The sequence below is a fragment of the Strongylocentrotus purpuratus genome, unplaced genomic scaffold (assembly GCF_000002235.5).
Source record: "Strongylocentrotus purpuratus isolate Spur 01 unplaced genomic scaffold, Spur_5.0 spur5_scaffold_21, whole genome shotgun sequence".
In the NCBI taxonomy this organism is placed as follows: Eukaryota; Metazoa; Echinodermata; class Echinoidea; order Camarodonta; family Strongylocentrotidae; genus Strongylocentrotus; species Strongylocentrotus purpuratus.
The window spans coordinates 25,283,886-25,355,974 of record NW_022145607.1 but is presented as its reverse complement, the minus strand read 5'-3'; the positions used below and the strand labels follow the sequence as shown (position 1 = coordinate 25,355,974).

At 37.7% G+C, this 72,089-nt stretch overlaps 3 protein-coding genes across 3 annotated transcripts in view; 1 reads left to right on the top strand and 2 right to left on the bottom strand.

Moving 5' to 3' along the window:
- Window positions 1–24,089: 24,089 nt before the first annotated feature.
- Window positions 24,090–25,120, bottom strand: LOC100894056. The gene has a single exon (XM_030994265.1). The coding sequence runs from the start codon at window positions 24,753–24,755 to the stop codon at window positions 24,090–24,092; it is 666 nt and encodes a 221-aa protein (XP_030850125.1). The 5' UTR covers window positions 24,756–25,120.
- An 11,586-nt stretch (window positions 25,121–36,706) lies between these two features.
- On the bottom strand, window positions 36,707–51,139 carry LOC587068 (charged multivesicular body protein 2b). Its single transcript, XM_030995473.1, has 8 exons — window positions 51,060–51,139; window positions 46,680–46,771; window positions 46,029–46,070; window positions 44,279–44,380; window positions 42,693–42,743; window positions 41,504–41,606; window positions 40,078–40,184; window positions 36,707–38,598 (listed from the first exon to the last, which is right to left on the bottom strand). The coding sequence occupies exons 1-8, from the start codon at window positions 51,088–51,090 to the stop codon at window positions 38,491–38,493; spliced, it is 636 nt and encodes a 211-aa protein (XP_030851333.1). The 5' UTR covers window positions 51,091–51,139; the 3' UTR covers window positions 36,707–38,490.
- A 16,897-nt stretch (window positions 51,140–68,036) lies between these two features.
- The window catches only part of LOC115928327, a 17,880-nt gene continuing 13,827 nt past the window's right edge, over window positions 68,037–72,089 (top strand). Inside the window, exon 1 of the mRNA XM_030995472.1 lies at window positions 68,037–68,333. The gene's annotated coding sequence lies outside the window, so the exon portion shown is untranslated. The remainder of the gene's footprint in view (window positions 68,334–72,089) is intronic.

The window sequence follows — 72,089 nt, the reverse complement described above, 5'->3', positions numbered from 1 at the left end:
GTTTGCTCCTCATTCAGGATCTCTATTTATAATCTAGTATCAAACACACTTCCTAACCTTCAAACACATCGAATGGGAATCAGATAACAATGTATATATTATAATTTCAAAGGGAAATTCATTCATGGTAGTGATCAGTTTTGTAAATCAATATTAATACATTGCACATTGTACCTTAAATGACAGCAGAGTGTCATACTTTGAAGTTTGAAGTTTTAATATCAAACAAGTCTGTTCAATTTTACATGTATTACGCATGCTTCGGTAACGATTGCTACATTATTTTCCAATATTAGCCAATTCCAGCTGCAACCTCACCTGTACCTGGCCCTAACCCTAATCCTGATCCTAAGCCTACCCCCCCCCCCCCCCCCCCCCCCTCCGCCTCTTCTTCTTCCTCTTCCTCCTCCTCCTCCTTCCCCATCCTCCTCCACCAATCCATCTCCTTGGTTTCATTTTATCAGCCTCAAGTGATCTCCAGTGAACAAAAGAATTCTTGAAAATAGATCTGTCTCTCCCCAAGGGCTATAATGTACACATAAAACGTGTCACGATGATCGAAGGTAGGACAAAGACGAAGTGAACCAATGAGTGAAAAAGCATCGGAAAAGGCAGGAAAATATAGAATGAAGTAGATATGGTAACAACTGAATTAGTTTTGGGGTAAGAAGGACACAAAATGATGAAACTGGGTGAAAATGAGAATCACATATTACAATAACTTTGCTACAAAGAGACCACTTGGTCGGCGTATGTAATCCTAACCTAGTAACACGCAACAAGAATGATTGGGTGGTTATATGATCGGGTGTAAGGTAAGGGAACACCACTTTTAATAAGGGGAGGGTGTCGCAGACTCGAAGCTGAGGGAAGGGGGAGAGGGCTTAGCGCAGACAGAGGCGCAAGAAGCCATCTCACGTATGCACCGTGATCATTCAGAATTGCTAAATCGCAGGGAAAGTGCGGTAACACTACCCCAAATCTCTCCATTTGGGCTGTGGCCGTGACATTGACGTTGGACGACGATGTTCAAGACGAAGGAGCAGACGAATAGAAGAATACGGGTAGTCGGGGAGGAGGCGTTGCGAGGGGGTCGTGTTGCACGGGACGCATGCAAATTTCAAGCACTATTTGTGTTCGCTTTACCATCCGCATGCATATTTTTTAGCCTAAGTGCTCCCCCGAATGGCGTGCGATGTGTCCACTTGAATTCTAATTTTCGTTGCCCGCTCTGCGGCACCTGACCTTCGCAAAAAGGAGAGGAGAGCCCCCTCTTCGGGATCACAGGAAATTATAAACAAATATTACACGAAATGAAAGTGGAAGTGCTTGCATATGTTTGACCACTGCTGCTGGAGCTATGATGATCTTTTGTCTGACTTCTCAATATCATTATTCAGTCCCACATGTTTGGATATGGTATGCTTGGTCAATACTAGCTGGACCTATCCTAATTAATAAACATGGCACTTATGATCAGAGTTCTGGCAAAGAAACTAGATGTCTAGATACAATGCCTTTCATTAATTCTGAAATGTTGAATGTACTTGTACTTGTAGCAACTATGAATCCCTGTGGGGGGTACGCATGTAGTTTGACCAGCAAAGGATAACAATATAAATACTTGTGTGTGTAATTGGGTTTTTATTTACAGGTGTGTATCAATCAGATATGATTATTTACATCTGGGTACCGACACGCCACAATGCCCAGTTCAGGGATATTACAAGGAACTAATATTCATATGTATGGGAATACATTGTCCTGACAAACAGTAAATCAACATATTTTTCTATGCTTATCAAGAGCTAAAGAATATGTGCATTAAATTCATAATGGAGTTCAAAATACGGCATCAAGACAGTGATCAAAATACATTTCAATACAAACAAAAGAAAAGATTTGGTGGGATGGGGGCAACTTCCATTTCCATATTACAACTGAAAGTCTGACATGAATATTTAGTTAAAATTAATTTGCATGGCATAAATAGGTGAAAACTTTGTCTTCTTCATTATTACAAAAACTCAAAAATCATTTCTCAGAAGCAGGTACAGGGTCAATATTTTCTAGCATATCACAAGTTTGCCTCAAGAAACACAGACAGATACAAAAACAATTTGACAACCAAGAAAGCCCAACGGCGACCCAACTTCGCATCGAATCCCCCCTGTATCTGGATGGGGGTTGGCTGGCGGGGAAAGACCCTATTTGGTATTCAACCGGGGAAGTAGACAATCAAATTATGAGGGGACAGGGGGCTGAAAGGCGATGCTCTACAAATACGCCGCCCGGCCTTGCTTAAGTCCGACTCATAGAGATGCAGGTGATACCGATGTCGCAGGTGATCCTGTCGAGGGTTAGAAGATGTGGTCCTACCCGCGGTTCGGTAGCGCCGGCATGGAGTTTATTGTGGAAAAGCAGGGACGCACAAGCTCTTTAATGCTTACTGGTTTTACTTGTTTACACTTGCTCAGTACATGTAGGCCTGCATACAGGATTGGCTATTAGATATTGATGATACGCGCAGATTTTTCATTTCCCATAATGGCCTATTTCACTTATATGTGAATTCAAGTTTTAATACGCTCGAAATTAATGAAAATGATCTGGTATTTTATTTACATAAATTCCTAAGAACTGTATCTTTTCTCCTGTTTATTTTTTGGGAGGTGTGGGAAATGGTATTGAAGCAGATCTAACATCACTTGCACTACTATACACTAGAGGAAACAAGCTAATATCGCAGATGAAATATTCTTAATCTATTCACTAAATCACTGTAAATATAAGCTACACTACATAATATTAGGCTATAATGAAATAAATATTGACCATCTTTGTTTAACGATTGTTGAATGCATAAAACATACATGTATTTTGTGACAGGTGTGCTTGTTCATTCTTCGATTCCCAGAACAGCCTTTCGCGATGAACACCACTTTTATTACTGCTCTAATTAAAAACTGTATCCATAGGTGATACACTTCATGCATGATCTGCCAAAAACCGCAGACAAATAAAATTTATTTTATGGTTATCATCCTACAGCATATGCCACAACGTCCACAGATGTGTAGTACCAGCAAGCGCCACTCTGGTGTCTGACTGTCACACAATGCTACGCGACAGTAAAGGCCCTCCTGATAAATGGATTGCTACATCTGAAGTCAGGAAACACAGGTGACAGCGTGCTATCGCCTGTTTGGACGAAATTTTCTGTTTTGGCCCCCTCGAGATGACTCACCCCTCCAGGCTTTTCACGTTTTCGTGAGATCTGGGGGTGTTTCCACAAAACTTGTCATCAGTGACAAAGGACAGTTGTACTAGTTATAAGCTACTGAAATCCTTGCTCCTGATTGGTTATCAGCAGATTTGTCACTGATTTTAGTCATGTCATTGAAAAGGGGCTTTGTGAAACGGGTCCCTGGAAGATACGAGGGATCCCGCTCACGCAAGATTCGGAGACAAGGGCAGGGGGAGAGAGAAGGGGGAGGGGGGTAGGGGGAGAGGGCAGGGGAAGAGAAGGGGGAGGGGGGCAGGGAGAGAGAAGGGGGAGGGGGGCAGGGAGAGAGAAGGGGGAGGGGGCAGGGGGAGAGGGCAGGGGGAGAGAGAAGGGGGAGGGGGGTATAGTCATAGTGTAAGGTAGTGAGATGAAGACGATGGAGGTGAAAGCGATGATGATGATGAGGAGGATAGGGGAATTCCTTTGGCTATACTGACATACCCCTTTTCAGATAACGAAAGCTATACTTTGTCGCTATTGTTACAACAAATGTACAGCATACCACAATTTTCCTCATATCATCTTCAACATAATGCTAGAAGGCATTTCATCGTTGACAAAACTATCCATCTTTTTGTGTGAGAACCCTATAACTATACTAGTAATCAAATTTCATCATGTGAATATTTGTATAGTTACCCTTTTTTGTTTCACCGCATCTAGGTCCTACTCGCTGTATGAATGTTGTGCACACTTCCATCAATACATGAATATAAACTATGGGTATTTTTTGCCAAAAATGTAATTGTATATTGTGTGTACTGGTAGTATCCTTTTTGTCATTCCCTCACTGGCTGTGTTTTCTTATATTATGTTTTTTTATTTATTTAGTGTGAAATGGCTGATGATATAATTTTATCTCACCTTGGAAGAACCTACATGTATTGGGGGCGAAATGCAATTATTATTATTATCACATTACTGTATCATGAAGTGACAGAAATAGGGTAGATTTCCTCAGGAAAATCTATGAAGCAATATATAGAGCACTGGTGGCATGGCAATGAATTGTGCTTGTGTGTTGTATTTCAAATGATCATGTTTATCCCCTCCCCCTTTTCTAGGTGAGGTCATCATAATTCTGACAAGAAATACAACCTACATGCAGGAGATTATTGGTAGCTGGGAGGGAGAAGAAGAGAGACAGATTCATGTATATTATGGAAAGGTGGCACACAAAAGTTATGTGCATGTATAATATATTGGAACTACCTTTGGGAAAAACCCTGGACAGAAAGATGGAGGGGGAGAGAGAGAGAGAAAGAGAGAGAGAGAGAGAGAGAGATAAAGAGAGAGCTTGAACAATACATACAGTAAAGATACAGAGAGCATGGGAGAATGAAAGACAGAAGGAGAGACTGTGTAAGATAGACAGACGTATGCCTGAAAGCTAGCTTCAGTTGAAACCAAAGAAAGAGGCAGAAAGAGAAAATGGAAGACAGAAGGATAGGGGGAAAATGCCAGAAACTTTCTGGCAGAAAGACATAGAAATACAATGGAGAGAGATTCAATGAGATGAGAGAAGCTTTGAACGTAAGAAAGCTATTTTAAGCCATGAAAATTCACACAGAATAAAAGAAAGAGACCGACAGAAAGAAGAGAGAGAGCTCGAAACAGAAATGCCATCCAGCCTGACAGAAAGACACCCAGAAAGGAAAAGAGAAAAAGAAGAAAAAAAGTTGGGTGGAAAAAAATGGATCATGAACTTGATGATATAAACAAATGACACACTTGACATCCCGACCCGTGACCTCCTGACCTTGACCTCTGACCCTGTGACTTGATCCCCATCACCCCTATCCATCATTCCACTTGACCTAGAGATCAATAGTTCTGACATCATAATGCTGATGAGGATCTAAAGGATTTCACAGAAACATATCTCATTCTTGAAGTAGACGGTATATTGTTCAGAAATTCAGGGCAAGTGTCCTTGCAGGCGAACTGTAACATAAGAACTTTTCAGTGTGTCTATGAAATGAATGCTAATCTCGCGATTGTCATGCCCCATAATAGTTAAATCATAGTTGACATAACACTTATTTAGTTTTCAATTCATTCAAAATTCTCAGGTTATACTATCCCAGGCTAATTTTAACATGCCAAAAAATGGGGGGTAGCTATTTTCTCTTTATTTCTTTGGTATTTCCTAGAACACTAAACTATTTTTCTTCTATTTTCTAATGGAAAACATGGAAAATAGACCCTCAAAAACATAAAACATTACACAATATGCTTTATTTTGTTACACAACATTTTGTGAGACTGCATTCACACAAGAAAGAAAGAAAGTTTAAGCCCACATTCAGACATCACACAGTAAACTGCTTCAAAAACCACAGAAACAAAATTGTGTAAAAAAAAGCAATATTTTAAAGGGTGAACACAAAATTAGCGACATGAATGTATAACAGTAAACAACCAGGCGCTATGTACTCTACTAGGTACTCTCTGAATTATCAGTTCCACTGAAATCTCATTTCATTTGCTTCAACATTTTTTAGTGGTTTTCCATCTCATGTCTGAATGGACCTCTCTCTTACAGTACATAATGTTGTTGATTTTTTTTCTCTGTGTCTGAACTGGGGGGTTATGCTCTTTCTGTTCCACCCTTGTTGCATAATTTACAGTATTATGGATCAAAAGATGATGTACCTTGTCACATAACGGTGGCACCTCGCTGCTTGGCGGGGGCGACAGATAGCGTGGCTTTGGGAAGGAGATATGGAAACCGAATCCCGGCAATCTATTCCCAACCTAGAGCAGGGCTGTGGCTTGACAGGTGAAATCCTTGTAAATGATATCATAAATTCACCTGGGCTATGATCGTTGGATCCATCATGTCTCGGCCGCTGACGGAAAATGGGTGCAATAATGCTTCTCGGTCGTCTTTTCTTTTCACCATGCCTTTCATGCTCCTTTGCTTCTCATCTCTCTCCATCTTCACTTCATCCTCTATAATGCCCCTCCCCTTCCTCCCTCTCTCTCTCTCTCTCATATTTGTTTCTTCTTTCTACATCATCTCATTACATTCCCTGCCTGTCTCTCTCGCTTTCTCTCGCATTATTCCTCTTCCTCTCCCTACCCCACCCACACCCCCCCCCCCCTCTCTCTCTCTCTCTCTCCCTCTCTCCATCTCGCTCTCTCCATCTCTCTCCCATCTTCATTTTATAAAGGAGTATATTAGCTTATATCCACTTGTTATTACTGGCACATGACAAAATTTGCCTACTGAATTAAACTATGAAAATAAGAGAATTCGGCCATCAACGTGTCAACATACATATTTATGTGGCACCAAATTTTGATCAATTGCTGTACAGAGCACACAGTACTCTATGTACATGTATATTTGTAACAAGAACAAAAAAATCCAAACGATTCTTTTGTCACTGGGATCCGTCTGAAATGCAAAGTCTTGATCCATCTCGTGTTTACCCAGCAGGAAAACGTCCACCATCGATCCTCGTTCCCTGGGCATGGTGGGAGGAAATGAGGACCGACTTCTCCTAATGGATCTATCTATACACGGTGAAGAAGATGACGATCGGGTTTGTCTCAGGATGTTTGACTCTCCCTCGTTACTGGGTCAGGTCCTGTGGTGTTCGTTGGGGGGAAATGATGACACCCCATTTACAACCTTCTTTTCATCTTACCTCCTGAAATGTTGAAACATTGAAATGTTGAAAGGCGCCTTCACAAGTTCTTAGGCAACGAAATGTTCATCAAATGCTATGGTGTTTTTTTTAAACCTTGTCACCTTTGTTGGCGAAGTTAAAAAATGTAATGATCCCTTTTTCTTTTTCTTCTTTTCTTCTTTTCGGCTAACTGATTGGCAAATGTAAACATGTCCCTGGGCCCCTCCTCCCCCCCCCCCCCCCCCATTATGCTAGCACATACCATCAATGCAAGCCCTATAAATCCTCTGGGGGAAAAAACCTAGACTTAGCGATTATAATGTAGAAGAAGAAGCTAGTCAGAGATCTTTCACAGGCACTTTTCCATGCAACAACCCTACGGCATACACTAGCGATTACACTCCACGTGATACCAGCAGTTGTGCCTCAACTCTCTGTAAAAAAGAAAAACCTTGGCGGTTACACCGTAGTGGAGAAGCTAGCCAGAGGTCTTTGGGGGGAACATGCTACCCCTCTGGCAGACACGAGCGATTACATTCCATCTCACGCAGCAAGCCTGGGAGATGGGCAACAGATATAACGGAATGGCAAATACACTGGAGGTGCAGGTCACGGGTCTCGTGTCAGCCAGCTAGAGAAGCGAGGTTTAATTAAATTGTCAGTGATAAAGCCCGGCATCACGGCATCGATACGCCTCGGAAAGACAATTCCGAACGGAAGCCGGCAACCATACCCCTTGAAATCATTACGGCTGCAAACAGATAAGGAGAGCAACAGAGGGCGATGTCCGATCGAGATTCGGGGATAACCTTGCAATGGGAGCATCAATTTCTTAAAGCCCATCTGTACTAGTGTACATGAGGGATTAGACCACCCTGCAAGGTCACTGACAGGTGGAGCAACAGAGGGCGATGGCAGACCGAGATTCAAGGATAACCTTGCAATGGGAGCATCAATTGCTTAAAGCCCATCTGTACTAGTGTACAGAAGAGATTAGACCACCCTGCAAGGTCACTGACAGGTGGTTATCTCATCAAATCAGATCTCAATTAACATTAGCAAAAGAGGATCATGGGGGACCAATGGTCACCGATTAGATTGTTTGCTATATAGAGGGTGCAAGTGGCTGTAAGTAGTGCAGTGGGGGCTTTAATCCATGGAGTAATCTGTAGAGTACCAGTGTGAGTACTTAATGGCCAGAGGAATGCAACTGAAATTTCCTGAAACACAGCAACCAGAAATGTTTTTAACTTTTCATGATGGTTGTCTATATTTAGTCTAAAACATTCCTTACGCAGGGCTCCATAGCGAACAGTAACCGCCAAAGGATGTGACTAGCGACTACTGTCTATGAACCTACAGACATACGCATGTATGACCTACATTACCATGTCAAGTTGTCAACAGTGCAGAAAATAATAATCAAAGTTCTTTGTGAGAGGGTATTGGTTTAAATTGTTGGGAAAAAAATTGTTGAATGGCGCCCAGTAGATTCCTTTACAATAATTGGAACTCCTCCCTAACATTCATAGTTTTTGTTTAGTCTAACTGCAATTGGCATAACCCAATTAAGGAAGCACTTTGTTCATACATCACTCACTTAGCCTCCTTATCTTTTTCAACTTATACCAGCTGACTGTTAAACTATTCCAATCATACCCCTCATTAAACCACAACAAGTCCTCTTCGATCGGGAGCATTTGTCAGAACACTTCACCAGCGGTAGGTCCAAGCCGACAAAATCCGCACATGACAGACCCCCGTATAATTGGCACCCCACTCGTATTACACAGACAAGAACATTTCACAAACAATAAAAACAATACAGTGGGACTAAGAGCGGGATTACGACGTGCTGTGGTGATGCGCATAGCACAAATAATTGCCTAAGGCTCCATATCGTTGCATGGTGCTGCTATGCAGTCCTTGCTTCAAGTTCATCGTCAGAAGCCACCGTCCCCTTTTTTTATATATTTCGCCAAAACGGCGGTGAGTTTTTGTGGGGATGTTTTGTTTAGGGGTTGATTTAATTCTGTGATAACACATGATTTAATCGGATCCTACGCAGGGCTAGCATGACTAGCATGATGCTGATGTAAATTCATGAGATGCCAAACATGTAATACTGTACAGAAGCTGATGATATCGCAGTCATGCGATAGCAAGGCACTGCCGGTGTTTGCTTTTGCGGGTGGTTTTTTATCAATAGCATCTCCATGAATTAAATTGAAGGTCACAGCATTATGCAATGAGGAACATTTGAATGAAACTATTACAAAGTTGGGAGTATGAATTCACATTTTCAATACTCATCCTTTCAATTTTATCCTTTCAGAATGGAAGAATACTTTTCAATTCTCGTCTTTTAATCATCTTATCCGTTCATCTTTCCTCGATAAAGTCACCATTCCACAGCAGGTCAATAAATGACAAACGATGGCATTCACGCAATGAAAAAGTAATGAATTAAAAACTGCTTACACTGCAGATACAGGGTTGATGGTTTTCTGTTCATGAGGATTATGACAACTCCTAATTCGCAATCTACATGGACCTAATGTCAAAGCATCCATTTCACTTCACATGGATACCTAAATGACAAACGATGGCATTCATGTGATGAAAAGTGATTAATGTAAAACTGCAGATACATACAATGTAGTTATGATCGTTTAATGAATTTTTCCCGCTCATGAGGATTATGACAAATCGTAATTTATTACTCTACTTGTCTTTCAGACCAAGCTCGATCTCCCTAGGCCTGTTTTCATCAGACCGAATTAAGTTGCAAAAGAAGCTCAAAATTGCGTCTTCACCAGACAAATAGCTAACCACAAACTACACCAAGACCAAAATTTCTCAGGATATTTTCTCCACCAAATAGCCCGCTATAATTGCAACTGCAGGCTGATGAAGACGCAAATGAGCTGGCTAATTTGAGATCGGCTATTTAAAATAGCGGGTTATTTTGCAACTTCGACTCTTTGGTCTGATGAGGACAGGCCTCCTATAGCCAGCTGCTTGGAGAAGGTTTTGTAGTGGAAGGTCAATCTCCTATCTGGGACAGATAATTTGGAACGTTAATCCAATCGAATCAGACAGCTGACTTTTATTGGATGTCCTGTTCCCAAGTAACACATCTAATCCAACGACAGACATCAGCGGCGCTCTTGTGACAGCTCTATGTTGTAAATAAGATGGGACTACAGCTACTCATAGATATACTTCTACTAGACTCTTGAGCATGATCAGGGAGGCCCTATATTATGAGCACATAATTTATAAACAATGTAGTCACTCATGAATCATATAACTAAATTTTGTACGGAGAGGGCCAAGAGGGGTATCAACTCAAATCATTTAAAACGGTTTTAACATTGTCTTGACCCGTCGATATGTGACCTATATTTATTTTTAAAATTTATATTATATGCTACGGACTGACCTAAAATGCCCTTTAAAGATTGCACATGAACATGTACAATGTACAGTGCATGTATAGGAGGTGTGAATTTTTAAGGGTGTTTTTGAGTGAATAAAAGGGTCATAATTTTAAGATTCAACACTCATTTATTCACTCTCGTCATCTTTAACCTTGATTCTCAGTTTGATGTGACATATTACACAGGATAATGTGCCTCTAAAATTGCATTGTTGTGCCCCATTCCAACACAAACTTAAGACCCAACCTTGAATTCTTTTTTTCTTTTTTTTCTTTCACTTTTTCCTTCTCTTCTTCTTCGCTTGTCAAATACGTTTGTACTGAATATATGGAAAGTAAAACGTGAGAGCCTTTACATAATTTGTTGTTGTTGTTGTTGTTGGCTTTCTAGACATTTTTCATCTTTAAGCCCTCAACCCTCCCTTCAACAGAGTCCCAAATCCACCACACGAGTAAAGCTTCCAGGGAAAATTATTTGACAAATTTGGGGGGCTACTTTTCAAGCTTGCTTGCATGAAAATAACACTCTGTAAGTTGTTTTGCATTGAACTCTACATGTACATGTACTTGTACACTGTATGCACATTTTAGGGGGCTATTTTATGACTTTCGGGGCTCTTTTGGGCATTTTGGGGGTGAATTCACCATGAGCCCTCCTGTGTTTTTTCTCCTGATAGCTTCCTCATGCTTCACATGCATGTACATTTCCCTTTACAAGATACAAACAAGAGTACCTTGGGCGCCTTTCTCTGCACTGCATTAATCATTCATAACTCAATCATAAGCAAACAGGCCAATTTTCTCTCCTCTCCTGAGGATGGTCGACCAGTATGACTCAAAACCCTCATGAATTTTCAGGATGTTTGGACAAAATAACATTTCACACTTCCCCCAGAAACTGCTTCAAGAATAAAATTCCACATTTCAAAAGAGAATTCCCATCGACGACAAATTTTTCATATTTTTGTTAATATTTTCTGAGAAATTCGACAATCGGACGGTCCTTGCAGAGCCAAACTTAGTGAGAAGCTTGAATAATGAATTCTGCCAGTCAATTATTCACGTCTGTCAATTTCCCTTGAAGAAACATCCATCCTACAAAGTAGGTGCAAGTTCATTTACATGTAGCCTACATCATAAATGTAGACAACACTCTCAAATATACAGTACATTAAATTTCTCCTGTAGTACAACAATTACAAACAAATATTTAATTATGAAGCACTTTTAATTAATTTGGAGTCTTAATTTTATTGTCATTGTTACAATTTATTAAATTATTTCCTTGAGAGAAAATTCTCAATACTTAATGTTTTTTGTGCAAAATCATTAGAGTTCTTACTGCACACCTAGACCCTAAATGTGGATTGTTTCAGTTAAAAATAACATTTTGTCTTCTAGAAGTACATGTCGATGCCACAAATGCATGGTGTGCACAGGGTTAAACAAAACAGCCTAAGGAAAGGTCTAGTACCCTTTACAGCAGACTAGACAAAATCAATGTGTGCAACCTTTCTAGAAGGAGGGGGTTGCATACATGCCAACATTTGAAAATCAGAAATCTGTACAAATTATGCTATTTTCAAAAAAAAGAGGAACAATCCTAACTCTCCTATTCAATACTACAGACAAATTTGTACAGGAAGAGGAACACCTGCATTAAAATGATAATTATCTTCTCCCAAAAAGAGGAATGTTCCTCTTTAATCTGAACAGTTGGCATGTATGGGGGTGGATAATAATCACAGCAAGTGTTACATGATGATGAACCCAAAATCAACTATTTAATAAAACAATAAGAGAACAGGATACAAAAAGGTTATTTTAAGAAATATAAGCAGTGCAACTCCACAATTGATGTACAAACTTTCATTGGATATATCATTTCTAAATCAAATTCTAGATGCATTATGACCAGATCTGTCGTTCTCGTTTTCAAAAGTTAAACCGGATCAACGCACCCACTCCAGAACTGTCATAACCCATACCATTATCTGTTACGGATCCCTGTAAATGCTCCCAATTCAATTTTACACGCCCCTCCTGACATGGCGACATGAATATTACAAAGAGCATGAAGCCGAAAAGATACACTTCCTCGTCCACTTTCGGGAAGACAATTATCATTACACGCAGGCTCGGGGAGCTGCTCCCTTATATTGTGTCTGCGGTAACACACATTGCAAATTAGCTCCAACCAAATTTGTGAAATCTAATTTGGCACTTGTCACTCCGGATCAGATTTAAACTTTGAGAAGAGTTCAACAAACATGTAAAGCAGCATCTTCGTAGAAAGATAATGGATTTGTGTTTCTCCTTTTACTATATGTACTGTATAAGGCTACCAAATGTGTATTAAGAATTTTTTTTTTTTTTACTGGAGAAACAACTCTGCAATTTGTTGAATGTATACAGTGTAGATAAGGGCAGTTTATTGGTGTTTATATGTGTACACCTCTGTACATATTCTACAAAGTTATTGAATATTCTGCCAAATTTCATTCACTGAAAATTAATGATAAATATTACTCCTTCATGTAACACGAACACGTGGCGTAAAAATCTGTCCCGATTTTTACGATATGAAGGCATTTGAAGAGCCGTGCTTTTCAGAGAACATGTTTTATCTGATGTTCTTCCACACTTGCATAATAACAATAATAACGCTCACAAATTGTTTTTCACCTCTTCCCAGAACTCAAACTTCTCTTGAAAGACACACCATTGCTACACTATTAGGGCATAGCCAATTCAATTCTATACATGTACAATGGATTCAAAAGGGATTCCTTCAATACATTTAAATAGTGGGAAATGGATACACCCTCGCCAGCAGGGCATCTAGTCTTGATGGAAGTATGAGATCTATTGAGTAGGGCAGAGGCTTGCAACAACAACAAACCTGGTCTTGAAAGGAGAACAATACAGTTCACAGGGTTCACCAAGGTCATTGCAGGACAATACAGCTGCTCAAGTTAGCCTCTCCTCAAGGATGATATAATAATAATAATAACACTCAGTTTTTATATAGCGCTTATTACAATCACTAAGCGCTTCCAAACTTGGAGATTATTACCCCGGCTTTAGCTGTGCTGCCATTACGGTGCTCTAGCATTTCGAAGTATTAATTCCTGCCAGCTACCCATTTACATCACCTGGGTTGAGTGTGGCAAATGTAGATCAATGTCTTGACAAAGGACATATGTATTTTTCATGATCGTTCCCCATTCAGAAAGGGATTTCAACCAAGATGTATTTGTATGATGTATGTGAACATAATCAACACAATAAGTGATCACATTTTTAAAGCCCATCAATAACAGGAGGGATTAGGCTATACCCTGCAAGGTCACTGGACAGGTGGTTATCTAATCAAATCAGTTCTCAACTAACATAACTAAAAGAGGATCATGGGGGACCAATGGTAACCGATGCATTGTTTGTTATACATATGTAGAGGAAGCAAGTAGCTATAAGAAGTGCAGTGTGGCTTTAACAGATATAAATCTTCAGTTGTGACAATGATCAATACAGTATTGCTTGACATAAAGAAGACACATTTTACCAAGTTACAGACAGTGTACACCAAAGTCTATGGAATAATACATGCAGTCATGCGTGACACAGTGTGAGAGTGTCTACATTGTTCAAGTAATACTGTATGTGTATATCTTTTTCACAGAATCTGCCACAATTACATTTTATCCCACTCAAGATAAGTAACCAAATTCAATTGTCATCCCCAAAGCTTCACCCTTCACTACATGTGCATGACCAACTGCCAAGGTCCTTCTGCACCTCACAACAGGGAGGTTATTCAAGGTCACCGGGGTCAGAGCAGGTCGTTATTTACTGTCAGTCTCCAGCTCAGGGGGCCCTGTGGTCTCTGGAGTGTTGGCAGTATGCATGAGTCACTCAAAAACACCATAATAGACGTAGGGTAGGGTACTCCTTGTACAAGTGATTCATTTACATCTGTTCAATGTACATATGTAGATTGGGTACATCATAAACCTACATGGGTACATGTAGAAACTTGAAGGATTGTCTATTTCTGCAGAGTAATGAGAGTACACCGTACCTCTATAACATCTACAAGAAGTTCCATCCATGCTTTAGTTTTAAAAACGTATATAAATAGCTCATAAACCAAATTGTGTGCAAGTACATGTACGTAATACTACGTATAATAATATTCCATTACTTCTGTAAATCTGAATGGCAGATTGTTAAAGGAAATTAATTCCCTTTAGACCTGGATTTAGGTATACCATGGATTATCAGATATTTATTCAAAGAATAGATCTTCTTTTCCTCTCCTTTTTTCCCTTAAATAAAGCCTACATGGATCACTAATCTCTCTCTTTCTCTCTCTCTCTGTCATTCTTCTTTGTCTTCTTCCTCTTCTACTTCTTCTTCTAACTTGGGTCTCTCCATGCTACATGTACCCCTCTGCCCCCCCCCCCCCCCCAATGCCTCGGCCTCATTCCTCTCTCTCTCTTCCTCCCTCAAGCAGAAGATGTACAAATGTTATATTTCAAGATTTCATGCACCATAAAACCTTAGAGCCATTCTGGAATGAAGCACATACTAAGAGAATGAGAGAAAGAGTGAGGGAATGAGAATGAGGGAGAGAATGAGAGAGTGAAAATGATATATAGAAATGCAGGAGGAGATAAAGAGAGAGGGGGAGGAAAGGCAAGAGAAAGAACTTGAGAAGCAAGAAAGGAAAGGGAGGGAGAGAGAGTCACAATTAGAGAGAGAATGAGAGAGTCAGAATGAGAGAGAGAAAAGGGGATGGGATGGAATAGAGAGAGACAGGAGGGGAAGAGAGGATGAAGAAAAAGAGAGAGTAGGCAAGCAAGATAGAAAGAAGAGAGAGTACACTGTAAGTAAGAAAGAAAGAAGAGAGAAAGTGAGAAAGAAAGAATGAGAGAGAAAGAGAAAGAGAGAGAATCCAGAATGCTAACAGAGCCTGGTTTATTCAGAGTGAAGACTCAAGTGTCTAGGACTTGGTTGCAAATATTTGACAAAATGCCCTAACCTCTGCCACAGAAACAGGCCAATCATATATTTGAGGAAGACACCTCAAAAGATACAGCCAGTCTTGGCCCAAAACAAGCACTTATCTGAATACCTTTCGGAAATGTCATTCAGTAATTGCCATAAATGTCAGATTATTTGGAAAAGGTTAGATTCATCTACTTCATCATGAACCTACATAACTTGTACATGTAATTACAGTCATTTCCAGATCAGATTATGAATATAAAATGTACATGTATGTTCCAATGGAAGTTGCTACATGTATGCATTTAAATTATAAAACTCGTCAATCTACGGATAAATCTCTAGACCCAACATTACAAATCCTTAGTTACCTAAACCCATGTTATTTCCTAATTGGCCCTCACAGCTCACGCTACATGTATATTTGATACAATAAAGCGAAAGGAAAAATGTTATAAAATGAACTCCCAAAATTGTGTCTGCTGCCAGCCATATGGTTATCAAAATGTATAGCATCCATTTAGTGTATGATGAGCTAATCCACTTTACTTATTACAATAACATACTGTACGTGTGTACATTACCTGTACTGACATTCACAACATTGATCAACCTGCTTCTAACCGATGTACTTTTTAATTAAAGGTAATACAAAGTTTTGGTATGGGGTCATGAATTTGGTTCAAATGAACATATTGGAAGCAAATGCGATCCTACAATATTCAGTGATCGTTGTCTCGGTTTAAATCTAGTTTAAAGTTATAAAATTGTAAATTATGAACTCTTTGTGTTGTATAGCTCCCTCTCAAGGTCAAGATATTAATTAAGCTATAAAACTATGTTTCTTGACTAAAATCGACCGATTACCTAATCGCATTGGGAATTATATATCACAACTACATATTCTGATATTTTCATGGTCGCAGCTACCATTGTACGGCCGTAGGCACTATTTGAAATCATCAAAATTTACCGGGAGCATCGGTAATTTTTATATTCAATTTTTCTCGAAAGCAGAAGTGTTTTAGAGGCTAAATTTTCTAGTGCCTATAATACATCCACAGGGGCATCCAAATACATCAAAATTGTAAAGAATCACTGTCCACCCAATTTTCAAAATTTCCCAAAACTTTGTATTACCTTTAAGGCTTAGTGTACTGAACCACAACATGTACATTCCCCATTGCATTTACACATCACTTAATTTCTGAGCATAGAAACAATCAGGTTACACAAACAGGTTTAAATAAACAATATTTAGAAAAAATTGTAGCAGAAGTCAAGGAGTAAACAATAAATTGTCTCTAAAATAGATCTTTAAAAAAAATTCCTGAATATTAATCATTAAATATTACTGCTGGGAAGGGAAAATCAAAATTTCATGTGTACCCTATCATGATTACCTTTAAAAGTAGTTGCCCATCAGCCTAAAACTGTCACTGTGTATATGTTTAAAACTTTCTATTAGAATGTCATTACTCATTTAATTGTTGCTTCCTGCATTTATATAACCGCTTTGGACAGATTGTTTTCTTCACATCTACTTGGAAAGGTTAAGGATACATGTACAGTATGTACATGTGTCATGTAGTACCATTAAAGTACACTTGTAGTACCATTAAAGTACACTTGTAGTGGGTGTCTGTGGTTTCTGGAGTATATTGATAAAGTCTTCAATAATTCATATTTCGGGGAATTGAAAACTATATCTTGCTCGGCAGGAATGTTTGTAAATGTTGGACACGATCCATTGGAGATCTTGGCAAATACAATTGTGTGTGACTGTGACCTACATGTACATCAACATTAGTCTTTGAAACAAAATTCCACCTTTCCTATGTGATTGTAAATATATAGGAAGACACTGTATGTTAAAGGCCCACTGCAATACTTGTAGCTACTTGCTCCCTCTATATAGAAAACAATGCCTAATCGGTGACCATTGGTCCCCCATGATCCTCTTTTTCTTTTGTTGATTGAAAGCTGAGTTGATGAGATAGCCTCATGTCAGTGACCTTCCTGGGTGGTCTAATCCCTCCTAGCCAAACTAGTACAGATGGGCTTTAAACACAAGGTATGTATTTTGTGTGCTCTTTAGTGCAGAACCCCGCTCAAACACCAACTTTAAGTCGAAACCTACACATAATAAATCTACTAATTAAAGTCAAATTCACCAGTCCACTAATACCCTTTTCACATCTACCAAATATTGCTTAACCCCGGGAAATAGGTGGGGCTAAGGGGGCTCTTAGCCCCACCAATTCCTTCCTTAGCCCCACCAATTACCCGGGGTAATTTTAGCCGGCTTTCTGTTCACATTACGTTTTGCCAAAGTGGGCTAACCCCACAAATAGTACGGGACTATCTGGCCCTGCAAAATAGCAGGGTTAGCCGGGCAATTGCGGGGTTAGCCGGGCAATTGCGGGGTTAGCCGGGCAATTGTGGTGCTAAGCTGCGTAGTGTGAATCCGAACCGGGCTAAGGAGAAGCGGGGCTAAGCAACAGCCAATCACAGACAGCGTGGTCGTGTGGTCGTGAATTTGCATTTATCGCGCGCTATGCATGCAGTTCACGTTACGCATGCATGCAGTTCACGTTACGCATGCGCGGTAGCAAAAGCATTAATATTCATGAGCTATCGAATAGTCCGGGGCTAAGGCGAACGTAGTGTGAATCGCGTGAAATTTCTTAACCCCGGCTAAGCACATAGTCCGGGGTTAAGAAAATAGATGTGAACAGCAAAAAAAATAGTATGGGTTAAGGATAGTATGGGGTTAAGGATAGTCCGGGGTTAAGAAAAATAGATGTGAAAAGGGTATAAAATGGCTGCCCTCAGCCCCTAGGCCCCTACACCCTGCATATGTTGTTCTCAGACATGATGAACTTTACAACTGCCCCCTTTTTGGGGCGTGTTTATGCTTAACTTTTTCTGGCCAGAATCAGGCATCTGTTACGCGTTTAGTTTAAAACACGGTAGCGTCCTTTCTCACTTTTGTAGAATCACCAAAAAACGGCAATCACGATCGCCGATCGTAAACTCACAAAAAGATGCGTTTGCAATTTGTAAACGCGTTTAAATGGGGTCAACGCACTGACCTCTAGTGGGTCTACGTAGCATGCAAGTGTAGGTTTGCGAATCCAGCTGCTAGGCCAATTAAGGCCACCCAAGGAGAATTGCCTGGAGGAGCCAGAGAAGTGAGCATAAACAGTACACCGTGGAACTGCAATTATGATGAGCGTTTACGATGAGCGCTACAAATCGCTCATTCTGCCTTCAAAATTTAAGCTTAAACGCACCCTAAATGACTCTTACCCTCAAGACAAAGAAAGCAAATTCAACACAGCAAAAGAGAAACATTGCACCTGTACAAGGTAAGTACACATTCGGGCAATCCATAGTCCAATCTAGTGGTTCTAAGCCAACACGGATAGCGAAAACAGTGTTAAATGTAACTGACCACTAAACTAAGCCAATATTAGCGTTAGAGTTTAGTTTGGTCAAATCTTATTATCGTTCCATAGTCTACACCCAGTGTTGTTTTGTTAAAAATATCCTCCGTCAACACAATTTGCATACAACATGTAGTTGGGTTATGGAAGTGAATTCAATAGATTTCTGTCCGTGCTGTGTACAAATAACTTCTCTTTTAGCAGGAGCTCTCTTTATAATTTGGTGTTGTATATGTGCGATTTTCATACCGGTATGTGAATTTCATTTATAGTACATGTATATGTAACTTTGTTACCAAAGCTCTTTTAACAATTTACCAGACAACTTTTTGAGCTTTCGAGAGCTAAATCGTTCATCGCTCAAATTTAACTCTCAGCTAATTCTACTGGACTGACTAGAGGTGCAACCCCTCCCCTCCCCCCTCCCCTAAACAAAGATACTTTTACAACAAATCACAAATACAAAAAGGATGATACACATGTGTCCTCTTGTTACAAGAATTTACTGGAAGTTTATCTTCAATATTAAATTTCATCAAATTGTTCAAATGTGTACTTACATGTATATGGAAGCCCTTAACAGTTTTTGTGCTTCCTCTTTTAGATTCTAGGTTTAATTTTAAATCAACGGTCTATAGATCAAGTCTATAGAATTTGTATTCATAATGACATGAGGAAACCGAATCTGAGAGCTTCTATATAAATGTTATCAAAAGACGGTCGGTTCATTAAAAATCAATATTTCATTATATAGTCTGTTCAGAGTTAGAAGGGGTTAACTCTGTATAAAGCATATGAGTTAAGTGCTAAACGGGCAACGTGTTACAATGCTATCCACAATTGGTTCCTTAATTGTTGAATCACTGGTACAAAAATGTCCAAATGAATTTTAATAGAATTACAGGATAGCACAGATTTTGCAGGTGTAGGCTCTGAAACAGGAACTCAGTGAAAAATATTGACAGGGGTGGAGAGCAATTTGCATTCAAAACTATAATAAAAATCCCAGTAAATGACAAATGAGTATCTGAATTAATTTAAATAGTTTCTGTTGGCATGTTTTGAATGCACAAAATCATTGAGCATGATAAGCAAGTCAAATATTGGTGTTAAAGGGCTACTGTACTTCTTCAAAAGTTGCCCTCAAAATTGCATTAAATCTAAAATTTTCCTGGCATATCTGCAGTATTTATAATCAAAAGGAATTCAAAATTATATTTTTTCATGTAGATTAAACAAAACATTAATGAAAACACTGTCACAAATGATTTGTCAAATAAAAATAAATAGTATTTAAAACATACCAAGGACAAAAGCACTTTCTCATGAATTTATTAATTTTCAACTTGTCATTCCTTTATTAGTTTATTGAAAGTTTACATAAACATACACTCCAAGTCTCCAACTTCTCTCTCCTAACCATAAAAATACTGAAAAGTACACGGGTGGATTCGAGATTCTGCAAAAAGGGGGCACTGACAAAATAGTTTTTTTAAGTTGTTTTGGGGGTCTAAACAAACTGGGAGGAGAATGTCAAGACATGGAGTAGAATGACATTGCAAGGGTGAACTAGAATGGCAGAGTGGAATTAAAAAGGGAGCTCCCTGAATTCCCTGTGGGGGCTCTCTCCCCTCCCCCACCCCCCAACCTCCCCCCCCCCCCCCCCCCCCCCCCTACCCACCACTGACCAGCAGAGCATGCTGAGATTCTCCCTTGTTGCCTGTCACTGTTGAGGCTCCAGGGCTCCATCTTGCCAGTCTAGCTGACATGCACAGACAGCTGATGACATGGTAACCAAGCAATATCAATTCTTGCTCTTGAAACAAGATAAATTTTGTGTAACATGAGCCTCATTCACACACATGACAGTATAACGTGTCAAAATAAAAATGCTACTGATAAGTCAGGCCTAAGAATAATTTGTGGGTACAGATATGTAAAGGGGCCACTCTTGTGTGCCACTACGTTGTTTCTCTTATGTTTGCTTGTCTGTGTACGTAGACTGCATGTGTACCTCTAAAATTTGCATCCAGCCAGTCATTTACACAGAATATCTTGCTGCTCTTACAACTAATGGCCGTTTTACCATGACATTATGACAAGTCCGAAAGGAGATATTTGGGGTGTTTTCACTCAGTTTTACACAGTCACAATAGGCACGTCTCCATCATCTTGAGATTGCCAAATACCGGTAGCCCGCTATTTCTGATTTGGGAAATAATCCCAAAGTAACAAATCGCATCTTCACTACCTCGAGATTCGACCTCGAAACTTGAAACTCGACCTTGAGAAATTAGCTCAAGATATTTTGCTCAGCGTTAGCGCATATTGCGAATCTTCGGTCTAGTGAAGATGTACGGGACAAATAGCTGGATATTTTGCCAAATAGTAGGATATTTTGCAAACTATCCCAAGATAGCTTGGGATGACAATCCTGACCAAATATCCTTCTAATTGCTATTTCGGTCTGATGAAGATGCAAATTAGCTGGATAGTTTGCAATCGGGATAGTTCAAATAGCTGGATATTTGGCAATCTCGAGATAGTGAGGACAGGCCTAATGACTTTGTACATTAAGGATCTACACCTTCCAGTGGCACATATGAATTCACAAACTGGTATGGGATCATGAACAAAATACAGTGTCTTGGGCACCCTATTTCCTCACAGATTACGTTTCTTTACAGGCACTTTTCTAACTTTCTAGAGCTAAATTGCTTTAATACTGCCCCTGTTTATTTGTTGCTGCCCTGCATGTTATACAGTTGTACACTAATTGCAAGTTGCATTTTTATTTTGCCTCCAAACACGGTCGGGGCATTTTAAAGAGAACAAGTAATATACAAGCTTGGATAAGGCACTAAATTGTGTAGCTCTTGTTTTTGTCACTAGGGAAAATCAACATAATGTACATGTACCATATTCACCTCAATTTCCTAACTAATAACTCCTGCATGACGTGTTGCAGAGCACCAAGCATTATCATAAAAACAAGCATAAATGTCAACAAACTCAATCAATCTCCATCCATGTCAAAGAAACGAATCAACATCAATGCAGAAGTATGAACTGTAATAAGGTCATTAAAGCCAGGGACATCGCATGGCCCTAACGACTGTATTGCAGGCAGGCAACAGATCAAACAGGTGCAGATAGCAATTAAAAATGATTGGGTCGGCATGGCTTGGTGATAAAGGTAGCAATATCAACACTGTCTACTGTCAATGCACTGCAAGACGAGCCACCGTCATCATGACCTCTAGTAGAAGTACAATGCAGTGAAAGGAACAGGGGGCATTTCACAAAGCCTTTTTCAATGATAAATGACAAAAATCAATGACAAAAATCAGTGACAAATCTGCTGATAACCAATCAGAAGCAAGGATTTCAGTAGCTTATAACAAAGACTATCATTTGTCACTGATGATAAGTTTTGTGAAACGGGTCCCAGGACTTTTGGAGGGGAAGTCCACCCTGATTTTAAGTCAGTTTTAATGAAAGCAGAAAAACAAAAGAAAAAAATTAGTGACAGTTTGAGCAATGTCCGATTAAAAATAGGGAAGTTATGAATCTGATCAAAATTAGTGCTTGTCTGAAATATATACAATTATACATACATGTAGATGTAGAGAGGATGTAGCCTATCCAATTATCAATCTTTCATTAGGAAAAATGTTACTTACATGTATATATGGTAGGCGTTTGCATATTCTTCCTGCTCCTAAAGAGTTCATAATGATAATCATAATCTACAATACCAATCTACCAAACATCTTTTATCATCCATAATGTCATAAATTAATCGATATTGAAGGATGGTTAAGCTTCACAAAACAAGATTTACAAAATGATGTACAGTATGCAATAATATTTTAGAAGCAAAGTCTCTCCCTTTTATCCCTTTTAACCATCATGATCTCCCCATCTCCGTTCCCGTTTCTTACAAAACAATAATACGAAGATGAGGCACTCAAGTAAAAGGAATACAAGAATGAGCTTAATGATGTTGAGCTAGATCACCATGGTAACAAATATCTTTTATGATGGCCTCCTGAATTAATCTCTGAAGTATATTCCACATCCAATTAGAGTATAACAGGGAGTGACACCGACAGACTTTTTTTTCCCAAGTATTGCACTTTCAGGTTTTTATAGGGTGCTGCTGTAAATCTTGGGGGAAACCCCCTTTAGTTTAACCCAGATTGATCAAAACTGAAGTCTCCTATGAGCATTTTACGTGTGTATTCCTAACTAATCTAGGATACTTATCATGTGTACTAAATTGATAATTATACTTTATGTCCCCCCCCCCCCCCCCCCCACTCAGTGCTATCTCTCTCTCTCTCTTCTCACCCCCCCCCCCCCCCTCTCTCTCTCTCTCTCTCTCTCTCTCTTCTCATCCCCCTTCTCTCCCTCTCTATCTCTCTCTAAATAAAAGCTTGCCTGTAGCTGAGCGACAACCTACAATTTTTTGCAACCTGCATGTGATACTTCTATTTTCTACCCTAAAGGGTGCAATGGGACAGTTGACCCAACCCCCCTCCCCCACATTTTTTTTTAGGAGATGCATCTCCGTACATGAAATCCCTCCCACCACCCCCCCCCCCCCTTAAAAAATGTATTATTATCAATTTATATATATAATAATATAATAATATAATATAATAACAATAATAATATGCTATGGGAAGCAGATGGATCATGTGGAAAGCCTATGACTATGTGACTGAGAATTCAGCATTCAATACAATGTCTTAATGATTAAATGACCCCCCCCCCCCTCCAATTTACAACATCTGGTACAGGGTTTGTAATACACAGATTAGGGTACATTTACAGTGTACTATCATTAAGTGTTATAAGAGGAAATCTTTCAACTTCAGGCCATCCATAAAATACACACAAGATTGCTCATTCCAAACATATCATAGATCTAAAATATGAAAATGTATGTTTCAAAATCTTGATATCCTCACACCCTATCATCAAGGAGAGTAACCATTTACAGTATATGTGGTTTTAACATTCCAACCTACTATTACTAAAGTAATCTAATCATTTGACCTTAACAAAGTCTTTACCATGAATAACAAGTGAGGAGAGATCGTGAGTCATAAGTTACTCCTACACACAGTGTAGTCTTTGCATTAGTGCACATGATGAATCATTGTAAAGGATACAGAGTTGCTTCTTGCTTTCTTCAGATTTGAGATACAAGATGATATTTCATATTATAATTTACCCTGCATATTCTGAAGATATATTCAAATCCATGTCAATGTCGTTGAAATGGAAACAATAAGACTCGAGTGCCATTTGTGAACCACAAATCTGTGACTCTGTGAACAGGGTGAATATGACTTGAGAATGGTAGATCTACTTACCTTTCGTAGTATGTCGGGTGTATTACTCAAAACTCTGCTATCTGCTGATGTTCTCCTCTCCCGGTATAATCCTCTATTCGGTAAACAGGGTGCATCCCGGTACACATGTGGTAACCCTACTAATCCTAATCCTAATCCCATATTTGCATCTGCCGATTCCATCGATGGCGTCCGCCCGACCCTGCTCACTAGCGGAGCCCTGGAGTCGGCCGACCCCGCATCGCTGCCGGTCCAGTCCACGCTCGGAACCCTCCCCGTCGAGAGCTCGTCAACGGTATTTCCTCCGTCATCATCATCGTCGGAGGATGGCCCGACGAGGGTGAAATAAACGGCCGTTCCTCCTTCTTCTCGGAGCCTGTCGACTGCCATAAGCAAGTCGCTTCTCTGCTCCAAGTTTACAACGCCAATCGCGTCCAAATCTTCTGGTCCAATTTGCTTGCATGTTTCCAATTCGTCATACCCGTTATCCAAGAAAGCCTGCGAGTAGGCCATCATATCGAGCGATCGGAGCCATTCCGTTACTATATTCCCGTCGAATTCAGCCATTTCTCGCTCTCAAATGGCAAACCCGCTCTTGGAATTCTTTAATATCTTCCTCCCTGTGTATCTTCAGTCCATGGGCAGGTTGCTTTCACAATAATAAAATCTTAAAGAGTGAAATCACAAATGGAGCATCTCCTTTTCGATGTACAGCACAAAATCAACAAACCCACACCATACTGCAATTCGCTAAACAGGTGCAATGATGTACTGCGCGGCGTCGCGTAGTAAGACGGATAGGGAAGGAGTCCGCTTCGCTCTCGAGATGCGGGAATGAATGAATGGAGATTTACGATACACACACACAGTCATTGGTCGTACGTACAATTCGTTTATGTGTAATTTGCTTGTGTGTAGTTCGCGAGTGCCTCCACAAAAATGCAAAGCAGATGCGAAATATAGGATTTCCCAAACGCAAGCAGCGCCGCCATGCAATAATCTCGAAGACATAGTATTGATACAACGAAAGTTACAAACAAAATTAATTTTAGAAAAATAATTAAAAACTCCAGAGGAATATTCACTGAATTGTTTTCTTTGCCTGAAGACCATTTCAAGATGCCGGAATTGTTTAGATTAGAACACAGGTAACAAATCGCAAACATTTGTTTTCCTCTTATGAAGCTAAAATATGAAGTTATATCGAGATACATTTTCATAAATCTAAAGAGATTACATAACACTCGAGTTTCTGCTAATCATCCATCATGGAGGCTTATAATTATGACAGATGAAATTTATTGTTCTATAATTTTAAAGAATGATTTTAAATCTTCATTTTATGCATGGACGTATAATTAAAGCCAGGAATTGTGACAGGAGATATATTCCCTCCCCCTTATTCACTTGTTTTCTGAAGGCAAAAGGGATATGTGTTGAAATAAAACCAAATGATGCTCTATTGAAATACCTGCAGGGGTTTGCAACCTTTTGGGAATAAAATAATTAATTTCCTTGTTTTTTATGGGGCTGGGGGTAACAATAATGCCCCAGTGACATCAACGTGACTCGGGTGGGGGGGGGTGCTTCTCGAAACCGTCGTAAGTCTAACAGAGTCGGACATCCCATCGAAACGTGTGTTATATATAACTAATACGTGTACTTTCTACGCAATGTCCTCGAACTTAGACTTATGACATTTTCGAGAAACTGGCCCCAGACCGACAACAGACCGAAAAGAATTATTACATTGCTGCGAGCTCAGTTTGGAATCGGTGCGGAGTCGGTTTCAATATCGGTTTGACAGAGGAATGGGCGGCCATCCATCCCTAAACCACACCCTTTTGTTCGGGAGTGCCAGAACAGATTTGTAATGATAGAATATCGACTAGAATAACAAATTCTACATGCCACCTTGCCATTGTTGTGGTAACACTGTGATTCCATGTCCTTTAATAAGACCTACTTTATCACCCCACTGCGTATAACTTATCCATTGTTCCATGTATTGCGTTTATTCTACAGATTTTTTTTTCTTCAACTGAATATCTTTTTAAAGGATTTTAGACCCAATCAAACCGCTTTTATTTTTCACTGTAAAACATATCAGAATAGGCCAGTAAATTATATTAAAATTGAAATCAGGCATCATACATGCAGTGATGTTATCTATAAATTGATAAACAGGGAATCGTTATACTTTAAGACGTCACGATACACTTAACGCATTAGGCACCAGACAGCCCCGAATCAATTTCCTATTCGTTTGTTATGGCTAATGTAACCCTATATATAGGCACAATCCCCAAAGGACGGCTTCATAAGACACTTACAATTAAGGCTCATGCAGGCGCCAAACTCGATTATAATCACCTGTACTTATAACGGTTTAACGGATTCCTTAATCCCATTACTAATCCGTTAGGTTTTATAGCTCTGTCTTGACAAACATGTGGACTGTTGAGGGGGTGGAGAAAGGGCGCACCTGCTCAATGTATGCATCAAGTTAACAACTAAATTATTCATGCCCCTTGTAAATGTGATGTTTTGTGTGTTTTTCGTATAACTCAAGAATGAAAGGTGGACTGGTCGAATTGGGGCCTGTGTTAAATACTTTTAGATGTGAGCTTTGATGTGTCACATCTTCAAGAAACATAAATCGGAATAAATCATTTGTTCACATACTTAACAAATTACAAAACTTGGTAATGATATGAATAATTATGTCTTACATTTGTGATAACTTTTAATCGACATGAAATATGATATGTAGGTGGCGCCCTGATGTTTCTGATGAAAGGGGTTTTCCTTGATTAATTTGCGTGTGCGTGTGAGTGTGGGAGCGAATTTGTTCTTTTGCCCAGGGGGCTTCAATTTAAAAGTCTTTGGCTTCGCTGCAAGCACTCCTGATAAGCTTATAAATCATATCTAAAACATGGATGTATAATAGGCACTAGAAAATTTAGCCCCTATTAAAAACACTTCTGCTTTCGAGAAAGATTTAATATCAAAATTTACCGGTGCTCCCGGTAAAATTCGATAATTTTCAAATAGCGCCTACGGCCATTCCATGATAGCTGCGACCATGAAAATCTCAGTATATGCAGTTCTGATATATAATTTCCAAACGGGTGAGCAAATCTGTCGATTGTAGTGAAGAAACATTGTTTTAAAGCTTAAGTAATATCAGTATTAAGAGGGAGCTATACAACATAAAGAGTTTATTATTTACAATTTTATCTCTTGAGACTCAATTTTCAACCGCGACAACGATCATAGAATATTGTAAAATCGCATAAGCTTCCAATATTTTCATTTGACTCATGACCCCATACCAAAACTTTGTAATAGGACAGAGACCTAAGATGAAAAAGAGGAAGAACGTGCGAACCGTTAATAAAATCGATAAAAAAAGACTGTCTTGTGGTCTTTATCAGGGGGAACAATAGGGAACAACCAGCTCCTTGCGGGTTATAAGAACCCTCCAACAAAAGGGTACAAGAAAGGGGACAAAAGAAACATGGTAATAGTGACCTGCTGTCCACTAAACTACCAGTTTCCTATCGATCTAGAGAAGCCATTTAAGCTTATTAGGGCGATGTTTGTTATGGGGGAAGATTTCAATTTATTGCCAACCCTCCTCGGAGGCGGAAGTTAAAAAAATCCTGTCACAATAAAGTTTCAGTTTGCTCAAAACAATTAAATTAATTTGTCTTCATTCTTTGATTTTTAGATGGGGTAGTGTGGGTCCAGCTATGATTAAGTGGGGTGGGGGTGATAAGGGCGTTGTATGAAGGGGAGGGGCGGCGAGGGTAAGGGACAAGGTACTTAAATGAACGGTGGGGGGGGGGCGGTTTGTATCATCTTGCTTTCACGTTACCTATCATGGCTACCACTTTGCCCCTCCCCCCTCCTCCCTTTTTTGTGCTTTCTGTTTTTATGATGGGCATATTTCCCGGGTTCCCCAGTAGAGTTTCGCCACCGGCCAGAAATATACTCAGAAAAATTACAGAAATATACCCGTGATTCAAGCAGTCCTGTGCATTGAAGTTTCGTTTTTGTTTTACGTGCCTGCTAGGAAAGCATGTGTATGCTTGTAAGTAAGCAGCCAGAGGATCAACGGCTTTAAATCCTCTCCGAGAGATTTGGTGATGAGGATTAACGCCTTAACAAAGGACACTAGAGCATCGACTTGGTTTCGAACCTGGGACCTCCCGGTTCCGTGACCACTGCTCTACCACTGAGCCATCGCGCCTCCCTTCAATAATATGCGCATCAATATTTTGTTCTTGTAAATATAGGTCCTATAAAATATCAGCAGTAATATTGAAATATGATGTGTATTATCATTAAAGTGCCTTATTGTTCCTTGTTTCAGTTTAGCCTCCGTTCCCTTCAGAATATTTTGAACTGACCAACATAATTATCATTGGTAAATGTCTAATGTCTACCTATACCTTTAAAAAAGCTGATATTCAGAACCATTTATCTCGCCTCAAATAAATGACTAAGCTAGAAACTATAAAATAACAACAACAACAAAATGGGTGGTGGGGGGGGGGGGGGTCAACGCTTCTATAAACCTTGCAAGTCCACCGTAAAAAAAGCTTTATACTCCATCGATTTAGTAATTTATACAAATTCAAAGACGCTCGATGTTGAAGAAGCTCGAGCTCCTTGTTTGGACAATCGATTTTCACTATGGGACAACATTGATAAATTCAAGGGATTACTCTTAAAATTACACTTTTAGAAATCGATGACATGAGTTGATGGCACTATTTGGTCTTTAATTTAAGGTGGGCAATTACCTGGCCAATGAAAGGAATTGCTGTAAATTGGTTCATCTGGACCTGTACTTCTTACAAAAACCCGTTTCTAAGTGTGCTATCGAAAATTTAAAAAAAATCACATTGTAAATGATGCTGTGATATCTGCTTTAACCTGCTTTACTTTTCTTGTTGTCTTTTCTTCTTTTACTCATTTAGCAAATTATCTCCTTCATATTCTCCCCCTCCTTTTCTCTTTTCCTCCTTCTCCTTCTTCTTCTTCTTCTTCTTCTTCTTCTTCTTCTTCTTCTTCTTCTCTTCTTCTTCTTCTTCTACTATTTCTCCTTCTTCCTCTACTTCATCTTCTTCTCCTTCTTCTATACTCTTCTCTTCTCTTTTTCTTCTTCCCATTTTCCTTTTCTTCATTTTTCTTCTAATTTCCCTTTTAGTACTATACTACTACTACTCAGTGGCGTACGCAGGATTTTTTCAAGGGGGTGTTTTAAAATTTTAAAATCGCGCCGAAAATTTCGCAACGACTCAGCCAGCCGCCGATTAAGGGGGGGGGGGGGGAGGACATTTTTAATTATTATTTTTTGGTCCCGATAATAAAATTTGGCAGACCGATATTTCGTTTAGTGGGGGGGGGGTTCGACCCCAACCCCCCTGCGTACGCGCCTGCTACTACTACTACTACTACTACTACTACTACTACTACTACTACTACTACTACTACTACTACTACTACAGCTGCTTCTGCTCCCACCCATCCTTTACATAAAGACACTATAAGGGTAATGGTGATGAACTGTCTCCCAAAGAAATACAGGACTTCGAGAACCGATACATTGAACGATTCCCATCGACATTATCAAACCCATAGTGCCATATTCGTTCAGTATAATTGATTTGAAAACATTATGTACTGTGTATCTTATGTATTTTTTTTTGAGGGATGTACAATGTTCTTTATATTTTGATGTGTTATGTAAATCAATGAAGCTGTATGTTTTTTTTAAATAAATATTTTGTACTGATTTTGTACAATAAAAAACATGCTACAAAACAAAACAGAATAAATTTTTTTTTATTGGGGATTGAACAGCAATTTGACATTCTAGGTTAAATGGTTAAAATAGAGATGTACCCGTCCCTGCCTGGATACGCCACTGATCAACATTCGAGAGGAAAGCTATAGGCTAAGGGACATGTGCCCTCAAACTGACTTTTAAAAGGCACACCCCTCACTCATAGCCTTACCTTTCACTTACATTCATGTAGTATGTGACCGGTACTGACCCCCCCCCCCCCCCCTCTATCCCATGACACATTTGCACCCTTTAATGACAGGACCCTCACTATGACACTTTCGGGTGGGGGGAGGGGGAGGGGGAGGGAGGTAGTCTCAAACTGCAGTTTATGTAGTCAGTGGTTTACTTGTAAATTGATTACACTCCCCCCCCCCCCAAACACACAGGCGCGTACGCAGGATTTTTTCAAGGGGGGGTTTTAACATTTATAAATCGGGCCGGAAATTTCGCAACGACTCAGCCAGCCGCTGAATAAGCGGGGGGGGGGTAAGGTCAGCGATTTTTTTTTTTTTTTTTTTTTTTTTTTTTAATAAATAAAAAAATAATTAAAAAAAAAAAAGTCCAAAGGGGGGGGGGGGGGTTTAGGGGGGTTATGGGGGGGGGGGGGGTTATACACAAAAAAATACCAAAGGGGGGTTTAACCCCCAAACACCCCCCCCCCCCCCCCCCCCCCCCCTGTGTACGTACGCCTGCACAAACATATACACACACTACTACCACCACCACCACCACCATCACCACCCCCACCACCACCACCACCAAGCACGCATACCCATAAAACCGCGCGCCAACACACCTGCTATGTTTAATTAAGAACGTTTATTTAGTCGTGAATAAATGTTTGTGGATAATATAATGCTCCGGGGAACATTAATTATTCTGCCACTCTTTATAAAAACATCGATTTCTTCTGCTCACATAAATCGCTACATACCTTTGGATTAATGCTTGTGATTGAATAAAATAAGCACCAACTGTCTACCTAATTTTACAAATATTGAAAACGGTCTGAATCCAATGACCGGGGTGATAGTATATTTGTAAAGCGCCTAGAGACATTTGTATTAAGCGCTATATAAAAATTTAATATTATTATTATCTTTTATGTTATTCTATTGATTTATATAATATTACTTCTTGTATCTATAAACTTTGTGGTCGACGGACCTTGTTACACGTCAGCCCTGTGCTAAACAAATTATCATTAATAAACTACTGCTGCTGATGCTGATGTATACTACTACTACTACTGCTGATCCCCCCCCCCCCCCCCCCACTCAGTGTTATTTAGGGTACGCATAATACCCTCTTTTTGAAAGCACCCCCTATCTGAGGACTGCCAACATTTCCGAACCCCCCTTTCGCGGGCTTTTCGCGGGCTTTTCCTACCTTGGAGACCTCCCCCCTAAATCAGGAAAAATGCTCAATGTACCCCCCTAAATTCGGAATAATTTCTCAGGAGTCCAAAGAGATGAGAGAAAAACACCCCCTTTTAAAAGAAATCTCCAGGTGAAAAGTCAAATACACCCCTTTTTTACAATTCTCGGGCCGGACTTTGTCGCACGAAAAGTACCCCTTTACCGGACATTTTGGCAACACGCATGCGGTCATTCCGACCTCTGAGTGGGGGGGGGGGGGGGGGAGTGCTGATGCTACTACTACTACTACTACTACTACTACTACTACTACTACTACTACTACTACTACTACTCCACTACTACTACTACTACTACTACTACTACTACTACTACTACTACTACTACTACTACTACTACTACTACTACCACTACTACTGCTGCTACTACTAGACTACGTCTACTGCTACTTCTACCGCTAATACTACTTTGGGTAAAGTGCGCTATGTAGAAAATATCCGTACAAGGATTCGAACTCACATTCTCGTTATTGAAAGTCCAATGGATGAACCATAATGCCACTTTAGCCTATGTACCAAACTGATGGTAACTTTAATGGTAATCTCCATGAGTGGTTGTCCTTTAACACGCTCCGCATGCCTTCCATCGTTATAGGCTTTTAAAACCATTTACCAGTACTGAAATTCTCGGCTGTCAATTGGCTATTAATTAAACGGCAAATGCAAATGGCGTCAGAGCTCCGCTGTCCCTGCTAAACGTTACTTTGTTTTCTAATTTTCAGATTACGAGCCCATTAATGAGTCCAGCACCTTTTTGAATTGACGAACGCTGTATTATCGTTGACAAAAATCCATTTACCAGGGGTGCAGATAATAGAAGACTATATTGACTGTATGCTTGCATCTAATAAACAGGTAACTACACATACAGAACACGGGGTATTACCTGTTTGAAAAAAAGAAAACAAAAATGTGTCACACATCACTTATTTTGCAGAAAATGATGATAATTTTACGCGATGGATCTCCAATTTAACTAGGCGAACATAAAGGTTTGGTTTGTGTGAATGTGGAACATTTTTTGCAGCAACATGAAGGATCATATTTATTTGCCATGAAGTAAAAAAAATAATAATAATCTAGAGAAATATATCACTAAAAATAATGTTTTAGAAACAGAATAGGGCCCATATCAAGTTGAATTAAAATGTTTAAAAAATTCCCAAATGTAGCAATAAACATAAAGCCAGACTAGCGGGTAACATGGGTACCCGGTAGGATGAAAAAGTTAGAAAGGTTCGGATGATGAAATTGAAATGACTCCAATGGTGGTGATGATGATGATGATGATGATGATGATGATGATATGGAGAAGCTGAGAATGGTTGACTTTGAATGGTTACCACTTGCCGCAAGGGGGCGCTAGAGACATTTCGTTGAGACTACCATCACCATGAAGAGCATGATCACCAAAATAATCATTCTCATCTAATTATCATGGTCATAACGTTCATTATCATCATCATCTTATTGATACACGTCTGTAAAAACGCATTTTCACACATCATCATCCATCTACCATCTTCTTCATCATCATCATCATTCATCACAACCACCATCATCCCACTCCTCATCACGACCCTTATCATATTCACCACCACCATCACCATCATCATAATCACAATCACATTACAAAATGCAATTTCTTTACTCATTATGTTTGACATCCTTTACTTGCTATTTGCTTCCGTCATTTATCTTTACCAAATCCCATGTGTGTCTTGACAAAACTTTTTCCTTTTTTTTTTAAAGTTGTGCCCAATTTAGTTCTGTAATTATTTATATATATTTATATAATGCCTATGTCATTCCAATCTATCAACGTATGAAAGTGCATGTTTTTAATTGATATATTTTTACAACTGTTTTATACAAAGATTGAATCTAAATAAAGTTAATTAAATTGAATTGATGTGTCAAAGCCTACTAAATTCAGAAAGAAGTTGAGGAGGAGGAGGGGGGGGGGGGCACACGCCCCTGGATTCCTTACCATTCATTTTAAATATTTAAATAAATTGCTAATAGCAAAACACAATAAATAAATAATTCACTGCTTGAAAATTAGTTCATTGAAAAGGTTTTGTATGGTCCCGTATACAAAATTTGTATGTGTACAAATTTTATGAGGGGAATCTTTTAACTACATGTACTTGTATGTCGTATCAATTTTTTGTTCTAGATTGACAAAGAAAAGGTTAGCAATGAATACAAATACAGTACAATTACCTCTGTAATGGCATTTATTTACATTTCATAGATACAAAATACTCTTGGAGATATAGATTTACAAGTGTTACAACAATTACAGTTTTCACATTACTTGACAATATATTTACTCATAAGATTCATAAAAGAGATTTGATGGCTTTCATTAAACAGAAACAGAAGATATCTGACATATCTTGACACAAATTGAAATTAAGTGGGGGAAATAGACACAAATTTATGCTGTGTAGTTGTGCACGAAGGTAAGTCAGATTTCTGCTCACAGCAAAATGAAACAAAAAAGATTAATTTATTGCAATGACGAACCTTCGTCATTGCCTTGTTTTCGTTCACATTCTGCCCCATTAATATTCTCCTCTTTTTCCTCGTCCGGAAATCACATTCGTTTTGCACAGAGTGCTTGTTATTCCTAGTTAGGTGCCTTCATCATATCCATTTCCTTTCAAATTTCGTAGGCATCATCTCTAGCATCTCATCAAGGTCACCTACTTTTTCGATTTTCGAAATCACTCATGCATGACCGTCCAGGCGCCATTTTGTCCGTTTCTGGTCCATTTTAAGGCCTTTCTTTCTTCCTTCCTATCTCCACTATCACAGATCCTACAAACTTCTAACAAATTCCTCTAGATAGTCTGAGAGATTTTCTTTCATCTGCGACGGATGACTTTACCTTCAAAATGCCATCTTCATACTCGAAATTCAAATCTAAAACCGACTCCGTCAAAAATCTCTCAAGTTCTTAAAAAATTAACCCCTAAATAATCTAAAACTGCCATAACTTTGTCATATAAATTCCGTTTTGTATTTAAATCTCACAGTATCTTTATCTTATAATTGCACATAGCCATGCCAAATTTCACGCTCCAATGGCTTTGCACAACATAAATAGCGCCCTCTAAAGTTCTGGGAATTGGCTTTCTGTCTGTGGCCGTATCTCCATAATGGCTTGGCAAACCCGTACCCTTTTTTGGATTTAGATACTTGAAGATATGCCCTTTCCAGCCATATACAAAATTATATACCCTATCACTGACCAAATTTGAGAAAATTGCCCTCCAAATTCGCCATTTTCAAGAAAATTGAGAAATAACTTCAACTTGCTCTAAAATGGCGATCGTTATACCTACATCAATGAAACTTTGCAGACATATGTATCCATATACGTGACAACTGTTTACTAAGTTTGGTAAAATTCGAATATGTCAGCGCAAAGTTATCGCCAAAAATGATGAATTTACTATGGATTACGTAATAGCGCGTTCAATGCGCGCAATACATTGCGCGCAGTTAACAATGGTGTCAAACTGACCGCAATGAAGTGCCCTTTCGGATGATACCAAGTATTATATATGTTCACACAGAACATTGTGAGTAAATCGCATTTGAACAAAGATCACTACACGAATTCCGCCGAGTTTCCGCCCGAACCTAACACGTTTCGGCTATGACGTCATTTTTTCAGACTGCTTTTCGCCCCTTAAACGTCCTTTTTTTTCCTTGAAAATTTGCAGTGACATGCCGAGTTTCAATACGCAGGGCACCTCTTGGCCGGATTTTTGAAATTGGTCAAGGGGGCCATTTAAGACGCCATTTTGTCCTATACATCTATTTTACATCACGTGTTTCGATAGGATTATCATAGAAAAACAGAGAGTGGTTTACAATGACAACCATGAAATTCTCTTTCTAATGATACCAAATACGGCCCATAAAAAGACATAAAGAGAGAGAGAAAAAACAATTTAACTCCGGCCATAATACAGATCCTGCACGTTTTCCGCCCATTCATTACACGCATTGTCTATGGGGCATATCGGGTTCACGCTTTTGGCCCCCACAACGAACTTGATTGCAATGTCAAACATGCACCAAATCCCATTGGTTTGTGCACGCAGTGCTTGCGAGCCCTTTCTAGGTTCTTTCCCCTATCCCAATTTCTTTCAAACTTCGTAGGCATAGTACCATCCCATCAAGGTCACTGTTGATGCCTTTCTTTCGCCCTACCTATCTCCAATATCACAGAAGCTACAGACTTCGTGCAAATTGCTCTGGATAGTCCGAGAGAAGCTCTTTCGTTTGACACGTAGAAACACGGCGTCATTGCACGCACATCGTTCTGACACGATTGCATTTCTAGTTTTCAATCTGTGCTCATTTCCCGTCCTTAATAAAGTATGACAGTATGCAACCAGACAAATATACGACGAGAGCTGACAGGTATAAATATAATCATCATAATAAATACAAGGAAAGAAAAGAAGAGCAGAAATGGAAAGAAAAACAATTGGAAAGATTGTGTCTTTCGTTTCAAATAAAGCCTGACTGAGGTCAATTAGGTGTCCACAACCATCTTCAAACAAAAATACACAGGTATATATTTGGCATTCTGTAGGCAAAAGGACATTTATCAGAGAAGTCAAAAAGATCATCGACAAACAGCCTGCAATTAGGATAAGTGTATACCGTACTTTACATGAACATTTGAAGTTGTGTCCGACTTTGTTAAAATTAAAAAAGAAATATACTGGTAAATCTTATCCGCTGACCACTGTGCACTTAAAAACCCAGGTCATGCATGTAAACTTTCTATCTATCGTTATTCATCTTTCTTTATTTCTCCTCCATGATTTTCCTAATATATTATTTTACATGGGGATTGCCCCAGAAAAGCCTTTATTTGGCTTTTGGTGACCCCTCCCCTACGTTCAAATATCCAAGTGTACAGGTAGTTCTTACCTTCTCCTTTGCGTATGTTCTTTTATTGTTCAATTGTTGAATGTTTTTGATATACATGTATATCATTCATTTTTTCATTTTTGCATTTTCTTTCTTATGCAAATGTACATGATTCTTTGTCATGATGTAATGTGTTCCCTAATATTTTGAAGCGCCTTGAGCATTTAATTAAAATGGATAATGGCGCTATATAAATCTCATGTATTATTATTACTATTGTTTGTTCCTCTGTAATCATGTGTTTTTATATATTATATTGCATTTTATTGTTTCAATCTTTGAATGTGGAAATTAATAAATGAAATGAGATGCAATTAAAAAATATGCTGCATGCCTGACAAAAGAACACGGAAGGCTACATGTCCAGTGGATGCACATGTAAAGAAGATATGTTTAGAGCCAGAAGTGTGTTAACTCTGTGTTAAAGGAAACCTCACCCAAACAACAAAAAATTGTATGTATGCTGAAAGACGAGTTTTATTCCTCCCCATTCATGTACAATATTCCTTACGAAAATGTACGAGAAATAATTATATAAATGAAGATATTCTTGGCATGATGCAATGTCTTTGACCATGACATGGGCGCAGCCATGTACTTGATAATGTAACAATGTATCATGCATCAAGCATTATTTGGCAAATTTTTTTCATTCAATAACAAAACCTTTTATTTTTCGCTGTGGGAAAATCATACAAAAATAATATTTTATGAAAAATATATTACGAGGAACAATCGTAACTGATCTATTTAAAAATACTAAAATAAAGCAGTTGACAATCTATTTCAGTTACACGAAACCGTCACCCCAGAAGAATAACAATGATTTGCATTCTGACAATTATAGTGCATGAGATAGTAGCATGTGAATGAAATATTTGCATCCATAAATTTGAATACATTTACTTGATTGACGACTTTGCATAGAACTTCATGGGTATCAACAAATTGGAGATGCCCGTGTCGTGCTGAGAAACGTAACATCATGCTAAGTTAATACCTCTCTCATACACTTTGGCGAGGAATTTTGTAGAATGATAGGCAAGAATACAATGAATCTCTCAGAATATTATTTCTTGGGGTGAGGTTTCGACAACTGTATATGAGTTAACACCCTTCTGGCTCCAAACAGACGGCGAATAAGAAAAGTTGAAGTTCACACTGTTTTCAAAGGCATTCACGTACATGTAGGTCCAACTAGACATCCATTTGCTAAGTGCCTTGGTGTGAGGGGAAACCTGGGCCGACAGACAAAGAGTTGCGATTAATCTAAATTGCAAGTTTGCAGTCTCCTATCTCTTATGTACATGTACATAGTTGTGATTGATATCAATCACAAATAAGTTGCGATTAATATCAACTCTTTGTAAGACGGGGCCCTGTATAGAAAATGCTTTGTATTAGGGTGCGAGCATCAGCCAAAATTTGAACCCAGGATCTTGCATGAGGGTCAAGTGAACAAACCCCTACACCAAAAGGCAAGGCCTGTAGCCTTATGGACTCATTTAGCAGCCAATGTGAAAGAAGATAAGTAGTATCTTTGGCCTAGGAATAGGCCAAGCATACAAAGGCAAGTGCATGGTATTCCTTCTCCATATCTTACCATTTCACAAAGGTTATCGGTAGATTGCATTCAATTAACAGCTGTAAAGGAGCTTGGACCTGCCAAAATATCAGCTATAAAGATACTCTGGGCTTTGTTGCACTGAACAATCATAAGTACAAGTTGGCGATATCCTATTGAAACTCATGTAATAAAATCAATGCACGTTTTAATGGGATGTCGGCGAATTCGTACTTAAGATGGTTTCGTGAAACAGTGCCCTGATGTCATTTATATGACTTTGTATAATATAATGTACTCTCCTACCGCACTAAGCAGCATAATATGGTACAGTCGCACTGAACTAAACACATATCCTGATATCGAGTGTCTTTGACCAGTTCTCACGGCCACCTCATATGGACACAAGCCAATGACTGATAAAAACAGGTATAAAAATAGATACAAATACATGTATATCAATGGCAGAAGAGAAAATAAGTTATTCCCGCATCAACCTGGCAAGTTGATCTTCTATCGCTTTGTCCTTTGCTTGTGAGTCAGACGCTCTGGACGGGAGGGCGCCCTTGTAACCTGGTGCATCAGCAAGCTGGTAGGGAGATTAAACAGAGAGGAAAATTATCAATAGTACAGTTTCGTGCAAGGGGGCGTTGCACAACGCCTTGTTTCCAAAGCCTTTTTTCAGTGACAAATAACAAAAATCAGTGACAAATCTGCTGATAACCAATCAGAAGCAAGGATTTCATTAGCTTATAACACATATTGTCATTTGTCACTGATGACAAGTTTTGTGAAACGCCCCCAGGTCGGTGTACGGGAGGTGCTGTCAAAGAGGAGTAACCGGATGTACAGTGGACAAGGAAGAATGTAGAGAGGGAGGGATGCAGAGGAGAAGAGGGAAGGAATGAGAAAGCAAAGAGAGAAATATGAGAGAGAAAGGGTGAAAAAGGATGAGAGAGAGAGAGAGAGAGAGAGAGAGGGGGAGAGAGAGAGAGTGAAAATAATGAAGAGAGATAGAAGAGAGAATGAGAAATAAATGAGTACCAGAGAAAGAGAGAAAGACACAAGGAAAGAAGGAGTGGAAAAACTGAAATGTAGAGGATGGGAATGGTAAATATTGAAACAAATAAATATAAAACAATATGTACAGCAACAGTATTCATGTACTATGCATTCCCTCAAAACAATTTCAAAACAAATATGGCTGAAATTTATCTTTCAATAAATTAATCATATAGTATTCCCTTTCAAGTTCTTCAACTGAGCAATGTTTTTTAGATTACGTATGCGAGGAGGAGTCAAATTAAGCTATAAATTACAATACCCAATAGCAATGATTTCATATAGATGATACATCTTCACATAAAAGAGTCTTTGTACCAAATGGTTGGACGACATAATCAATATCCTGTACTAATACCTCCCTCACATTGCCAAACTGACTCCAAACCAAAAGATTCTTGGCCATTTGGAGTAATATAATTCTACTGTTTGGTCTGTTGTCGGTCTGGTATCGGTCTCAATGGCGTGAGTGGAGTTTACCCAGACTCCAAACTTCAGTCCTGGGGAGTGTTCCACAAAGACTAAGATCAACTTTAAGTTGGACTTAACTATGGCAGGCCGTTCATGCCATAGTTTGCTCTCACCATTTACTGGCATTGGTCTCTCAAGGGACTTACAAATCATGGTCACATATCTACAGAATTTACATGTTTTGATAATTCATTATTGAAGGAAAAATTATTACCTAAAGATCATAACGGTGAGGGCAACCAGTGGCATGAATGGCCTGCCATAGATAAGTCCAACTTAAAGTCGATCTTAGTCTTTGTGAAACACCCCCCTGGACTTAACAGTGAGTCTAACCCAGAACCAATTGAAACTCTGACCTTTGACATTCCTTTTTTGATGAAATAAAGCCTGGAACAAGTGATCCTGTGGGGCATGAATAATGTGTGATCACCTCAAAATACTGTGTGTTTGGAACCAGAAGGGCATTAACTCTGCGTAAGGTGGCAAGGGTAAACGCCCTTCTGGCTCCGAAACAGTCACACCCATCCCGACCTACCTTCCCTGCAACCTCGATACCGATCTCATCCAAGACTTGGTTGATGATGGCGTCTTGTTCTTCCTCTTCATCCGACCCTCCTAGTACATCATCCAATACATCATCCACTAGAAACATGAGATGGAAACAAAAGTAATGTTAAACACAACTCATCACAATTCATCCAAATTAGTCACAGTACATCACTATTAATCACTATTATGAGGGTTTCAACCATGGGTAAAATTTAAACCTCCTTTGTGAATTTGGGCCATTATGTGTATACATTTGTAGGGGGGCCAAACTAAATGGAACAGAGTGGTCAGTGTGCCCCCCCCCCCTCTCCTCCCAAAAAGGGGACTAAAAATGAGAACAAAAATTGTTCTTCTTGAATTTCAGTAAAAAGAGGTACTTCAAAACAGCAATTAATATACAGTGCGTCCAAGAAAAACGAAACCGAGAATTATTGATGCTTTATCTTAACTTAATCACAATTGTAATTGATAAATGACACATATTTGGAAAGCTTAGATCCTCCTCTTTCATTTGTTGCCATTCGTATAATCCATATTCCACATATGAGTGATTAAAATGAATTTGAAGAGAGGAAAACAAAAAGTCATTTGGCGGACGGTATCCGAATTTCAAAGAGAAAATCACATTTCTAGAAATTTGAGTTTCTGCCCTTTTTCTCTTTGAAATTCAGATACCAGCCGGCAAATGACTTTTTGGTTCCCTCTCTTTATATTCATTTTAACCCCTCATGCATGAAATATGCATCACATGAGTTGCATCAAATGAAAGAAGAGAATCTAAGCTTTCCAAATATGTGTCATTTATTAATTATAAATGTGACTAAGTTATGATAAAATATCGAAAGTTCTCGGTTTCGTTTTTTCTGGGACGCACTGTATACATGTATGTACATTTCGTTCTTGAGATTTCCAAGAGCGTATCTATTTGACCGGTGGATTCCCCTCTTATTTGTCTTTGACATTTGTGAAATTTACCAGGAGGCATTCACATATCCATTACTTTGGAAACAAAAATCCAACACAGTTCATCTCAATCAATCTGAAACGCTTGTGTGCACTTGGTAAATTCATGTTACTAATCAGGGGGTGTTTCACAAAGATCCTAAGTCAAACTTAACTCTCAAGTTGGACTTAAACATTATAGAGAGCCATTTGTAATCAAACATATTTAAAAGTGAAAATTCTAGTATTTCAGACTTTTTATAAATTCCACATCAAGAACAAGAAATCTCCTTGATAATAGAAAATATGAAAGATTTGAATCAACATTTTATGCCTTTTAAAATAAGATTTACAAAATGTTTTCAAAGATACCAACGGCTTTCCATAATTGTTAAGTCCAACTTAGGATCTTTGTGAAACACCCCCTGGTGATTTTAATTGTGTGTCCTGTCGGCTCGGTAAATACTCACTCATCTCTTCTTTCATCTCCATCTTAGCTGACTCCACCTCAAATTGTTGCATCGTCTTCATCATCTTCTGTGGATCCATCTGTTTATTCATGGCTCCCATCGCCTAATGTACAAAAGACATAAGATTAAAGATAAAGGTGAGTTCTGGTAAGGCGATTGGATTGTGAAAGAAACATTGTGGATTCGATCAGAACAGGTTGATCATCTAGCATATAAGTATTGGTGTGTACTGCAAGGATCTGGAATCATCAAAATGATAAGAAATTTAGCCAGGTCTCGGTAAAGTTACTAGCACTGTACACAGAAAGGTGCATGTGGAACTACATGAACACGTGGCATAAAAATCCGTCCCGATTTTTATGATGTTACATGCCATATTTAGAATATTAAGGCATTTGAAGAGCCCTGCTTTTCAGAGAACATTTTTTTATGTGGTGTTTTTCCACGCTTACATAATACAATAACGCTCACAAATTATTTTTCACCTCTTCCCGGAACTCAACCTTCTCTTGAACTTTTTATATGTCACAAACAATCTCCCTGTGCCATATTGTCTTTACCATGGGATGGATATACCAAAGGCTTCAAGATTATTATCAGTGCAAGATTAATCTTTATCGATGTTAAAAGTTTTTTTATTTTTTTATACCAAGCACTAAAATACATGTATGTTTATCCGCACAAATTAAGCATATGCGGTATATACACTCATTAAAAAAATAAGTGGACACTTGTTCTAGTTACGAATATAAAATGAATATTTAATATTTAAACTTATCTTTCATAAATTCATATATCAAAATAAACATAAATAAATCATCTTTTTAAAATTGATATGCATACATTTGCAATCATACCAGTCATGCATGAGTGAGCATCAAATACCAGGTTAAGTTATTTTGCGGTTGATTTTTTATGAATTCTAGATATAAAGAATTTAATTCCAAGAGGAGCTAAATCCATTTGTGTAACTTCAGAGAAAAAAGAATTTGTTTACCAGATTTTGTACAGGCCTCTATGGAAAGATGATATCAGGAGTTGCAATTTTTTAATAATTGCTCCCCAAGTTTAGGTAAATACTTTTTTTGATAGACGGGTACTTAAGTGAACAATGTTCTGATATCAATAACTCAATTTTCATCAAAGGTGGATTTAGCTCCTTTTGGAATGATTTGTACACAAATCTTACCTTTGCTGTCCTTCCCATTGCTTCAGCTGTGGCTTTGTTTGCTACCATTGACTGTGAGAAAAGAAGATACAAAGAGAATACCGGTACAATCATGAAAACAACATTTTCTGGTAAAATCTTGTTCTAAAGACATGGAGGGGGATGGATGTTCCGAACAAAGTGAAAAATTGCTTTGTAGGTGATAGATGCTGGTTGTCCAATAATGGGGCATTTGTGAACTTTCGTACCGGGCGTGCACTTTCGGACCAGGTGCCTGAAATGTGATTTTGTTGAATCTGTCAAATAAAATGATAGTGATAGTGGTGTTTATTTTACCTGACTGCCAAGAAAGCATAAATGCTTGTTAGTAAGCAACCTGAGGACCGACGGATTTAGGTCCTCTCTGAGGGACCTGGTAATGAGGATTAATGCCTTACCAAAGGGCACTAGCGCATCGCCTTGGTTTTGAACCCGGGTCACCGGATCACGAGACCACTGCTCGACCGGCTGAGCAGTCGCTTCTCCGGGAACTGAAAAGGAAAGACCTAGATATCGATGTGTCTGTGCTAGCTCTAAAACATTGTATTTAACCGAATCAACGTAATCAGGTTTTAGGCGCCTGATGTGAGAGTGCATTAGCGGCAAATAAACAGCTACATTTTGTAAAACCAGATGGTTTCAAGACTGAAGTCCTCCAGGTCAGTTAATCTCAGGAAACCCATTCCGCTCTCTCTCCCTATATCTCTCTCTCTCTCTCTCTCTCTATCTCCCCATGGAACACTGCAATCCCTAAAATATTTTCAGCTCAGGCCGTATTAGATGTTAGGGCAAAGATAGAGAACAGAAAGGTTAAGAAGTACAATTGATGAACAATGGAAGAGTTTAGAAACTGCTGTCTAGTTGAACGTATCATCTTTATTCAAAAGAAATAATTAAACATGACATGAACATTGAGAACCCATGCCCATGACACCGTGTAGTACAACTTGGCAGGGTGCACCCCCCACCCAAAAAAAAAAATATATATATATATATACCTGTACATGGAACATAATAAAGTACAAGTACATATGCTACTCGCATAAGAGCATTCATGTCTTCGCCAAGGACATGTATTACTTTTCATCTTTGAATTCTTTAGAAACATTTACAGCAGTTTTTAAATAAGTCAGTTTGTAAATGGCTTCGGTACGCATGACCCCAACATATCCACAGATCTTTTACACGATGGATACGTCCCACTTGTGCATTATAGAATAATCACTGTCGAAGTGATGGAGGTGCTTCATGAATACCTTTTGATAGCCTCTTGAGAAGAATACTGCCACCTGTGTATCAGATAAATTTACTGTCGGTGCATAAATGAATACTGATGACATAACTTTCATGAGCACGATACCAGTATTCGTCTCAATGGGTTTTATAATTTGGGAACAAATGACTTGAACTGGGTTATTACTTGTACCTTGATGTATCTATTTACCAAAATCAAAGAGATCTGACTTGATTGTTGTTCTCGCCTTTCCAAAACCACTAACGGGCTTTCAAGTTGGTTTTAATCCACATTTCAACAGCTACCGAGGTCTATATCTGCAACTTCTACTCACCTTAGTTTGAGCATTGACTGAAGATATCGTTGCACTGGCCCCATATAACCTAACTTTCTGTTTCCTCAGATTGACGAGTTGTTTGGCTAAAACTGCACATGCCTGGAAACATAAAAAGAGATTTGAAGGAAAAAATATTGAATACAGATATATATGACAAGTTATTACGATGCATAAAGACACTTCTGGATAAAGTGATTTAAAATTCATTTCAATGAGTAGAGATGTATACTATTGATAAGTACCTGCAAGGCATTTTGATATAGTGTTTTGAATATATATTAATAAGTAATCTTAGTTATTTAAGGCATTTTGATGCAGTGCTGAAATATATTACCGTTATACACATTTTCTCAATCTTTTACTGATTCATTTTGACTGCAACACCATATTAATGAGACACCAATTCTTTCAGAAATATCATTGCCCACCCAGGCGCCTCGGGCCCATGGCAGGATACAGTATGTGCACGTTCCCTTGAGCCTATAAAACAGCCAGGCCTCTCAAAGCAGTCGATATCTCTATACCAATCACCTGAGAAAAATAATGTGTGTATAGACAGAATGTATAAAATCAACTTTAAAAAACGTTACCTGGCATTCTATAGGTAAATGGTTTAGGGGTATGGAGAAAAGAAAGGATCACTTGCATAAAGGGCTTGCATGGAATGCAAGTTCAAATTAGGTTCCGAGTGTGTACGCACGTGTTAACTAGTCTACTCAGCAATTTATATATTTTACTATTCACTGAGAATGTATTCAAATTGCAATATACATGTATATGATCTCTTTGAAGAAGTACTATTTGAAGCTCATGTTTTCAACACAGTACAGCCACATGAAGCCCCTTTATACACCAAGGGCAAAACATGTGCTGGTGATTGGTCAAACTTTAATATGAGAGTGTAATATATTAGTCTCAGCCTCACATTCAGGACTTTGTGCCTGATTTAAGTGATACTTATTATACTTTCATTTGAATATATACAGTGCGTCCCAGAAAAAACGAAACCGAGAACTATCGATGTTTTATCATAACTTAATCACATTTATAATTGATAAATGACACATATTTGGAAAGCTTAGATCCTCCTCTTTCATTTGATGCAACTCATATAATACATTTTTCACGCATGAGTGATTAAAATGAATTTTATGATTTTTATCAGTAAAAGAATGACTGAGTGCCTGCCGTAGCAACAAACAGAGTTGACAAAAGACTTAACTCCATTTCATTTCAATGACATTCAACCGTAGAAAAAAGACTTCATGCATGGCTGCTTGTCAATGAAACGGAGTTAAGCCTGTTGTCAATTCTGCATGTTGCTATGGCAGGCACCTAATAAAAACAAATTTGTTTGATAAAATTATGGAAATGCAAGCACTACTTTAAACAAACAGAACTTTGTCATTCCTTGCTCATTTTTCCTGATTGAGGTGTCATATGAAAGGGCAGAACCTCAACTTTCTAGAAATGTGATTTTCTCTTTGAAATTCAGATACCGTCCGCCAAATGACTTTTTGAATTCCTCTTTTCAAATTCATTTGAATCACTTATGCATGAAATATGCATCATACGAGTTACATCAAATGAAAGAGGAGGATCTAAGCTTTCCAAATATGTGTCATTTAGTAATTATAAATGTGACTAAGTTATGATAAAACATCGATAATTCTTGGTTTAGTTTTTTCTGGGACGCACTGTATATATATATATATATATATATATATATATGTATTCTATAACTCACCTGTTTATTGCCCTGTTTGGCAGCTTTCTTTATTTCCATTTCCTATGAAGAATTCAAACAAAACACTATTAACTATAAATATATAAGTGTGTACAGCAGGCCTACAAAAGCATGCAAATACTTGATCATCCTTATCAAATGCAAGGATTTCAGTAGCTTATGACAATTATCGTAACTTGTTATTGATAACAAGTCAGTTGGAAGTTTATGTGGTTGTTTTGAAACAGGGCCCAGGTTTGAATCAGAACTACTGTAATTCCACATACCTGGTACATATGTCCAAGGTTCTTGGCACAAAATATGAAACTTATTTTTCTAGGAACAGGTTTGAAAGCTTGTTCTATTTTTATTGTGCATACAGAGGAAATACTTGAACTCTACACATGAAAACAATGTTGTTTTGAACAAAATCAATTGACATTACTAATACGAATCAACCAAATTGCAAATAAAATAAAATAAATGACTTTCATTATGATTACACTTTAAAAGAGGTACCATCTTCTGCACACCGTACCCTTTATGCACATAAAAGGAAAAATATTACAATCAACGACAATCTGGTACTTTCATTGATAGGACAAACTTAGATCGACTTTATCAACATCAAGTTATCCACTTATTAGTAAAGTACAGAAGAAGAATTCTTACTAATTTCTTTTCATCTCTTTCCAATTTGACCCTGTCTCTGTCTACTACTCGTTGAGTTTTCTTCAGTTCTCTCTCTGTTTTTCTCATCACCTCTGAAAAGATAATTAAAAATCAAAAGAAAATTTTAAGTTCTTGTAATGGTAAGGAAATTGAAATGAACTTGTAAATACATTGTATGGCCCCTCATTGTTTCAATAGGCCATTTTCGTAATGTAACCAAATTTAATGCATAAGTCTTTGTGAAGCGCCTCGATACAAATTATTTCATTCACCTGATAAGAATAATAGTATTTCAGTATCCGAACTGCAGACATTAGTTGTTGCCAGGTAGGGCAAACATTATGGCTTGACCTACCTAGCAACACTTAATATTTATGCAGTTGCATTCTGTCTATTGAAATATAGTATTATAATAATCAGGTGAATGAAATAATATATTGAGGCACTTCACAAAGACTTATGCATTAAATTTGGTTACATTACGAAAAGGGCCCATTGCTTGGAGTTTCGCTAAATCAACGACACTCCAAGCGCACTTATGTACACTAAACTAATCACTATCATTGTAAATTGAGCATCAGATTGGCAACAGGAATTTAGTCTTTTTCCTACATTCAGATCTACACCAATGGTAGACCGAAAGCTTCAGTCTCTATATCGTCGGTTGTTCCACTGAGACTACGTCTGGCTCCACTAGACCTCCGGATATAGAGACTGAACGATCCCCTATGCCATCGTACGTTGAAGATACACTCTACGGGTATACGATAAGACGATACTGCCCTGACGCTAAGTTAAATCCTTTTTTTGTTATAATCGCATGCACTAACATATACGATTGGCATTTAGAATTAAACCACACATGATAAACATTAAGAAAATATGTACCTTGGACCTCTGTATATGAAATCTTCTTCAAAAAAGTGTTATTATCTCTTCCACTTGACTGTCTTCAGACGTCAGCCATCTTGAATCAAAGTAATGAATATTCATGCCAAAGTTTTTTAGTCTCCACCCCATTGACCTCATTCATAGACGTGCGCGTACGTGCACGTACATGTACATCACGCTACTGCTACTCACGTTTGAGTTCTCGTGTTGTCTGATTCACGTGCGCGCGCTATCATCGACGTGACGCGCGGAGAAGCTAGCCGAGGCGAGGTCATTGAATATTCATTAGCCGCCATTTTGATTTCTGTCGGTCAGAATGCTTGACGTGGGTCATCGAGAAGCAGCCAAAAGCTCGGTAAGTCCTTTTATTTCTTTTATATTTCTCTGTCGTGGGGAAGGGGGGTAAAAAGGGAACTTTTAGGGACTGACAATTGCCTAGAAAATTACTGCAATTGAAGATAAATGATGTATTTCTCGGTTTTCTCCTCAAGTTTGTCATGTTTGTGGGAGGGGCCTAGCGGCTAAAATCTAGCCGTGATATCTTCAACATACGATGGCATAGGGGATCGTTCAGTCTCTATATCCGGAGGTCTAGTGGAGCCAGACGTAGTCTCAGTGGAACAACCGACGATATAGAGACTGAAGCTTTCGGTCTACACCAATGGTAGACAGAAATAACCATCTGATTTGGGTCATTTCTTTAATAAAACTGACATTTGTTGTCATTCCCCAATACAGATGGTAACCCAGAGATCTCGTACCCTGGGGGTGGCTATGTTCATATTTTCGTCCACGACATTTTCTCCCCGATTTTCTTTATTTAGATCTAATTTTCTGATTTCTAAATCAGATGTAAATTAGGTTGGTATGTCATTTGTCCTAATTACAGTTATCAAAATTTGATAACTTAATATTAAATACATAATTTACGGACTTACTTATATGAATTATCCAATTTGTATCTCAGAACCGCGAAGCAGTACGTTCATGCATTCGAAATATTACCCGGCGGCCGATATATTTCCGGGTCCACCTACCAAAACATAGCCAATGGCCAATCAGAGCACTCGTTTCGTGGGAGTTCGTTGGTCAAGCCGGGCTTACTCGTACGTAGCTACGGTAGCTATTGGACGTTCGAAAAGAAAAAATGAATACTCATCAACTAAAACCAAGACGGATAATGTTGACGACGAGACTTTCTCGGATTAATCATTAATTTAGGATCTAAATGAGCAAGCTATCGTAAGTCAAATAAGCTATATATATGTTATTTTTAATTAGACTCTAATTATTGTCATATTGCAGCATGTATGAGGATGTAAAGAGTGAAAATCTCGTAGCATATCTCATTCATCGCGGTCCTGCCGAACCGAACCATTTGTTCCATACAGTCCCTCACAGAAAGAGGTCCCCAGACTTCAGTCTCTATAATCGGAGGTCTAGTGGAGCCAGGCGTAGTCTCAGTGGAACAACCGACGATTAGAGAGACTGAAGCTTTCGGTCTACACCAATGGTTACTTGCATTTCCGGCCACGACCAACATCAGGAACTCTCGGAAGAGGTGAACATTTTTGTATTGAATGTAAATCGCATAAGTCTCCTTCATCATCAGCAAGATCATGTACTGATGGTCTTTTCTGTATAGATCTAGAGTCTAACAACATGTATTTATATCTAGATAGTAGATATAGGCCTAGATCTCATCTAGATCATGAAAATAATGTTAGGGAGGCCAATGCCAGGGCGTACGGCTTCTACGCCTACGATTTGTGCGCTCGTCGTCCAAGTCAGAAAATTACCAGAAGAAAAAAAAAGAGAAAAAAAAAGAAAACAAATATCTATGGAATAAAACATATAACAAATACACAATTGTACACTCCACAACATACCTATAATCACGGATCTGTAAAGGTCTTTCACCATTTGTTGACGATCTTGCAGATTTTGACCTATTTAGATCCAATAATTCTGTTAGCAGACGAACTTAGCGCGCACATATGAGAAACTAGAAGGGTCCTAGAGGGCGATGAGGTTAGCTCACTAAAATCCTTCTCAATGACTGAAGGTAGAGCCTAAAAATATGGAATCAATTTAACATCAAAGAACTTTCGATAGAGATTAACATTCTATTCCCTCGGGCCTGTCTAATTCTCGACGTAATTTTTGGGACCATGAAATTGATCGTTTCAAGGCTCTTGCGTACGGCCAAGCGTAGAAGGAAGGGAGTGCTTAAAAGCTGGATATCTCCTATTTTATGGAACTTCTGGAGTCGGCAGATGGGTGAGTTTTCTTAGTGAAAGTAAATGCTTTCTTTTAATCTTTGTTTTATTTTAAACAAATTCGTAATTAAAAAGTTAGATTTGGGCATTGGCCTCCCTAATAGTAGGTATGTTACAATGTGTGTGCTTTCGCCAAGAAGGTTTCTGCCATGGGGCTGTTATGCACTATTGGAGACCAATTTGGATAGCCTACGTAAATGTGATCTTTTGATGGGCTGATTAGATTTTTGTTTCATGATTTCTATTGGATGAGAAGAATGACATTGTTATCTTTCATGTCATACTAAACTTTTTATGATTTATGTTTTCGGCAGTTTGTTTTGCTGCACTGTTTCACAAGAGCCGTGTTTAGTGCCAATCTGTACCCTGATCCTACCTACAGGATTTGAAAAAAAGTATCTAGACCGATTGGTTAACATGTGAATTTGCTTTTGGTGAAATTTCAGCAAAATCTAACGATTAGAAATATGTTTTTTTGGATGAGGAATGTGAAAATGTCATGCAAAAATGACGGCCCGATTAGCGTTTTTTGTGTATTTACCTACATTTTGGGGTAATTTTATGTCATGAAATAGAATCTTTCGGTCACATTTGAGATCACAACTTTTGGTTTAAAAACAAAGGAAAACAAAGCAATTAAATACATGATTTCTGGGCGTTTAAAATTGGCATAACTTTCTTATTACTGGGGCTATTATGATGAATGAGGCATCAAATAAAAGGTCTTATCAAGCTCTGTCGAATGGCATAAAGCAGGAGCTTGAATTCTGAGATTTAATTTTTTTGTAACATCCCTACTAATAGTCTAGATCTAGAACTTCTAATGTTACTTTTTTTGACAGCAAATATCATTTTTGATTTGTTTACGCATAACTCAGTCTTAGACCTATACCTCCTGCACACTTATCACATCAGGAATATTAGTAATCAATCAAGAAATATTCAATCGGATTTCAACGAAGTTTAAGTCGCAGAAACAAAAGACTTTAGTTCTCATTTTTACAGGCCTCCTCCGACCTCCGTACTGTCCAGTGGCAGTACCCTCATCAAGCTATAACCTCGCCTGAGCGCCGGCGCAGCACACAGGGAAACACCTCAATTCGCCTGCCGGACTGACCACAAAGCCAAAGGTAGATCAATTGAAACATTATTAAGATATTTTCTACAAAATTATTCACGGATAATCTACCTGCCCCCTCCCCTCATTTACCTTTATCTGTAGGCTTCTTAAAAAGCGACATCTTTGTAGATTAATATGGTATCGGAAGTAGAGACTTCAGCTTCATAGACATAGACCTCTAGGTGAAGAATTGTAAACAACATACACAATACATAGTGAAATACCTCGCTCAATAGAAAAGTCGTCCAATATTCGATCAAGTCGCCTCCAAACTCCTTCTCTGGCTATAGCTAGGTACCGGTATGTCGCCTAGGCTATGAGAATGGCAATATGTGTGAGTCAAAAAAGAGTTTACACCTAGAAAATTGCTAATTATTTAAAAAATCATCTATTAACAGTAAATTATTATACATCTTATGAAAGAGTATTTTATCCCGAATCTTTTGGTATCATTTTTGATGCACTCTTTCACTCTTTCATAAGATGTATAATAATTTACTGTTCATAGATGATTTTTAAAATAATAAGCAATCTTCCAGGTGTAAACTTTTTTTTTGACTCACACGGTATCATGGTATTGTGGATTATCTCGCCCTTTCTTTTCGTTATGTAAATTGTTGTTATTTATTTCAAACTTGCAGACGATTACAAAAAATGCACCACATTTCTTTTATTCTTTTTACTATTTATATCTCCATCGGTACCATGGCTTTATCGGTAAACTTTTTTAAAAGTCTGTCTCATGGTATTTCAAGTATCCATTCATTAAACGGATCTGCCGTTTACAACAAAATGACTTTTTAATACTATTGTACTTTGTGCAGTATCCTTGTGTAAATACTTATGTATGTAAATTGCGCTCAATTCATCCGCTAGACTGTCATGTAGGCCTACAATGTTATTTTTTATACCACAATAAATAAATAAATAAATAATAAATAATCCATGGCATGCAGTTATGGAAAAGTCTGGTTGCAGTAATTACTTAATGATTTGTACTATCTTTTGTTATTGCTATTGTTTATACCATGTATTTTTCCCCTTTACTGGGAGTCCATACAAGTTTTCATAAACTTTTTTGTAGTTTCCGTTTTTTCTCTAATGTATATTTGCCATTTTTGTATATATTATGATATTGTTTTTATATGCTTGAGAAAAATTAATAAACTGAACTGAACTGAACTGCCACTATCATTTTCTCGCCCAAAATACAAATATGCATGAAAGAAAAAAATGTATACATCATTTGAATGTGTATAATTATTTTTAGTTCATAATAATCTTTATAAAAAACGGGGAACTTATGGGCAAACTTGATCCTGAGCCGAGTCTATAGTTTGCACAAACCCGCTGCACAAACTATAGTGTCGTCGTAGTGCGTATAACTACACGTATAGAGCCTATTTTAATAAGTCACAGCTATAGGAGATATGAGTTATGAGTTGGTCTTGCGGTCACTGAGTGACACTGACCTCTATCAAGTAGCGCTTGGTACGTTCACTAGGTCAGCTGACTCAGGCGGTCTACAGTTCGAAATTGGTCGATCGATCGAGTTACGTCTTTCGGTCGCCTGACGTATATAATCTGATTGATACACGTCTATAAAACCCAATTATGAACATAAATATACAAACACAGCCAGAAACTGGAAGATCTAGGCTGTCCTCACTCCTCAAGGCTTTAGGAATTGAAGTAAGATTGTAAGATTGTAAAATTTTATTGACTCTATCGACCCCCTCTCGGGGTATGAGAGTACAAACATATTTACAACATAGTATCAATATAACAATAGTATAACAATGATAAACATGTGATAACATGAACAATAATAAACATGTGATAACATGAACAATAAACATGTGATAATATGAACAATGATAAACATGTGATAATTATAAAATTATCTAGAGTCTGTGCTTGCAAACTAAACAGAGTCCCCCGCCGAACTTGGGACGACTTGACAAACTTTGGGACGAATATTCATTAGAGCGAGTTGTTCAAGGGTCGCAGCTATGTATCAACAACAGCACCTCGAGCTGACTCACTCTCAGGCTTTGTCGCTCTCTCTCGCGCATTTCTATTTTTAGTTCCATGAGTTCCTCGCATCAATGACGTAATTTGACCAAGGGCGTCGATCCGAGCTTGAACATGTGGGGGACAGTCACAATAAGGGGCGGATTCTGCCGGCGGCAACGGAGGGGGGGGGGGGGGGGGGGGGGGGGGGTAGTGTGAGCACTGCCCCCACTGCCCCCTGGCTACACGCCTGCGGTCAGATGAACATCTTTTGATACCTTGTTCGCCCCCGGAAACTCATTGGTTGAAGGGAAACTCATTGGTTGAAGGCAAATCTGGGGGTTTCAGGCATTTGATTACGGTCACATGAACATATTTTTATACCTTATTTGTGACACTGGCAGGACACTGATTGGTGTGAGGTCCAGCGGGCGGAGCCCCCAGAAGCTCAGGAGTTTTAGGCATTACATTACCTTCAGATTAGCATCCAGTGGTGTCCAGGGGGCAGAGCCCCGGAAGCTCAGGGGTTTTAGGCGTTTAATTACGGTCAGATGAGCAATTTTTGTTACCTTATTTTGTTGTGACACTGGTAGTAAACTATTCTTTCTTTCTTGCTCTCTTTCTTTCTATTTCTCTTTAAAATGCTTTTCTAAAAACAAACCGGGGGGGGGGGGGGAGCTGCGGGCCTTGACATGTAGGCATCTCAAGAAGCATATTTCTTGCCTGGCTGTTAATTTACAAACGCATAAAAAGTATAATTTACTAAAGAATGAGGAAAAATTTCGGAAAACATGTCATTTCAGCATTTTGTGTAAACCACCGTTATGGAATTAGAAATAAACCACGATTAAATGTTATTTCCCCCGAGCCCCCTCCCCAATCAATACGCCAGTGCCCCGCCCCCCGATCTACACTTTGTTGGCGGAAAAATCGCAACTGATCTCCCCTACCTTTCTTCTTTCTCTTTTTTTCTTTCCCTTTCTCTCCTCTTTCCCTTTCCCTTCCCTTCCTTCTCTCTCTTATAGGTTTGATGGGGGGGGGGGGGAGGGGGAGGCAAAGGCATTTCGGCCCCCACCCTTCTCCACACGTTGTTGGCGGGATTAACTGCAAATTATCTATTTCCCCTTCTTTTCACGTTTTTTTTTCGGTCCCTTTTAGCTCTCCTTTTTTCCTTTTCCTTCTTTCTCTCTTTTTTTTAGCGGGGCGGGGGGAGGCAAGGGCATTTTGCTCCACCCCCACCCCGATCCACAACTTGTTGACGGAAAAATTGCAACTGATACCCCCTTCTTTCTATTTCCTTCCTTCTCTCTTATTTTTTTGATTGGGGGAGGGGGGAGGCGACAGCCTGGGAGGCGATGCTCTTTCGCCCCCCGATCACTTCTTCCCCCTTTTCTTTTCTTCTTCCTCTTCTTTCTTTTCCTTTCTCCCCTCTTTCCCTTCTCCCTCTCTCTCTCTTTTTTGTCCTCCTTTTTTTTTCCCTCCTTTTTTTCCCTTCTTTTTTTTCCCTTCTTTTTTTTCCCTCTTTTTTTCCCCCCTTCTCTTTTCCCCTTTTTTCCCCAGGGGGGGGGGGGGGGGGGGGGGGGGGGGGGGGCGGCCCCCCTGGATCCGCCACTGATGTGCACCACGCATGTATAACCTTTGAGACAGTCATACGCCATCTCCCGGCGAAGGGCTGAAATTGTTGTGCGGATAGCTGTGGTTCTATCGCGCACATTATTGTGAAATATTATGAAATAATGCCTTTCAATACAAAACTGTGACGTTCAACAGAAGGGCTACACTGTTAGAAAAAGTTAGATATACTTGAAGCTCAAAACACCGTCAAGTATAGGAAAAACTAATTCATTCATACACTAATTAATTCAAATAATACAATCGCCATATATTAGTGATTTTCTTTCTGATGTAAGCTACCAGCAGGAAAGACATATATATTCAAGATTATTCACACCCCACCGTTCAGAATAGGCCATGAAGTCTTGCAGAGTGTCCAGTAGCATTATTCATTTCAGCATGGCCCATCACATTACATGGTATGATAACGGCGAAATAAATAAACAATAGCAGTAGACTTTTAAAAGGCAGTTACAATCACAATATATTTAGAGTAGCACTGCATGAGAAACACAGAAGTTTGGCAATATAAGCCAATAAGGCTTTAAACGTTGCTTCACCTATACAATTCAATTCGACATATATTCTTAAGGAGTTACAAAACGACCATTACTAAACATTGTAAATATAAAACATTAACACTCAAATACTATGGACAATTATTTGCAAAAGTAACGAATCAAATATGTAAACATGACTGTGTTACGAAGATGTTTAATGACACATTTAATTTATAAAGCGCATTTTTATCAGATACAAAGATCAGAAATCAGATACAAAGCGCACAATTTGACTGACTACATTACCTTAGAAAGCAAATATATATATTGATACATTTTATGATCATTTGTGAATATCAAGAAACATTGACCAATTTGCTATTCCCGTTTGGAAATTATCAGAACTGCATATTCTGAAATTTTCATGTTCGCAGCTACCATGGAATAACCTTAGGACCTATTTGAAATATTTGAAATTTACCGGGAGCACCGTTAGATTTGGATTATTCCATTTGCTCGAAAGCAGAAGAATTTTAGGGGCTGAATTTTCTGGTGATTATAATACATCCACAGGGGCATCCAAATATATTAAAACTTTAAAGAATTACTATCCATTCAATTTTCAAAATTTCCCAAAACTTTGCATTACCTTAGAATGATATGGCGTAAAATAATGAGATTCAATATAAAATGTGTTTTTTAGTATAATTTAATGGCTTGAAAACATTGGTGTTTACCTTCAGATCGGAAAAGAAAGGAATGACACAAGATTGAAGAAGCATTGTGTACATGCATATACATCTAGTGGAAAAAAAAGTTAATACATATTGTTACTGAAGCCCGACATTTGAACATTATCATGGATTTAAAGAGGACGCTGTGTATTAACTGGGTACAAGGGCGGCAACATATCATGGGCTGACTTGAATTAAAAGAGAATACAATGTATGATATAAGGTCACTAAATATGCATTATAATTTTGGGATAGGTAGATTTTGGGAGCTGACTTGGAAAAATGTATGAATCAAAATATAATAATGGGTTTTTTTTCATTCAGTAAGAAATAAGAATATCATCGAGGGAAATTGACTTGCAAGTATGTTGACAGTATACCCTGACAATGATAAGTTGCGATATATGAAAAACATTAATACATTGTCATGATCCTGCATTTCCAATAAAAGAACAGTTATTTCATTAAAAACGAGGTCTCGTCGATTTGAAAGCCAGGTACTAAGGTATCATGGCACAACATCCGTCTTTAGATCAATGTGAGAGTATTTCAACAACAGATATATGTGTGGATGGCAGAACAATGGGGCCTTTGGGTGCGAGATTTTACATTTTGAAATTACACAATATCAGAATATTATTGTTTAATATAAATACCGACCTAGGCAGCTTTACATTTCATGAGGCCTTCAAGGCAGACAGCAGAACCAAGGAAAAGATAGTGTCGCATAGGAGGGAGAAAATGGTGTACCAATACAAATAATACATATGATTTATAAGGCGCCAAATCCACTTGACAGTCAAATGCTCAAGGCGCAGCTTGTGCAAAAGATGAAAAAAATACATGATACATTTATACAAAGTGCGATAGGAAAGGTACAGACATGAAAGGTTTTGGTAATCAATGTATGTTCGGGAGGCGTATACTAATATTCCCTATTTTAAGTTGTGGAGAAAAAAAATCGCAGAGAAGGAAATTTGATAGATAGCAAGGAAACAGTTAAAAACGGTAATGTTAACACAGTTATTCCTACTATATAGTATCTGATTCGTAATGTCATAGAAAACACACACATATATATATATATCCATTTTGTCATTTAAACATATATTGCGTACTCGAATTTAGAACGAAATTGTCCACTTTAAAAAAAAAATGAAAAAAGGAGTTATTCGATTTATTACAAAAGAATCGAAAAGTTGTGCCAACATGACATCACCCGACGTGACCGACTCATCAATAGGATTAGCTCCATATTAATAGATATTTTTATGGCCTTGCAACTTCCATATTCTTTGTCCGAATTTTCTCGATTCCCCCCCCCCCCCCCCCCCAGTTCCCCGTTTTCTCTTTCTTGTTGAACACCCCAGCTCACTTGACGCTAATTTCCCCTTAAACGAAATTGTCTGCTTTCAAAAAATGAAAAAGAAATGAAACTAAAAGAAGGAATTCGATTTCTTACAAAAGAATCGAAAAGTTGTACCAAAATAACATCACCCACCGTGACCTACTCATCAATAGGAGTAGCTCCATATCAATAGATATGTTTATGGCTTTGCATCTATCTCGGTTTTCTCCCCAGTTCCCCATTTTCTCTTTCTTTTTGTCTGTTCCCCAGCGCACTTGACGCTAATTTCCCCTTAAAGTTCGTTGCCATCCATATGGACGGAATCTACCGTACAATGTAAATGCTGTTACGCCTTGAAAAACTCAGGCAAGTCTTTGGGCTTATTAACGTGATTGCTGACCAACTGCCAAAGGTATGCTTAGCAAAGTTTCGCTATTATGATTAAGGAAACATAAAGTCAATAGGACATTAATAAATGTATATGATGGTCATATTCGCAATACTTGAGGATTTATATTTACCTATTGTAGGTTTATTTTGGGTATTTATTTCGGGTAGGTGGTATATTGGTGAGAATTCTTTTTTAAAGTACGGTATTGCAATATTCTTTTATTTAAAATTTAAGTCTAAGGTTAGTTGTTCCAGTTTATTTAATCTTTTTCGGAAAAGATCTTTATGAGGGTTAAATTGATCATACATAGTTCTTCAAATTTACAACAATACCAGACCTTTTACTTCTACATTGTCATCTCTGAAATCAATACATTAGCGCAACAAAAAATTGTCGAAAAGTTGAAACAACGGTCAACTTTGATCGAAAAATAATGTCAGACAAGGTTCCACCAAAACTTTTCTTTTCAGAATGAATTTTACAAAAACATGTTTTTCATCCACGCTTCATAAATCTCTATCATGAATCATCTTAATTAAGTTTTTATCACAAACCCAGCTGCGTAACCAGGCGCGGATCCAGGATTTCTTAGGGGAGGGGGCCCAACTTTTTTTTTTTCCTCCCGAAAATTTGAAAATCGCGCCGGCCGAAAAGTCGCTCAGTGGGGGGGGGGGGGGGGGGGGGGGGGGGTACAGAGCACAATTTTTTTTTTTTTTTTTTTTTGCTCCCGAAAATTTGAAAAACGCGCCGGCCAAAAAATCGCTCAGTGGGGGGGGGGGGGGGGGGGGGGGGGGGGGGGGGGGGGGGGGTAGTGAGCACTTTTTTTTTTTTTTTGATCCTCAAAAAAATTTCAATTTGCACCCCCCCCTTGAGCGCCAGGGGGGGGGGGCCCAACCCCCAAAAATCGTAAAAATCACGTGATTTTACATGATTTTTTTCTCAAGGGGGGGGGGGCCCGGGCCCCCCGGGCCCCCCCCCCCCCTGGATCCGCCACTGTGCGTAACAACGAAACAATATGATTTTTAATGTTGTTTCGTTTCTCTTCTTTGAGATCCGGCCTACGAACGACCGCAAACAAAAAGAGAAAAAATGTCTAGAGATTCATACAATAGGAAAATGATACGTGGCGGTATGGGTGTAGGCGTGAGTCATTGGGCTTTACAGACGCGTACCAATCAGATACGATCAAATTTGTCTTAATAGTAATGTTTATGAAACTGGTCATAACAGGAATTATTTGTTATGAGTTCAGCATAAAAAGTCCTTAGTTATGGAAAAATATTCATCCTGGAAAATGGTATTTAGGAAGCCCCTCCAACCATTAAAAAAAATGAAAAAGAAGGGAGAAAGCACCAGAGAAAAAGGATGATGGTATAACGTTAAGGCAAAGTAACACTCAGCTGGACATCCCCATGTTACTATGAAAGTTTTTCGGTAGAAATAATAAGGTTGCACTTATAAACAATCAGCCTTAATCAGTTGGAGTCAGTATGATTTTGTAGCTGTTTATTCATCACTGAGTAAAACCCATAAAAATGAAAAGCTTATACATACCAAAAGCTTAACAAAACGGCGGGGGTGGGGTGTGGTGGTTGCAGCCAGGCACGGATTCACATGGGTGGGGGGGGGGGGGGAGGGGGGGGGTGACCGTCCCGCCCTCCCTGGACAAAAAACAGGTTTTCAATAAAAAAAAAGATTGTAAAGTTAATTTTACCGTTTTAAAACAAAAAATGAAGATGCCCCCCCCTGCCCCCAACAAAGTTTTAAAAGATTGTTTTCTTCTTTTATTTTGCTAAAGTGAGGGGGGGATGGGTTTTGAGGGAAAAGGGTCGTGCTCATCCCCCCCCCCCCCCCCCCCCCCGTTGAGCCAAACAAAAATAAAACAAACTTTTGTTTTACTTTGTTTTGTTTTGTTTGATTACGCCCCCCCCCCCCTCCCCGCTTATTCGCCCGCTGGCTGACTCGCCGCTAAATATTTTCTCAAGGGTTGCCCACCCCCTTTGCTTCTTTGGCTGGATCCGGCCCTGGTTGCAGCTTCCCCTCCCCGCCCTAACATTTTGAAATATGCTTTTCAACATTATCAACATTGAGGCAACCATCACGCTTATATTTTGGCAGCGAGATTGATGCACGAGTTTGCAAGTTTGTATGGTATATATCATCTTGGTTTTACAGATGTTTAAATAAAAGTCTTACCACATTATTAAAAAAAGAAAAAAAAAAAGAAAAGAAAATCGGCTCGATTGCAAAGTTTATGACCTCAAACATTATTGATATTCAGGCAAAAGGTGTTAGCCCCCTTGAGAAAAATGTGCCTGTAAACCTGTATGATTCTGGAAAAATCTAAATCTTATCCCTTATTGACTTCAACAACCCTGTCCTTTTGTTTGCTGACGACTCTAACATTTTCTTTTCTCACCAAGACCCAGATATTTTACTGAGAACGATTAACTCTCAATTACGAGAAGTTGCTGACTGGATCAAGGCAAATCAATTGTCATTGAATTTACAAATAAACAATTATAATGCTCGTTAGTAATATTATTGATAACTTACCAGGAAATATTGTACTTGATACTGTCATACAAAAAGTCTCTTCTACGAAGTTCATGGAAATAATAGAAAATGATAAACTTTCATGGAAGCCGCATGTTGATAATGAATAAACTCTAGAAAAAAAAGGTCTTTTGAACAAGGTGAATTTGTTTTTCCATCTCGTTTACTGCTTAACAAAAATAATGAAGTCCATAGTTATCCCAAGAGAATAGCAAAATGTTATCACCTACCAAAAACAAGAATGGTATTTTCCAGCAGAATTTTTACTTTCACAAGCCCAAAATATTAGAATGCCCTTCCCGGCGCATAAAAGAAAAGCCTCATTAAGTGGTTTAAAAAATGCCCTCAAGCACCTTTTTTATGCAAACGTATCAAACTAAGTAGTTCCCTGTTTTTTTCCTGTATTTGGCCAAACTGGCCATTTTTTCACATCGAAACTGTGACTTGTATATATGACTTGTATCCATATAATACTAATTAAAATGATTCCTCTATGGCCACCATTTCTTTCTCTCTCCCCCTCTGTCTCCTTCTCTGTCTCTGTCTGTCTGTCTGTCTCTCTCTCTCCCTCTACCCCTATCTCTGTCTTCTTCTCTTTCTGTTTCCCCCTTATTCTGTCACTCTCTCATTCTTATTTTCTTTATGTAGTACCCTCATCTTGTCATTCTGCTACTGTTTCTAATTTGTTTTTTGTCTCGTTAATTTTTTGTTTTTATTGTCCGTCATGTTTTTTTTTATTCCGTAACATTTTCAAGATTACGTAATAAATGTATAAAGCTTGAATATGATTGTGCGAACCTAAACCTAACAAGCAGTGCTTTCAAGTAGGTTCGTTTGTTTAATTCCCTGTAACCAAATCATTTTGCATTACATGACTAAAAGCAATGTAAAAGATATTTCAATGCTCATTTCTGTTATAACATTACGTATATTATTTCTGTCATTGTTTATATATTGTGAAAAGAAATGAAAAATAAATCCGCTCTGTATAGAACGACTACTACTACAACTACTACTACAATTACTACTAAAGAGATACATTTTATGATAGCATGGAAGTTCATGTAAGACAAATTATTATTCTATTTAATCAGATGATGTGTTTTTTAGTTTATTAGTCAATATAGTTTATGCTCATTTGTGAATTTGCGTTTCGTATTCCCAATACATGGGAATGTATATTACTAAATGAAATACTGCTTGAGGATTTCTTTGAGAGATGTGTTACTATATGAAATTAGCCACTCAAGTTGTTTATGGTTTGAAGTTAAGGGCTTTATATTACATTATGTGCATACTCTAAACGTTGAAATACGAACAGGCTCAGACAATGGATGCATACGCGCAGACCTTGCAAAATACCTGGGTACAGACAAAATAGGTTTTTGTATATGCGTGTTTAATGTGCAAGTTAATACAAAAACGTATGTTTGTAATGGTAAAAAGTGCGACAATAGGGTTCCTACAATTAATAATAATGATATTGAATTACATTTAAATTGGTGGAACACATGAGTATATCACAATCTCTTCTAGGAACATGCTACTCAGCTCGTGGGATATATACCACTATATCAAGTCAATTCAATTAATACATAACTAGAGGTTTCGTGGACGAGTGCATATGTCACCGGACTGTGGATCGCAAGGTCTGTGGTTCAAGTTCCACCGCGGCACTAATGTCCTTTGGCAAGACATTGATCTACATTTGCCACTCTCCACCCAGGTGTTAAATGGGTACCCGGTAGGATGTGAAATCTAATGTGCTTAGATTAGCAAGCATGTGCTTGTAAAAATGATGCCTGGCTGGAATGCTTCCCAGGGAGTGGATAATGTGCATACATTGTGTGCGGGTAAGCCTGAATCCGATGACCGGGGTAATAATATAATGGCTGTAAGCGCTTAGAGAGGGCATTCGGTCCTGAAAAGCGCTATATAAGAACTAGCTATTATTATTGTTATTAATCCTCTTCTTGTATTATACAAGATCTCCAATGATGTATAAATGCATTGTTTAACTACATGTAATCTCTTAACGTTTTGATTCCATTACCTAATTGTAATACAAATGGACGCACTACTCTGATGTTCGTGTAGTTACTGCTTCAAATGTAACAAATTATAATGAAGTTATCTGTTACACTGTATCCATGTAAAAATTATAATCTGCTGCTGATTATTAATGTTACAATATGTCATTTGGGTGAAGGGTAGGATTTCATTTTTGTATTACGTAGTAAACCTCTTTCGATTTGCATATATATATAATAATATCCATGTCAATATGTTTACCAAACGTTGCTAATGAGATAACAGTAAAAGTATTCTCACGAATTCGTGTACTCATATCGTACAATATTATACCTTGGGCTAAAATGATACTTCTGTTTTATGTCTTATTTTCCATTGACTATCAGTGTATATGATTTCTGATACTTTGCACCGTTACCCTACTCGAGTATGATCACGTGATAGTAATCATTATAGATACACTTCATTTGTATGCTGGGAGGAGTCATGAATGCATTTATTTCTTTAACTCTTTTCAAGTCTCAAAGGTAGCTGATATCTATGATGGGCAATGTCTTACACAATATTATAGTAAATCATTTGTGTTATGTCAAGACTATTTTGATAATACCCCCCATTTTATTGTGACAGATTGGGCACTTTTCATATATATGAATAGTACAATGAATCATGAATAAAGCAAGTCGATGATTATTGAGGTTACCAAAGTTTTATTCTTTTATTTTCATTGATTGTCTTGTATATTTGTATACGTATTTATATAGAAAGGGGCATTTCCAATGCTGGAGTTAATGAAATATGATTTAATAAACAGATATATTATTAAAAGAGGAAGGAAATAGAAGATAATGATTTATTTTTATCATTATTATTATTATTGGTATTATTTTTTTAATCAATATTTGTTTCAGCATTATCATCATCATCATCTTTACTTTAATTATTTTTTCAGCAAAAACTAAATCATGAAACTATGCAGTGAATATAAAACAATAGTAAATTTTTGAAAGGATTTACCTAGATGCCGGGAAAAGAAAGCGATTTTTAAACTAAATACATTTAACCGCCTTCTTTTTCCTATCCGTGTCACTTGGTATATTAAAGGAAATACATAGTTTTGGTATGGGGTCATGAATTTGGTTTAAATCAACATATTGGAAGCATATGCGATTTTCCAATATTCAATGATTGTTGTCGCGGTTAAAATCGAGTCTAAAGTGATGAAATTGTAAATAATAAACTCTTTATGTTGTAAATCTCCCTCTAAAGACTGACATTACTTTAGCTTTAAAACAGTGTTTCTTGACTACAATCGACCAATTTGCTATTCCCGTTATCAGAACTGCATATTCTGAGATTTTCATGGTCGCAGGCTCGCAGCTACCATGGAATGGCCTTAGGCGCTATTTGAAATATTTGAAATTTACCGGAAGCACCGGTAAATTCTGATTATTCAATTTGCTCGAAAGCAGAAAAGTTTTAGGGGCTAATTTTCCGGTGATTATAATACATCCACAGGGGCATCCAAATTTATCAAAACTTTAAAGAATTACTATCCATCCAATTTTCTAAATTTCCCAAAACTTTGCATTACCTTAGAATGATATGGCGTAAAATAATGAGATTCAATATAAAATGCGTTTTTAGTATAATTTAATAGCTTGAAAACATTGGTGTTTACCTTCAGATCGGAAAAGAAAGGAATGACACTAGATTGAAGAAGCATTGTGTACATGCATATACATCTAGTGGAAAAAAAAAGTTAATACATATTGTTACTGAAGCTCGTGATTTGAACATAATCATGGATTTAAAGGGGACGCTGTGTACCTGGGTACAAGGGCGGCAACATAATTATCATGGGCTGACTTGAATTAAAAAGAGAATACAGTGTATGATATAAGGTCACTAAATATTCATTTTATATTTTGGGATAGGTAGATATTGGGAGCTGACTTGAACAAATGTATAAATCAAAATATATTAATGGGTTGTTTTTTATTCAGTAAGAAATAAGAATATCATCGAGGGAAATTGAATTGCAAGTATATTGACAGTATATCGTGACATTGATTAGTTGCGAATTATGGAAAACATAAATACATGTCATGATCTTGCATTTCCAATAAAAGAACAGTTATTTCATTAAAAACGAGGTCTCGTCGATTTGAAAACCAGGTACTAAGGTATAATGGCACAGCATCAGTCTTCAGATCAATGTGAGAGTATCATAACAACAGATATATGTGTGGATGGCAGAACGATGGAGCATTTGGGCGGGAGATTTCAGATTTACAACTTTTGTATTAAACAATGTCAGAATTTCATTTTTTAATATAAATACCGACCTAGGCAGCTTCATATTTCATGAGGCCTTCAAGGCTGACAACAAAACCAAGGAAAAGATAGTGTCGCATAGGAGAAGAAAACAAATGGTGTACCCCTGTACATTTGGGAGGCGTATACTAATATTCCCTATTTTAAGTTGTGGAAGAAAAAAAAATCACAGAAAAGGAAATTTGATAGCAAGGAAAGAGTTAAAACGGTAATGTTAACACAGATATTCCTACTATATAGTATTTGATTAGTAATGTCATAGAACATACATATATGTATGTATATATATATATATATATATATATATATCCATTTTCCATTTAAACATCTATTGCGTACTAGAATTAAGAACGAAATTGTTCGCTTTCAAAAAACAAAACAAAATGAAAAAAGGAGGAATTCGATTTCTTACAAAAGAATCGAAAAGTTGTGCCAAAATGACATCACCCGACGTGACCGACTCATCAATAGGAGTAGCTCCATATCAATAGATATTTGTATGGCCTTGCAGCTTCCATATTCTTTGTCCGAATTTTCTCGGTTTTTCCCCCAGTTCCCCGTTTTCTCTTTCTTTTTGTCTGTTCCCCAACTCACTTGACCCTAATTTCCCCTTAAACGAAATTGTCCGCTTTCAAAAAATTAAAAAAGAAATGAAAAAAGAAGGAATTCGATTTCTTACAAAAGAATCGAAAATTTGTACCAAAATAACATCACCCACCGTGACCGACTCATCAATAGGAGTAGCTCCATATCAATAGATATGTTTATGGCTTTGCAACTTCTATATTCTTTGTCCGAATTTTCTCGGTTTTTCCCCCAGTTCCCCGTTTTCTCTTTCTTTTTGTCTGTTCCCCAACTCACTTGACCCTAATTTCCCCTTAAACGAAATTGTCCGCTTTCAAAAAATGAAAAAAGAAATGAAAAAAGAAGGAATTCGATTTCTTACAAAAGAATCGAAAATTTGTACCAAAATAACATCACCCACCGTGACCGACTCATCAATAGGAGTAGCTCCATATCAATAGATATGTTTATGGCTTTGCAACTTCTATATTCTTTGTCCGAATTTTCTCGGTTTTTCCCCCAGTTCCCCGTTTTTTCTTTCTTTTTGTCTGTTCCCCAACTCACTTGACGCTAATTTCCCCTTAAACGAAACTGTCTGCTTTCAAAAAATGAAAAAGAAATGAAACTAAAAGAAGGAATTCGATTTCTTACAAAAGAATCGAAAAGTTGTACCAAAATAACATCAACCACCGTGACCGACTCATCAATAGGAGTAGCTCCATATCAATAGATATGTTTATGGCTTTGCAACTTCCATATTCTTTGTCCGAATTTTCTCGGTTTTTCCCCCAGTTCCCCGTTTTCTCTTTCTTTTTGTCTGTTCCCCAACTCACTTGACGCTAATTTCCCCTTAAACGAAATTGTCCGCTTTTAAAAAATGAAAAAGAAATGAAAAAAGAAGGAATTCGATTTCTTACAAAAGAATCGAAAAGTTGTGCCAAAATGACATCACCCGACGTGATCGACTCATCAATAGGAGTAGCTCCATATCAATAGATATGTTTATGGCTTTGCATCTTCCATATTCTTTGTCCGAATTTTTTCGGTTTTCTCCCCAGTTCCCAGTTTTCTCTTTATTTTTGTGTGTTCCCCAGCTCACTAATTTCCCCTTAAAGTTCGTTACCATCCATATGGACGGAATCTACCGTACAATGTAAGTGCTGTTATGCCTTGAAAACCTCAGGAAAATCTATATGTTTTTCTTTTATGTATACACGCATCATAATAGGTTATTAACGTGATTGCTGATCAACTGCCAAAGGTATGCTTAGCAAAGTTTCGCTATTATGATTAAAGAAACATAGAGTCAAGCTTCCACCGAAATCTTCTACTTCAGAATGAATTTTACAAAAACACGGTTTTCATCCACGCTTCATAGATCTCTATCATTAATCATTATGATTAATTTTTTATCAAAAAACCGGCTGCGTAACAACGAAACAATTTGATTTAATGTTGTTGCGTTTCTCTTCTTTGAGATCCAGCCTACGAACGAACGCAAACAAAAAGAGAAAAATGTCTACAGATTTATACAATAGGAAAATGATACGTGACGGTATGGGTGTAGGGGTGTGTAATTGGGCTTTACAGACGCGTACCAATCAGATACGATCAAATTTGTCTTAATAGTAATGTTTATTAAACTGGTCATAACAAGCAATTATTTGTTATGGGATCAGCATAAAAAGTCCTTGGTTATGGGAAAAATGTTATTTAGGTAGCCCCTCCAACCTTTAAAAAAAAATGACAAAAAAGGGAGAAAGCACCAGAGAAAAAGGATGATGGTATAACGTTAAGACAAAGTAACACTAAGCTTGGCAACCTGGACAAAAAACAGGTTAAACAAAAAAGATGGTAATGTTAATTTTACCTTTTTTAAACGAAAAATGAAAATGCCCCCCCCCCTGCGAAAAAGGGGTAAAATAAGTCTGTATGTTATATATCATCTGGGTTGTACAGATGTTTAAATGACAGTCTTACCACATGCAAATAAAAACAAATTCGGCTCGATTGCAAAGTTTATAACCTCTAACATTATTGATATTCAGGCAAAATGTGTTAGCCCCCTTGCGAAAAATGTGCCTGTTAACCTGTATGATTCTGAACAAATTTAAATAATCTCATCCTGTATGTTGCATACACAAACCCTTGTTGTTGTGCGTAGCAGTGTCTGCAAAATGAGACTACACTAGGCACTGTACTGTAGCTGCTGTTTTACACAGCCAGAGACTGACACATCTAGGCTGAGCTCAAGGCTTTAGTAATTGTGGTAGAGTGTCAAATTAGAGTCTGTGCTTGCAGACTATATGCTACAGACCTCATCACAGTTTTTAGTATATGCCCGATGGCTTTTTGAAGTTGTATCTCCTACGAGAGTTTTGTTAAGACCAAAGAACATCGGCATTCACGATGCCTATTGTATATATTCTTTATTCATATTGTTGGGACCGCAAATTACCAACAACTTGGATTACATTTCCACGTGCCTGCATTGCCCCTCCCCTTTTTTCTTCCTTTGGCCCTCTCTCTCTATTGCGCATGCCCCCCTCTCTCTCTCTCTCTCTCTCTCTCTCTATTTCTCGCTCTTTTTCAATAATGCTCTTTTTATCTGTCGCTGTTAAGCTCCCAAATATCTACAGATCTCTTCCAGATAGCTAGCTCGGGCCAAGTTTATGATTTGCATCACAAATAGTTTTTCCGACTGACTAAGTAATAAATATGTCTTGAAATATATATTATGACATCGCTATGACGATGACTTTACAAAGCATTTCATGTGGGAGTTTTCGTTGTGAGGTGCGCAAAGAGATAATACGCATGCTCTTAATTACCACCTTTCTGTACTAAGTAGATTTACGCCCCCCCAATGCCTTTCCTTATCTAAGTCGTAGTATCTTGGGCTCGGATTATGGATATAAACGTATATATGCACACGGAATCTGTATTGAGATTCATTTCTGGGGCAAGTGTTTTCCGAGCACTGCTGTTTCGACCTGGTGCCGATACCGGATTCGCCATTAGATGGACACCAACCCTCCTGTTTCTGAACGTGCGAAATAAAAGTATTTCAACGTCATTTGTTTCTTCGTGACACGTTCAAGAACAATTTTTTCAAGTGAATTGTTATCTGTTACTTTGACTGAAATTTGAACAAGATACATGTGAATCCTTTGTAGCTGGGATTCATTTAGTTAGCACAGTCCACACTGAGGGGAAAGACTGAAGGCCTCGCGCGTTTCGTCGTTGTTTTGGACATAGCACAGAATTACGCACACGGTAAGCTTTCACTTGAAAAATCTCATGAGAATATTGATTACAACAATAACATTTTTAAAAAAATTGAGTAGGAGAACGGACAAAACAGAGATTTCTTAGTGAAATTCGTAATTCCATTGTGTTTCGGATATGAAATAACATTCCAATAATAGATTAGATGATTCGATATATTTGAAAAATTCTATGGAAATGTTCATTTGCCAAAATTCATAAGAATGGCGATATCTCAAACAAATGTACGGGCTACCATGACAAATGTATTATGATACTTTCAAAGACCTGACAAGTGTGTAACATGATACTTTTTTATCCATCATTTATTAATTGAATAATACGTACATAAGAAACACAAAATGATATCGATTACAAAGAAAAACACATGAATTATACTTATCACTAAATTAATTATACTTTTTTGTTTGACATATAGTCAATTTTTTTTTTCAGAGGGGAAACTTTTCAACATTTTCCCTCCAAAATATTTCCTTTAAATATATGTCGAATATGTTTGTAAAATAACATTTTCTTTGTTGTGTATGTAAAATATAAGAAGCTAAATTAATTAATAGATTTTTAAAAACTACATATTTTGAATTTATATAATCACATTGCTTGCCTACAATTATATCACTGTATTCAATTTTGACATTATCAAACAATACTTTTGTTTTTCTGAGAATTTTTGTGTGCATTTGCACTTCAAACAATAATCATGATCAGATCTTTTGAAACGATATAGATATTCTTCACGTGCTAATAACTTATGGAGTAGTTTGAAATTTAACTGTTTTAATCGTTTTTCCTTAACGTATGTCAAATTCATTTTCCATATATTTGCCCAAGATAATTGTTTTCCAATTTGTTTTCCTCCAATTAATTTTAAAATTTTGATTTTAAGGTTCTATAAATTTAATACCTTATATATAATTTGTGTATTTTTGTAACTGATATACAGTGCGTCCCCCCCAAAAAAAACCAAACCGAGACTCATCGATGTTTTATCATAACTTAATCGCAATAACAATTAATAAATTACACATATTTTGTAAAGCTTACATCCTCCTGTTTCATTTGATGTAACTCAAGTCTTTCGTCTTCTTTGTGCATGGCTGACCGTCAACGAAATGGGGTTAAGTCTTTTGTAAACTCTGTTTGTTGCTACGGCAGCCAGCCAGTGAAAATGAATTCGTTTGATCAAATTTTGGAAATGCAAGCATTACTTTAAACAAATATAACTTTGTCAGTCCTGGCTCATTTTTCCTGGTTTAGGTGTCATATGAAAGGGCAGAAATTGCACTTTCTAGAAATATGATTTTCTCTTTGAAATTCAAATAGCTCCCGCCAAATGACTTATTGGTTTCCTCTCTTCAAATTGCTTTTAATCACTCATGCGGAAAATATGCATCATATGAGTTGCATCAAATGAAAGAGGAGGATCTAAGCTTTTAAAATATGTGTCAATTATTAAATGTAATTGTGATTAAGTTATGATAAAGCATCGATAATTCTCTGTTTCGTTTTTTCTGGGACGCACTGTATTATGACATATTTTTGGTGTCAATTCAAAATAATGAAGACGTGTATTTTTAATTGAACAAAAAACAGTTTCACATTTTAATTTTCTCTTCCAGTCACGAGGTTTGCACTTCCAAAGTAATTTAATCTCACATAAATGATTATTTTTAATACCAAGTAATTCTTTTGCCCCGATTTACATCCATATCCCCTTTGGCGTATATGATGTTTCCAATAATTATTTTTCCAGATTTTAGCCAGTGTTCCCACCATAAACACAATTGTTTTCCCTTTTATATATGTGTTTCCCCATTACAGCTGCATTCTAATATCAGTGACCTCATTACATGATTTATTTACACATTGATATTTTTTCGATGCCGAAATACATTGTTGGTAAAATAAAGGTATTTTACTTAGAACTGTTAAATCTTCATTTTTTAAGAAACTCATCTTGAGCACTAAAAAGTTAGGACCAAGATAATTATGATCTTTATCATCCATTTACTTAAAGAGCCAATTTACTTCTAAAGCAAAACTTTGCAAAACAAAATCTGGCATATTCAAACCTCCTTTATCAGTTGACCTGATTATAGTTTTTCTCTTTATATACTCTATCTAAACCATCCCATACAAAATTGTAAATGGGTTTTTCAATTTGTTTATTTATAAAATCAATATTTGGAAAAACTGACATAATATAAGTACTATTTGACAATACAAGTGATTTCAATACAGTTATTTTACAAAAGTATGTCAATTTTCTACATTTTCACTGTTTAATTTGGTTTTCAATATGTTCTACCTTTTCCGTCCATGTTTTTTCATGAGCTAGTTTCATGTTCTTACTCAAATAAACTTCGAGTGTTTTTACAAACTGATTAGACCATGTGATTTCTTTATATTGTTGTACATTAAATTCACCAAAATGAAAACCTTTTGATTTTGATACATTTAAAGTAAGTCTTGCTACACAACCAAAAGGTTTTTATTTTACGCATAGCATTTTTTGAAGAAATTTCAATTGCAACGAAAATTATTGTATCATCTGCTAATAAGCTAATTTTCACTTGAGTGCCAGGCATACCTCCTGATTCCGGTAATTGAACATCGTGAAAGCTTCATCTGATTTAATATCAATTGCTAATATTTTGATGACAACTAAAAACAATAGAGCAGACACCGGGCAACCTTGCCGAAAACCTCTTTGCAGAGAAAAAAAGATGATTGCCAATTATTATTTGCAATACAACTTTGAACATTTGTCTAAAGAGTTTTTATATATCCAATATACTACCAACATTAAATTTGTCTAAACGTTTATAAAGAAAATCTCAACTTATTTGATCGAAAGCCTTTTCGAGATCCAAAAAGATAACAGCTCCGGAACTCTTTTTTTCTTCAAAATAACATATTACATCATCGATCAAACGAATATTATTCCCAATAAAACGTCCTTTAAGATATGCATTTTGATCTGAATCAATACAAACATTTAACACCTTTTTCAACCTTCCTGCTAAAACAGATGCTAATATTTTATAATCAGTATTTAGGAGACTAATCGGCCTCGAATTTGAAAGATTTTCTTGATCGCATTTCTTATGTAAAAGGGGTATGACAGCTCTAGTTTGTGAAATCGGTAACTTTCCTACTAACAATGACGTTTTTAATAACTTTAACAGAATATGTTTCAAATTATTCCAAAAACATTGGTAAAACTCATAAGTCAAACCATCTGAACCTGGACTGTTTCCTTTGTTAAGTCCCAGTAAGGGCGTCATTACATTCTGTAAGTGTTATTTCTGAATCACAGTATCTCTTTTGTTTCTCATTTAATACATTATTAACCTTAATGTTTTTAAGATAATCATTCACTTCATTTTCTTTTCCTGTCGCCGAATACAAACGAGAAAAATATTCATCTTCAGCTACAATCTTTCATATTTCTGTATATTATTCCATTAACATTTACTTTAAACATATTCTTTTACTTAAAGTTTCTTTTTTCTAAGCCAAAAAAAATATGTATTATTTCGCTCACCTTCTTCATACCATTTGATTTTGGACCGTATTTGTGCACCGTGTATTTCATATTCATAATATTTTGACAATTGTCTTCTAACATGAGACAATTCGTTATCTTGATCTTCATTTAATATTCCAATACTTGATAAATGATTTAACCTGTCTTGTAAGAAAAACTGTAAGCCTCTTCTTACCCTTGCCTTATTGATACAA

Bases quoted from the DNA above. Each gene is read 5' to 3' on its own strand.
- LOC100894056 (XM_030994265.1), bottom strand. From the start codon at position 24,755: ATGGCTGAATTCGACGGGAATATAGTAACGGAATGGCTCCGATCGCTC.
- LOC587068 (XM_030995473.1), bottom strand. From the start codon at position 51,090: ATGTCGCTTTTTAAGAAGCCTACAGATAAAG. The intron at 44,381-46,028 runs GTGAGTTATAGA...TTATGTTTCCAG, and splicing joins CCAAACAGGGCAATAAACAG to GCATGTGCAGTTTTAGCCAA. The intron at 42,744-44,278 runs GTGAGTAGAAGT...CTTTTCTCACAG, and splicing joins CAGTCAATGCTCAAACTAAG to TCAATGGTAGCAAACAAAGC.